Source organism: Hyalella azteca, unplaced genomic scaffold, assembly GCF_000764305.2.
Source record: "Hyalella azteca isolate HAZT.00-mixed unplaced genomic scaffold, Hazt_2.0.2 contig16984, whole genome shotgun sequence".
NCBI lineage: Eukaryota > Metazoa > Arthropoda > Malacostraca > Amphipoda > Hyalellidae > Hyalella > Hyalella azteca.
In genome coordinates this window covers 46969-119057 of record NW_025946787.1, presented here as the reverse complement: position 1 = coordinate 119057, position 72089 = coordinate 46969, and the positions used below count along the sequence as shown (strand labels likewise).

Genomic DNA, 72089 nt, shown 5'->3' with positions numbered 1-72089 from the left:
AATGACCGCGTGGAATTTATATTTTTTCCAATAAAAAATGAATTTCCTCTGAATAGAAATCCATTTGACTAAGGTCAGAGATATCAAACATTTAAATCTAAATTTTCGTAACGAATCCGCTCCCTAAAAATGGTAACGTGTTCCAACCAGACGATAAAGTGTGAATTTTATCTGACATAAAGTTTTTTGCAAATAAAAAATTGTTTCATTGAACAATATAACATGATATAAAGATCCGGTTTGAACGAACGAACAACGAAATGATTCCTTAATGCATCTGTAATTTGGCGTGATGATCGATCGCGAGCCCAGGTTTTAGTGCGTGTAATTGCCTTTGAAATTTTCATCTATGGCATCAACTCGCTCCGTTGACGAAGAATAAAGATACGCTGGCGCGGCATGTATAAGATAATAAAGATACGATGTGTAAGATGTATAAAGATATATGAAGATATATAAGATGTATAAAGATGGATAAGATGTGTAAGATGTATAAGATGTATAAAGATGTATAAGATATATAAAGATGGATAAGATATATAAGATGTATAAAGATAATAAAGATACGCCGGCACAGCGTGCAAGCTACACGCGCGGTTAACAACGTGCTTATTTTGAGACGTAATCGCCGAAAAAATAATAAATCATGCATTTGCCGTTTTCTTGGGACTTAACGAATGTGAGGGATTTAGAAACAGGCAAGCTCTCGCTGTGATTATCTAACCGGCTTTTTGCAAATAAATATTCTTTAGTTTATGTTGCATCAGTAATCCTCATCATTATCAGAGAATTTGAAACATTTAAAAACATATATTAACTTTGCTGAGACTGTAAAAAATTTGGCGAAAAATTAGTGCTTATTACATGCTGAACGCAAGTTCATGGGAAATTGACCAGTTCGAAACTACGTTTTTATCATCACCTACGCATATTTCAACTAAGGACCGTAGATCGTTTAAGTGAAAGATCTGCCAAGCTGAACCTGCGCCACATCGATCACAATCCTACAGCTGTCGCCTCCGTATTGAATCCGCTAATCGATGACTCGCGGACAATGCGATGCTGCGACAAACCTTCCTTTTATCACGTAATTCAAGTCCCCTATATTACGTGTATGTATGTCTGCCGCTAGTCGGTGTATCTCCTATATACATGGCCAGGCGTTCAACTAACACGACAAGAAACAAACCACTTTCTTCATCAAACGTATTTCTAAAGGATATTTTTTGCGTCAAAAACTCAATGCATCTTAACGGCTATTAGACGGCGATTTTGGCAACCTCTAACGCACTCTCGGAGTGACGTAAATCATGTCTAACACAAGCCTGCGACGTGTTCTGCTATAGAAAACTTGTCCTTTGCGACGCGCTCGGCCGCCTTTGAACAGATCAGATTCGTCCATTGAATGCTACTTATGCCATCGTAATCTTCAGTCAAACGCACTCACTCGTTTGGAAAATTGATGTTATTATAATAGGCACCTAACTATGAATCCAAATTGTATTTACGATCTGAGCTCGATGAAGTCAACCCTTAACTGATTTATTAAATGTTTTGCTTGCTGTAAGTTGGCATAAATGAAGATCACCATTGCGCACAATGCGACCAATTGTGATTTATTTTTTTAACTAGCACCTACAATAGTGAATTTATAATACATGTCACATTTCATAAAAATGAACAAATTATTGTTATCGTCTGCTACGGACCGTTTATTTAATCACTTCTTTTTCATACGCTTCAAAGAATTGTTTCTACTTGATTCATAACGCCAAACTGTTATTGGTAAACGATATATTAAAATGTTCTTTGAGTGAGAAGCAGTTGAAGCCAACTCTCAACATTTTCGTAAATAGTTTAAAGAACAAATGCTTTACATTCGTTCATCCGACGGTGTAAAATTAAAGAACGTGCATTTATTTATCCGACAGCGTTTTCTTAGAGAAAGTTAAATCTGTACATCCCACATGCTTTCATTTCAAGAGTCTATATAATGATTCTGCCACATTGCCTATTCAATGATTCGCTCTGCTGTTTTCAGTATAGTTGAGTATTGTTATATTGATGTTCTCGATATAGCTAACTGATAAATGATTTTTTTATGAAAAATTAATATGAAATACAATATTGAAAAAATGAAAAATATTATTATTATATTCCTTGAAACGGCAAATTAAGGGATTAAAAGAAATCAATAGCGGGACGAATCTGTGGCGAATATAATAAAGAAATTTCTAAAAATTCTAAATATCGGCTCTGAAAAAAAATTATATTACAAACAAATTTCATGGCGGACATAATATAAGATCATACATCATACCTTGGAAATATAATTCATCAATGCATATTCATTGATTGAAAATGAATTAAACTAAATTTAATTTCGCAGTGAGAACGTTTGAAATATTTTGAGCTACTATAATCTGATCAGATCAAAAACATTAACTTTAAGCTATTTGCAGTCAAGGTGCGAGATATGCAATGATTTGAAGGATGAGGCTAAACAATCTCATATATGATTATTAATGAATCATCTATTCATGTGATCATTTCTGCCATGCAGAAATTTCGGCTAATACCGATTAAGGGGAGAGTTCCATATTACTTTGATGCACGGATATTATTTTAATCAAATATCGCTATAAGATTTATATTCGCATGGGTATAACATGATATAATGATTAATTTTTTTTCGAGGATCATGATGGGCTTAACTGCAGCCTGAAAAATTGCCCTACTGCACGCGAACGCAGTACGTGATAACAATTATGATACCTACGATGACATCGAACTCAATATCAGTCGTATAGTCCAAAAATCGTAGTCAATATCAGTTGTTGTCAAGACAAATTGTAGTCAATATCAGTCGTAGTAAAAACATCGTATAGTCAATTTCAGTCCGATCTTTTACTGCATGATACCCCAGGCAATGGCCAGTTTTGCATGTATGTACAGAGTCAGTGGTCTGATATACAATCATTCACGCGCGTAATATTCAAGTAAAACACAGCGCATGGTCATCGAGTTGATGGTGCAGAGCGTGGCCGCCGCGGTTGGCCATGGGCACCAGTTTTGCATGTATATGAACTGAATAATAGGCTGTTACAGCAGTGCTCCTGGCCCAATACAGTAATAAGCGAACGATTATTTCAATAAGGCGCTCTACCGAAGCCAAAAAATCCCTCGACACGCCTTCGCTGAACCTCGAGGGCCACTCACCAGATCTTCTTTGTAAGGTTGTGGTCTATTGGCCGCGTTTGACGAGCAAATCCTTCCCTCGAGGCTGTGGGAGGTCCTGGGTCCTACAGGCGGGCCCTAGGCAGATGGGAGGGTCCTCGACCCCTTATGGGGACCAATAAGAGTTGTACAGGTATTCATGGTTTGCCTTGCAACGAACATCGCACCCAAAAAACCCTCAATAATGATCCGAGCTTCCTGTTAATGACCGTAATGGCTTTAATAAAACTGCCGGAGCTTCAACGAAAAATGATGTAATAAGGATGAACGTTTCATAAAAATGTCAGCATCTCAATTATACCAGAATGGAAGTGAAGCAGGGCCCGCGATAAAAGATATTTGAATCTTTTTGTGAGAGTTCCACAAGGCTCTCTCGCCAGTTGCTCTCTTTTTATACTCGAGCTTTGATTTCATTGGCACTTTTGTAAGAGGACCAAAGATTTTCAGAAGATCGGCTGCTATGTGAACACTTCTTTAGTGTGACTTATTCATGAGATATTTAATCATGATTTATTTAGAACTTAAAATGTTATATTTCTGAGATCATGTAATGAATTTTGACGAGTTGTTTTAAACTTAAATTGATGCATATTAGGGCATTATAATTTCTTTAAACTGAAAAAATAGATGTAAATTCAGTTGACTGTTGGGATTGAGAAGAAATTGTAAATTTTGCAGTTCAATAAACTTCGACCTATTTACTGTCAACAAAAAGTTTAGGAAAAGGTTACATTAGAAGTAGAAACCATTCATTAACTTGTTTTGGACAAAAAATAAATTTAAATAAGATTATTACGCGTAAATTTATCAAAGAATATTTTTCGTATAGTCCAACTACAACGACTGTCCATTAATCATTGCGATTTTCACGTGAGAAATCAATGTCCCGCACACGATGGCAACATTTGTACGCCAAGGTTGGCGCGAACACACGAGTTCGGTCGGCCGAGCTGTGCGGTGACGTTGCAAGCCAGCAGCGCACGCTCACGGTTTGTTCCCTTGTTTCCAATGTTCTGCTCGAGTTGCTTCGTTACCCACAATGCCGTCTGTGGGTGACGTTTCTCTGAAGAATGGTGCTCCTGCTCACGTGACGTCGTTCATTGCAAACAATCGCCGTGCGTCACCGCCACTCAAGAGCTCCAAAATATGGGGTTACTTTTGAAGAGGATAGGGTGAACTTTGTAGTCATGCGTGTTCTCACGTGAGACAGGAATCTTGAACTATTAAATTCGAAGAAATTCAGTTAATTTCCAGCGCACACAATATAGCGTAATAATTTTATACGGAACTTTTCTCTCTTAAATATTTTGCTTTGATTGTTATACTTCTATTATTTATTCGCAGTAATATTTCCTTCTCATCCGCTTCTATACTTCTATACGTCATACTTTAAAATAAGACTTCTATTATTTTTTCGCAATCATATTTCCTTCTCATCGACTTGAACTGTGCTAGCGATTACTGGAAGTTTCAATTAAAGTTTAGCTAGTACAGCTCCCTAAAGAGTTCCCTCGCACGCTAGGACTCCCAACAGTCGTTAAACTCTGCATGTTCTTTCCTGCGAGTCGCTTTCCGCTAAGTGTTTGAGACCGCTTAGCGCTTTGATTCTGGCGTTTAGGCAGCAATTAGCACTGCCTTCCTGGTCTCACAACAGGACAAAAGGCTTCTTGGTGGAGCTATGTCCTCTAAAGGCCTAAGGGATAGTCCCGGGGCCAAGGGATAACATTCCTTGTGGATATGTTCCAGTTGGCCTTAGACTGCATGGCGTATGGAAGAGGTTTTCGGCTGAGGTCCTCCAGGCCTGAGAGTGCAGCTTCCAACACCACCAACTCGAAGGGTTTACACAAAAATGAGGACTGGCACTCGACCGGAAAATTATTCCTAGAGAAGTTAATTTGAGCATCATAATGCCCGGCATTATGAGAACTTCTCTTGGGTGGAATTTGAGAAGAACTGGAAACTCACAGCAGTTATGAGACGACCGAGCAAAGGACCAACCAGTGGCGGGGAATTTAGGCGCAGAATTGTTGAATCTCAGCTCACCGTAAAACATTTGCCTCAGTGTGAACTCAATAGCATTCAATATTAATTGGCATTCAATGTCGTTGGCATTCAATATTAATTGAGCCTATACATAGCATGATTTTTAAAGGATCCAAATATACCAGCAAATTGGCATTGCGTTTTAGTTATTATGCATAACGAAAAATACTTTTCAATGAATGAATTGCATGCTCTTAGACTAAAAGGATTCATATTGAGAATCTTTCAAGTTTCAATATTGACTATTCCGCTTACTTAACTGAAGTGCAGCAAAACATAAACGGCTTACTAAATTACAGCCAAACTTCTCACATCCAAATTCATTCTCGAATATGAACGGTAGTCTTCAATATATATGTAATATTTGTATCTATGTATGTAGCACAACGAAACTCAATTGATTTCTGATTTGCATGTAATATTTGTATCTATGTATGTAGCACAACGAAACTCAATTGATTTCTGATTTGCATTAACTGTTGAGCGCAGCCGCCGCCCCTGCGAGGTCGCCTAATAACTCCAAGCAAAGGGTTTGACGACGCGCGCAGCAGGCGCGCCTTCTCGCGCAGAGCGAAGTGCGCCTGCTATATATTGTGCACACAGAAAATAAGTGGTACTTTGTCCAAATAAGGATACATTTTGTGCCCTTGTATGGGTTATCTCGGCCAGGTTTGGTCGGGCAAGAAGGCGGATTAGTACTAAGTCGGCTCGATATCTGTTCGAGGTTTGGGTGAAGAATGTGTGTCACTATTTATAGACATACTGTTTGGCCTATTCATTCTTTCTGATCGAGTGTACTTATGAGATCCTATAAAGTGTGTCGTATATTTCTGAAGGAATTTAGCTCCGGGTAATGGCATAGCTGTTATAGTTGCTCCATAAGAAACTTTAATACATATAATATGCATTATGAAAAACAAATTATACACACATATAAAAATATTTTTCTTAAAATTCCGTAATTTAGAATTATAGTTTTCCAAAGACGTGAACATGCCTCACTTAATGCACCGACCGCTTCTTTACCAGCTTTGCCTTGGGCCACATTAAACTGCCTGTAAAAATACCTTTGGAAATTCTGTTCAATTTTACATAATATATAACGATATTTACATGACATGACGATTCATAACTATACAAGGAAAGTTATTTTAAATAATATAACTCAGTACTCACTGCAGTGAGTGACAGAGAGCGCATTTTCTCGTCGACGAAAACGTGTAGTCACGGACGGACAGACAGACGGACGGACAGACGGACATGGCGAGCACAATAGTGCATTTTTTCCGTAAATGAGAAAGTGCGCTAAAAATGATACTATCAGCGCATACAAAGATTCCTTCGATGCCTCGAAATTATCACGGCACAGTTTGAATTAATGTTCATGTAGGCCTTAAAAGAGTGAAACAATAACTGCAAGTTTTTTGTGATTTTAAATGTTGTTCCGGTTACAAGTGATTCACTAATGATGTAATTGTTTCTTCTAAGTTTGTGAATTAAATGGGAAATTAATATCCATAGTGTCTGACATTTGTCGGCCGGAAGTAAGTAGAACGCTAATTGGCTGGCTACAATAACCTAAAAAGATTTTTGAACGTACATCGTGACAGAAATGTAGCTTCCCTGCAACATAATACAGCTAATTAATTTGAACTTACCGAAATAAAATCAAAACATTTAGTTCACAGCAAAGAATTTCGACAATTTTTCGAGAATCACATTCCACAAAAATATATTTCTAAGTAATAGTTTTGCAAATATGTTAAAAAGTATATTTGCAAGGTATCCTGATGGAGGCAGATCTGCTACATTGGAAGAGCAGTCGTCGGTAGTGGAGGATCCATTTGGTCTAGAAGGATGCCCCTCTATGACGGACCACTCTACGGAACTCTACCCTCCTCTTAAGAAATATTGTGAAAAGCTGATGGATTTCCATGAGGACGGCCTAACCCTCGCGGTCGTCTTCCACACACCAAAGTGGACTCATTGCCAGGGGTCTACAAGGGTGGTTCTCGAGCTCTCCGGATGCAATTCTTGAACCAACGACGCTGTATTGACATCCAATCTTCCAAGAAAGTTTTTAATGTCGATGTCATTTATTTGCATCGTTGCTCCCGTTCTCCAGCTTGTAATTTATTGATATAATAGAACTAAGGATGACTATACAAAGGTTAAACAATCACGAGATGAATGCAATTGGCTGCAGTCTTGCAGTGACCAAAACCAGCAAGAACAGCAATAATCGTCCGAGTACCGAGTTAGCTCTCCCTCTGAGCGCTCCTAAAAAGAAGCATGGTCGTCGAGCGCCCTTCTTGCCTGCAGCCAGGATTTATCTGGTCGAAATAGCTCTTCCGTTGTCACTTGCAGACGCTGCCACTGGTTTTATGTTTTGATATCTGCTATATAAACTGAAATGGAAAGTTTTTTTATTGGCGGATGACTGCGTCCAAAAGCTATATCTAACCGAGTTATTGAATTGGAAATGGTGAGGACTGTTTATCGACGAGTTCTTGGAGAACACTTCCAAATGTTACGATGTGATTACATGCAAGTGAAGAAGGACTATTGACGAAAAAAAGCAATTCTCTTCCCGTATGGAGATAGGAAGATGAGAAGGTGCAACGTTCGAGGATATCTGTCGTCCCTCTCTTTCACTTGTCACATCTTGCCTGGTCGTATCATGGAGAGGGCGATTTTTAGATATATATATATAGAGCTGCTCTGTGACGCATGAAAGAGGCTGCAGCAGCTGTAACTGATAATCTGCTTCTGCGTGCCGACATCGCGAGGCTCTCGATCCAATAAAAGCTGTCGATGACTTTATATTACGAAGCCAGTCACGACCATAGCAGGGCTATTCCCGATCCATGCATCTACTATAGGTTACTTGTCGTTGTTGCTTGATAGTTAATTAACGGTATTGTATGGTAGTTCAATTAACGGTACAATGGTGGTCAGTCACGACCATAGCAGGGCTATTCCAGATCCATGTCTACTATAGGTTACTTGCCATTGTTGCTTGACAGTTAATTAACGGTATTGTATGGTAGTTTAATTAAGGATACAATGGTGGTATTTATTTGAGGATTATATTTAATTTTTACGTAAAATGTACATTGCAAGGCGGTAAAAACTGTAAATCTTTCCTCCATGCTGGGCTAGTTTAATAATGTGTGCATTTTGCATATTAGCAGCAATGATACTATCTGGACTCGGTCAGTTTAGGAAGAAATATCGACTGAGTAATGCACAAATTTTAACAGTTTTACATATTTCACTGATTGCATTAATATGTCGTGTCGAAAGAGAATTGAATAATTATTGTTAGAGATCTTTGATTATTCGTAGATGTGAAGTAGAAGTTCAATTTTAGACATATTTTATATAAATCATTTGAGCATTATTTTAAAATAAGGGCTAAATAAACTTATTCATTTAGATTCTTTGTTCACTCACATTTTTCGAATTTAAAATTTAAAATTTTTCAGCAAGTTTGTTGTTATTCGTTGCATTTTAGTATGCTTTACAGGGTGAATTTTGGTCACGGAAACAAGGAATTCAGTCAAAATGTAAACATCGATTATTTTAATATAATATAGCGTTAAAATTTTTTAATGAAGTATACGGTAAATTAGGACACAATTTTTTCAAATTATTCAATAAATGATGCAGGTTTAGATAAGGAAAGTAATGAATTTCTACGTAAATGACACATGTCACAAAGGAATACTGAGTGAATATATAGTTTCAAAAGACGAGAATCGGGGTATATGACCTCGAGAAGGCCTAAAAAAATTAATCATTTTATGGTCCTGACTTATATGTTTATTTATGACTATTTATAAGAATTTTCCTTTTAAATATACCATACATAATATATGGTCATACAAATCGATACATAGAGCGTTCATCTCAGCATTGGTACGAATCTTCGAACAAGACGCGTATCTTCGACCGCGTCTTGCAAGCGCGAGCAATGTCTGCGTATAACTATATAGCGTGATGTCACCTGTCGCCACCGACATACATCTATAGCCTGCATTTGAATGCATTCGTACGCAGCGCCACCTGTGACAAGCGTGCGCACTAGAGCTGTCTCGCTCGAAGACGATCTTCACACGACAACTTTGCGGACTGTTACCATGTTGCTCATGTAACTGTTATTGGAATCATTTGGGATGCTACGTATACCGGTTGACAAGCCAGATGGAAAACTTGAGACGTTTCTGGTTCCTGACTCAATTCGTAGGATTCCCTTCAATTTCATGGATTTCATGATAAATGCAACAAAATTCAGACCATCAATCCAATAATATAGTGATAAATTAAACTAGGGATGTTGTACATATTGTTGTGTGTATTATCATGATGGCTGACAATAACCTATTGCACAATGAGCAAAAGTATGCTAGCGATGCAATATGTTGTGCTCAATGTCACTTAGAAGTACCTATTGTCAACATAACAACATAACATATATATGTCAGGAGACGTGATACCAAAGCTTGCGCATGCATAAATAAAGTTGAATAAATAAATAAAGCTGAAACGATGCAGGTGTGTATTTCGGTGTGAACTTACATTGTAGATTTGTTCGTTACAGAATTTCTAATAAATGTTCTGAATGACATAGGAAGCCAAATTATGCAGAAATAATGAATGGATACTGAAACGTATATTATAACAACTAGGCAATTTTATAATGGACATGCAAAAGGATGTAGGCTGACATACCATCGTGTCTCTGCAACTCGAGAGATCATTACAAGACTTACATTGTTAGAAATTTCCACATTCCTTAGGATCTAAATTTGATCTTTTTCTCCATGCCTATCGTTTGGCATGGGTTTGTAAATAGTAGAAGTTGGCTGAAAGACTTGGTGATGGAAACATCCGTTTGATTTTGCTCCGTAGGAGTGTATTAAGCCATTCCTTCCTAATTTCTGTATTTAAGTTTGAGTGATCACTCTTTGTTTTTCGTTTTATTTATTTTCGTTTATTATGCATGTTCGGGCTTTCTTTAATTAGGAAAGGACAGACTCCAGTGTTGAATTTGGGCTTTGCCTTTACTTGTGGCATGACCTCTTTGACTTTTGAGCTTCGGTTTTTTACTGAAAATAAATATTTGTTCCTAAACTCAACTTGTTAGTTAATTATTGGAGTCTGCCCTTTCTTTCTTCAACTATCACAATTTTCCTTTATATGGCCTCTTTACATGCCTCTTAAAGTTGCAGCTTAACCGCTTGGTGGCTAAAGATTTTAAGGTGGGTCCGAGGCTGTTATAGTGACATATTGCGTATTACAATTAGGCTCATAGAACTTATGATTTGATTACAAACAATCTAACGGCTATTTATTTGTTCTATTCGATAGAATAAATGTAAGTCCGGTGAGAACTAATCTTCGATCTTCTTTTTCAGGACTTTCAGCGACATTGTTTGCGATAGAAAGAACCTTCAGTATGTCATGGTATGTAAAACGTGTAAAGCTTTGCTTCTGCATGTGAATGTATTTGATTGAAACTTATTTGAGACATTGGAATACTACTACTATGATGCCGAATTGTAAAATTTATTAGATATTTTTTGCTTCTGCAGTTATGTTGGGCCGGGTTTATTCGTCGGCATAACGGCGATAACCGTTTTGTTTTGTTTTGTGAATGTGAATGAATTTGTCATGTTTTGTGAATATGTCTTCTTTCTCAAGCTTTGGACCAGTCATTTCTGAAATAAAAGTTTCATTTGTTTGCTGTTTTGTATTAAGCTAAACAACATATCATCGTGTCTCTGCTACTCGAGAGATCATTACCAGGCTTACTTATCATCGTGTCTCTGCTACTCGAGAGATCATTACAAGGCTTACATATCATCGTGTCTCTGCTACTCGAGACATCATTATAAGGCTTACATATCATCGTGTCTCTGCTACTCGAGACATCATTATGAGGCTTACATATCATCGTGTCTCTGCTAGTCAAAAGATCATTATGAGGCTGACATATCATCGTGTCTCTGCTACTCAAGAGATCATTATGAGGCTTACATATCATAGCGTCTCTGCTACTCGAGAGATCATTATGAGGCTTACATATCATCGTGTCTCTGCTAGTCAAAAGATCATTACAAGGCTTACATATCATCGTGTCTCTGCTACTCAAGAGATCATTATGAGGCTGACATATCATCGTGTCTCTGCTACTCGCAAGATTCCATTTGTTCGGAGCGTCCATCACTCAGCAAATATTGATGTCAATCACAACAGAACATCAGGTATTGAAGCCATCGATTGCTGCGGCAAAACTTTCGACGACTTAGACATGTTCTCAGCTTCCAGAGAAAAACTCTTGCGAATATTTTTACCATGAAATAGACATTATATCTTTTTTACATGTCAGAGGCTCACTGCAACAATAATCACGTGTTGAAATTATTGCAGTTTTCTATTATTTATTTGAAAAACAAATGATACATGAAATAATTTTTACTGTTTACACGCGATCATCATGTTGATGACTTGTGATTACCATGAGTATATCAACGTTACTCAACTCAACAATTTGAACATAACACTCATGTACCACACAGTAAATGTTCATGAACATGCGTATTATTTGATTAGCCAGTTTTAATTTTTGATAAGGAACAGCGCGCATCGTCATGAGTGAAGCTGCTGCTGACAGGCCAGCACCTCGGGAGCTGGCGTCAGGATTGATGGTGGCCTCTCTCCATGGCCTCCCTCGCTTTATTGTCCTCACGCTTCCCTCATTTGGCCTCGCTCATTTCAATCTAAAATGTGACATAATAATAATCAAATTAACAGTTGAACATCTTATTTTTATTGTTAGAATTGATTGCCTCTGTGATGATCCGTTTGTAAATATGAAATTGCAGTTAAGAAATAACCTGCTGTTTAACTAAATAGGCTTTTAGGAAAAAAATCTTGTTAAGCTTCATTCTACATTTGTTAATTTTTAGCGCAGTATTTATCAGCTACCGTATTTTTATAACGTCGAATAATTACTAATTAACCTTGTGTAATTGATAAGTATTGTTAACAAAATTTGAATTGCTTCGCTTCGATCATTAGCCCGAAATATTAATAGCCATATTAAATTGTCCATTATTTAGATATCAGTCATGTGTTCAGATTTTTTACCCGCATATTATTTAAATCTACATCTCTGCAAGAATAATAATACTACAAAAGGAGTGTTTCAACAATTTAATTCTCCTCGCTCTGCTGTTAGAAAAATAAGACCCTGCAATATCTGACAATGACTTTTTCATATATATCCTGATCAAAGATAAATCAAGCTGTAAAGTTTTTCACCGCTTATCCATGAATTGGGAAGTCATTAGATTATGCTTAAATAAACTCCATTAATGATATAATGAATCAGTTATAAATTAGTGCTCAATGGAGGTGATTTGTCCATTAATAGTTGAAATCAATCACTCCTGATGACGACATAAATATTGAATGAGAAAAATTCATGCTCGGGGGCGCAGCGAGTATTGCTCTGATCCAAGCCAATTATTTGAAATAATTTGTTTCATTGCATGAATGTTTGGTTCTGGGAAGACATACTGCTTTATCTCCATTTGCTTATCATCGTAAATTTTACAGATAACTTGGTTGATTTAGGAGGAATTTTCGTGATTTCAAAAATTTAATTATATTTTAATCGCAGCAAAGACTTAATTGTCATGGTTTCCAGTCTTAGGCTTTCGTATCCATGTTAAGTCGTCGTTCAGCTTTAATAAGTTTACCACGAAGTCTAAATTTACCGCGCTATATAACAGCACGCGTCGAATTGCTCTCGCGAATTGCCAACGGTTTTTTCGATAATGACTTCGATTATGAGACATAGATTAATCGCACATTGTGATCGATCCAGAACTGCAGTAGCCATGATTCGCCATGAATTCATTTGTCATCTCCATTTCGAACACAAACGGATGAAAAGTTTTCCGCCCAAATCTCTAAAAAGACCGCGGCTGATGGCTTGGGCTCGCCTGTTTCCATCAATCAAACCGACGTCACTCACGATTGGCGGCGCGTTCGTGTTGGAACTTGATGTGTTTTAACTCATACATTTCAATACGTGTTGAGTGTAAGTAGAAATGTTAATTGGTTAGAAATTAGTATTAAACTTATTTTTCCACACTAGTGACCTCAGAAATTAACCCCTAAATAGTATAGAAACTTTATGATCGAATAACATAGCTCTAGAATAATTTGTCTATTCCAGAAAATTCGTAATACGACTACAAATTTGTTGATTAAAAAGTTAAAATTTATTAGTGTTAAATAAATGTATCGATTTTTCTTGAAATAAATTATTTAATTTTTCGTGTCACTTAATTACCTCTTGCCCCAAGTTAGTAACAACCCGTGGAAGTGAGCGTTGAGATCCTTTCAATACATTTAATGCTGTAGAAATTATTTAATAAGGGAGACTTACTTGCTAGCTGAACTCAGATGAGCACAAAACTTTCGTTGCAATGATGAAATGATTAGATGTATCGAATATTTTCATGTTAATCCATGCTGTGCCCCAAGCCCCGACATGGAGCCCAGCTTCGTGTGTGTTCCATGTCTCGCTGCGGTGCAGTTCTGACGCCTATTGTAGCAGATTGGCTACGCCAGCGGTGATCCAATGGCCATACGCATCGGTCCACTATCGGATATCCATCAAGCGCTTGTTATTCAGCACTAGTTTTTAGACATCCTTCCCCTCGCGCCGGTCAAAAACCAGGCGAGCTCGTCAGATGGTGCAGCTCGATCAGGGCATATGTAGGAGTAATAACGCTTCTTCTATGCACACTTTTTTGTTGCCAAAATATAATGTGAGAGAAATTTTATTCATCAAACTTCGATTTATTCCGGTCTTTCATCTTCAAGATGACGTCAGCAATTTTTGCAGCCCATAGATTTGCTGTTTATATGCACCTCCTTGTAAATATGTCAACCTCGATTATGCATAGAAGTCATCGGATCGGATCAAGTCATCGGATGTCGTTCATTATTCATGTTGATTTTCAATACATCAACTGCAAGTGTTTAAACTCGTCGAACGTTTATATTTTGTTGTATATGAATAAAATGTTTGGATGGATCATGGCAAAATATAAATTTAATGATAAATTTCACCTTTGTTTCTATATTTCTTTAAACTGGATTCTGGATCACAGTTTGAAGATTATGTTCAATGTGTGTATGTGTGTGGTTAAAAAATACCCTACGAAATACAATCATTAGAATACCATAATAATTACATAAATTTTGTCATGTAGGTACTTGAAATGAAAACCATACAACTTCTCCCAGTCCAATTCATTATAGTTATAGTTTTTATAAATATTTTATCCTCAAATAACTTTATCTAGTTCAATCACTTTATTAGATCATTTAAATTTTTTGATCCTCAAATACGAGGATTGCCCAACTATCGAGTCCAATCTGTTATCTCGACTTAGATTTTTCGGAATCGAATCGCTTAGAAATTAAATCAATCCCCGACTTAGACTGTTGATGCATTTATCACTTGATTTTCTAAACATCCAAATTTTCAAAGCATCGAAATTTTCTAACATCGAAATTTTCTTAACATCGAAATTTTCTAAACATCGAAATTTTCCAAACATCGAAATTTTCCAAACATCGAAATTTTCTAAACATCAAAATTATCTAAACATCGAAATTTTCTAAACATCAAAATTTTCTAAACATCGATATTTTTTAAACATCGAAATTTCCTCGTACCATTCCTTGCTGCGTCTATGGATAAGTTAGAACATGGCTGAACCAGAGTAATAGTTCAAACATGGGTTAGAATTTCACCACTCATTAGAATGATTACAAATTCTCTCACGAACGGCATTGCGGATCTTGAAGTGAACAGAAGAAGCAGCGCTCCTACTGTATACATAGACTATAAACTCATAAAATGTAAATAAAGACAAATCCAAATACAAAAATTTGAAGATGAGCCTTACATTAACGTAGTTTTATCTAGGGCAAGCCATCACAGGTTTTTACGCATAGCCCAACTTAACAACAGATCTTAAGAAATAATCGGGAGTCGGCTAATAACCAGTGACAATAACCGCACGGGTCATAAAAAATCAAGAAATTGAAATCCGGGTACACAATTCTATTATAGTGACACAATCTATCTAATGCGTTCACAGTACAGTGTTATTTTAATTTCAAGTTCAATGCTTTACCGAATTGATTTGAAATCAAAATATCCGTTAAATTTTCGATAACGCGGATATTTTTCGTGAATGCCAAGTTTGGTTGTCGGGAAGATCGTGCTCAGTGGTGGCTGTGGTCGGCTAATTGGTCTCCTCGAAGCGTTGATATTCCGGGCACAAGTGGCGTGACAAACTGCGGCCACAGATGCACCCAGCGCGCCAATTTACGGCTCAATCAACAGCCAAAATGAAAGCGAATAATGGAGAAGTAAGAAGGCAGCTGCGCCGAAATTTCGCCCGCATGCACTTTATTGTTGTTCTTTTAAATGGATGGCACAATATTGCTCGAGGAGATCATAAAGAAGCAGCTTTGTCGAGGAACAGCTTCTGCAGCGCCTGATCCTCAAGCGCAATACTAAGGTCCTGGTGAACTGCTTAGCGGCTGTCGCGAGGCTCAAGTTGCTTACAAAAGTTCTGCAAATCCAGTGGACATTTAAATTGAGCTTCAGTAGCCAGTTCATCTCGATTAGTTTTGACTTTGATATATGTTACAAAAATAATTGTAGAAATAAATGTTTTCACTAACTCCTCTACCTAAAAAAATAAGTCGAATAATGTTCGTTGGTTTAAATTGCGTTTGCTGTTTGTCAGTTATATTGATATAATTTACTTCAGTTAATTTTTTTGTAAATAATCGTAGTTTTATGTAGGAATTATTAATGATTGCCTTGATTATAGACGTAAAATCAACTTCAATGATCGAACAGGAAAAAGTGCGTGAAATCTGTAAAAAAACTCTAAAAAGACGAGCAAGTTTCACATACCAATTGGGCACTGAAGGCTATACGAAGAAGAGGCTTTTGCCTGGAACTGCACGAGTTGTTTTCCTTCGTTTGAGAGCTGCAGCTTCGACAGGCCTAAAATAACACGATGTTCCTTTACCATAACACGGCTTATTCCACACATTTGATTTAATGACGACCTCAACCGCCGAAAGCTTCACCCTATCTTTTCTTATTGACTGGCCCCATTGTGGGCGCTTGCTCCACACAATCCCTGGATCTGCCCGCTCTATCGCAACATGTTTTGCTTCGTGCCATCGCCGACCATCCACAACAGAGCGTTTTTTTCTCCGATCGTATACGGCAATTATTGGAGACTATAAATGGCAAACGTTGACAGTAAATGACTCTTTATTTGTGGGAATGTTTTCTGAGATTTTGGCCGGGGAATACCTAGGGAGGTTAGCTCTGGAATGATGATCCAGAGAATTTGAATGAAACATTGCTTACGAAGTTAAGTTTCTTTTTACGAAAAAGTTCGGAAAAATACTTCTCCATTGCATTTCTGCTGGATTGTTTTCTAGTTATAGGTTGATTTTATATTTTGTCAAAAAAATTTTTGGCGAAATCAATTTCAAATTTCTAGTTCAATATCACTCAATGTTTTACTTAGTTGCTGGCTAGAAGTTCATTGTGAGAAGCTATATTTCTAGACATCATCTTCGTTATTCTCTGTATTCTTAGATACCCTCATCTTGATCATTTATAATGTAGATATTTTAATCATGATATATTAATAGAGACCTCCATCGTGATTAAGAGATTCAGTCATATATTGGAAAAGCCGCTAACATACGACAACTTCACCACCTAAATTTTTTTGGAAATAGGTTCCTTCGTACTTACATGAGTGGAACATTTATGTATTTTCAATTTTACTGACACTTTTTAATTGTATTGAAATTCCATGTAGTAAAATGCTCTCTTACTTCAATGATTTATCGAGGAAAGTGCATATACGAATAACCACGAACTAATCAGTGATCATGACCATGAGTCACGAATAAAAGAATATTATTCCGGATTATCACGAACTAAAAAGTAACAAGTGATTATGGATCACGAATAAATAAATATTCTTCCACATAACCATGAACAAAACAGCGATTACGAGTCACGAATAAACGAATATAAACGAATATTATTCCAGGTTTGATGGCATGAAGCGCAGCTGGGAGTTCCTTGCGAGCATCGAGTAACGGGCTGTGTGGCTGCAGTGATCCTGTTTATCCACGGGGCTTATATGGGCAGCTTTAAAAACATTCTTAATGCCCTGGCAAAACAGCCCTCGTCAATGCCGCTTCTCTGCACCACGTAACATGGCATTATTGTGCACTGGTGTCGTCTTGTATAGAGTTTCAGCGCAGCGGTTAGTAGCGCCATCTAGTGGGGAAGTGAACTATGCAACTTCGGTACGTCTTTTTGGTATTACCTTGATACCGTCATATTTCTTTAATAACCTTTAGAAACAATTAATCTAATAACAATTAATTAATAAATAATCGTTTTTGTTGTACTTTGGTTTAGTTACGTTAGCGGCAGGCGATCAGGAATCGCTTCAGATTGTTTAAGAAATATAATCTTTGCAATTGTAATGAGAGTTTGGTAGAAGTACGAATTCTAATCTTTATTTTAATATAATGGAGAAATAACCATCGGCCATTGGGTAGGGTTATAAGTGAGCTCGTTCATGATTCACCGTTCATTTTTAATAAGGGCTATGGTATTCGCGACATGCCTGCAGTAGAATATCAAGTGAGCATCTGAGCCCATCGCTTGTATCTCCTGCCCTGCATATTCATGCGGTGACCCGCGCCATCACAAACTCAATTAATACACTCATAGACAGGTCAAATGTAGGAGATTTTTTTCAAGATTCTTCTTGTGAATGCTTCTTGATTTCTAGTTAGTCTATAAACAGAAAACTATTATTCTCTAGCAATTTACATGAAGTTTTGACTATTGTAGTTCACAGCACTTAGGTCTTATATTATTTTAATTATATATGATTACGCACGTGAAGCAAATAATGATATTATGTTAGTTATGCGGGCGTTTATTTTAACCCTGGTTGTTGATAGTATTATAATTGTTAAAGCAAAGCAGCAATTACTGCTATTACAGTATTACATGTATCACATACATTATATTTATTACTCACTATAAGAGTCGCCGATGAACCATTTTTCTTCACCAAAATCGGACCACAAAAAATGTAATTGTAAAACTATAGTATATAATTTATTATAATATTTTTACGATTGCTTGAGTATGCGCAAGTAACAATTGGATCTCAAATAATTTTAATTTCCTTTATTCATCAATAAATGAGTTATTTTTTAGATATAGTTTTGCGGTCAAAATAGCACGACGCTCGCTTGCTCCACATGCACTGACCATTATTAATAATTTTTATTGAGATTCGGGATAAAATTTACAGGCAGTAAAGTGAAATAGAACATCCTTTTGTAAGAATTAAGATAATATCTGATGATCTTTTGCAATTTTCGCAGAGAGATAAATTAGAATGGTTTAATTAGGAATTTATTGCATGAAATACGTAGAAGCTTGACAGATTAGGATAGTAATGTCCAAAGTTAACGATCAATTGTATTTATATTCTTCATTTACAATTATTTACGTAATTGTGTGAATTATTCACGTAAAGGCCAAAATAAGCGGCATATCTTTAATAAGTAACATAATATTATGTTCGATAAATATATCAAATGCTTGATAATCAAGCAGACATGTCTGGCAAGTTTTGCATTAAATTTTGTCAAATTGCTTCTTAAACTATTAGTTGAATTTTGTTTGTGTAAACTATTGCATATGTGACATTTTTTGTTAGATTGAGTATGTTTCGCTTTAAACACATACAATATACATTGCTTAATTCTACTTCCATTTCGATAGATTTGCAGACTGAGAGACTGGAAAAACCATTCATAATTTCATCATGAATGAGGATTAGAGGTTTTCGTTAGAGGTCCATTTTTAAACAAAAACAGAAAAATATAACACACCTAAATTTCAATATATAAATTAATATCCTTTCCTAATACATAACGAATTGTTACTCATTTTGGATTTGAGCATAAATGTCGATGAATTTATTTCGGTACTCTTATCAATTTCAATAATGATTTTTTTAATTGAAATGTCAAAATTTTCAGACTCCTAAAGATCAACGAATTATCAATAAATTGATAATATCAACGCGTCGTTAACAAAGTAGTAATGAACCGTAAATTGTCATTTTTAATTTTAATTGTCGAGTTCATTCTCATAGGCAATTAAATAAGAATTTTAAAACGCATCATCATGCAATGTAATTCTCAGTTTATAAATGTTCAGGGAATTTTAAATAATGAAAATGAACCGAGAAAATGTATAAATTAATTCGCAGGATTGCTTTAAGCTAAGTCTCTGAGCAATGTCTGTGAGAGAATAAAAATCACTCCTGATTTTTTTGTCATTCAGCGATTTTTCCAAAAATTCATTTCATGGATGTTAACAATATAAACAACTGAGTTGAATAGTATTTTAAGATTGACAGTCGTTCTTATCTCAAATACGTAGATATTTCAAAATATTTATAGACAACACTAGTTGGCTGTCTCTAGATTATTGCATTAAACATTTGTCTTGCAGACACCAAGAAGCGAGCTCTGAGAAGACCATCAGTCTCCCTCTGAGTCTTCGTTATGTGATGCCGTCATGTCGTCTGTAACGTTAATGTCTTCATCGTCAGAGAAGGAGGCTTCAGCGAGCGCGTGGCCTGCGTGGTCGGTCCTAAAGCCGCTGCTGAAGGCCGTAAGTCCATTGCCTGCGGTGCTGCTGCCGCCAACGAATGCTTCTCCTCCTCCCAACGTGGACAAGTTTTTGATTAAAAGCTTGGGTGAACTAGACGAAGATTGTGCGTTACTTCTACCGCCCCCGGAGCTGGAGTCTGAGGAACGACTTACGACGTGCGATAGCGAGAGTTGCGATGCTGTAATAAGCGATTCAATGGGCTCCCGTGGAGCTGAACATTCAACTTCGCTTTCCTCGGTGTATGTTGCTATGTCGCTCTCGAATTCACTTGTTCCTGCAGGAGTACTGCGATCCTCGTCGTCTCCCATATCTTCCACATCCTCTTGCTCACCCGACCTTTGTGCGTCAGAACTTACGAATGACTCACTAACGTCTGATAGGTCAGGGTTGGGATTATTTTTGTTGGGTAGAGTTTGTTCGCGTGAACCTCCAGTGGCCAGGAGCTCTCGTTCTTTACTATTGCGCCACTTCATGCGGCGGTTCTGAAACCATATTTTGACCTGAAATAAAAGATGAATTCGTTAGTAGCTCCACACATAAAAAGCACAAATTAAACAAATTTATTATAGAGGAACATGATAGGCTGCTATTTTAAAAATGATTTACTCTGTACAAAATTCCATTTCAATTCATAGGACCAAATTCTTAGCTGAACTAAACCATAGGAATTAGGTGCACATTTCTATTAAAGCGCTACCATTGTTCGTAGCCCACTGTCCCATTTAAAATTAAAGAAGTTACACAGAGATGCGCAGGTTTCTGTCGTGCGTAATTATGCAATTATTGCTTATTTAATGCAGGAACACAACAATTAAAGTAACAACAAACATGTCTATCGAACGAATATACGATCTGAAGCATAAGCCTCGATTTATCTAAGAGTTCATTAATTGGCGTGTTTTATGTTGCGCACATACGTACGCCCCAATTACGGAACAATTGACACCCAATTCATATTGACGGCAGTCGGTTGCTCATTTTCAGAAACAAACAACAAATGACACGTTATGCTTGGTGAAATTATTTAACTTTCACTGTTTTTGTATTCATGCATAAACTCTAACAACATAGAATTTTCTATTGAATTCTATTCGACTCGGTCGCATCTTGTTTTTCTCTTGACTGTTATTTTCCACAACCGCTCACTTCCGTTTCTCCGAGCCGTCCTCACTGCCGCCCTATGGCCGCCCCCACCGCTACCCCACCGTTGCCATACCGTCGCCCTACAGCCGCCCCACCGCCGCCCCACCGCCGCCCCACCGCCGCCCCACGGCCGACCCACCGCCGGCGCGTAATATATCGCGCGCGTGAGCGATGGAGCAGCGCAAGCTGACGACGTCGGGGGAGCGTCAGCTGGACACTCAGCACCGTGCTGACGCCAGCTCCTGGGCCGTGGTTGTTGAAGCATAACAGACGCGGCTTCAGCGAACGATATGGATATATTTACGTAAGAAATAACAACTGCTAGAAAAATAACAGCGAACAATAGTGTATACGGCAATAGAGTCTACCAGAAAAAGAAAAATTTAAGCAATGGTTGGCGACGTAGAAACAGCTTTAAGATGTGGCAAACAGCAGCATAGAGTGCAAACAGAAACAGCTGTAAGACGCGGCAAACAGCAGCATGAAGTGCAGACAGAAACAGCTGTAAGATGCGGCAAACAGCAGCATAAAGTGCAAACAGAAACAGCTGTAAGACGCGGCAAACAGCAGCGTGAAGTGCAAACAGAAACAGCTATAAGACGCGGCAAACAGCAGCATGAAGTGCTAACAGAAACAGCTGTAACACGCGGCAAATAGCAGCATAAAGTGCAAACAGAAACAGCTGTAACACGCGGCAAACAACAGCATAAAGTGCAAACAGAAATAGCTGTAAGACGCGACAAACAGCAGCACGCAATGCAAACAGAAACAGCTGTAAGATATCTGGAAAGAGCAGAACAGAATGAAAGCAGAAACGGCTGTAAGACGCGGCTAATATACGCAAGAAATTTGCACACCGCAGTAAGATGTTTATATGGGTATCAACATTGGCAGAAGTATCGGTATCAAAATTCACAGAGGCATCGGTATCATCACCAACAGCAGTATTGGTGCCAAAAGCAACAGCAGCATCGGCACCATGGAATAGCAGCAGCAGCATTGATATCAAGAGCAGCAGCGGCAGCGTCAGCTCCATCAACAGCAGCAGCATGGGCACCTACAGCAGTAACAGCAGCGTTGGCCCCACTAACAGCAGCAGCGGCAGCAGCAGCATCGGTACCAACAGCACCAGCAGCAGCAGCGTCGGTCTCACCAACATCAGCACCATCAGCACCAATAGCAGCAGCAGCACTGGTGTCAAGAGCAGTAGTAGCGTCGGCCCCACAAATAGCAGCAGCAGCACCGGCACCAACAGCAGCAACAGCATCGGTATCAAAAACAGCAACAGCGTCGGTCCCACCAACAGCAGCATCGGTACCAACAGCAGCAGCAGCATTGGTACTAATAGCGGCAGCACCATCTGCCCCACAAACAGCAGCAACAGCGTCGGTCCCACTAACAGCAGCAGCAGCAGCATCGGCACCAACAGCATCGGCTCCAACAGCAGCAGCAACAGCAGCAGCATCGGCAGCGGCAATCAATATGCTGCAGACGTGGCGCGGCCCGTCGCCGCTATGATAAACGGAGTGATATCGAACTAATACGACCGTAACGGGCCACTCAATGCGATCGTCGGTAACGGTTCCTGTCGTCGATAGCGGCTTAGCCAATAACTTCTCGACAGGAATAAGGCTGTAATGCATAATGCATTAACTTATGATTCCAGTAATTATAGAAAACTAGCATGTACTAATAAAATCTACGCTACACCAAAACAGACAATCGAAGTGAGTGACAGATTCCCTCAGAAATCTCGAAGGCTACCTAGAGTAAGTGCCAAGGTATGATCACGACAAATTGTATCTTCGTGGCCTGATTTTCTGTAAATTACCGGATTTCTCGAAACAGCAGAACGAAAATATGCTAATTTCTCAGGGCAGTTAGCTTCATGTACAATCATGAGTTGTGAAGATTTATAGTCCACAGAAATTAAAATTCAGGAATTCAGGAATGTGGGTAAACTCCACACAGTCCACGTAACAGTAGAAAAAAGGTAACTCGAGACTAGCAGACTAAAGGAAAGTGCTTTAGAAAGGCAAAGGCGTGAAGTAAAATTTGAATTGCCGGCAGAAATGCTAGATAATTAATTTCTAATGTCATTCCATAATAATAATAAGCCAACGACGCAATGACGATTTTTTTTCGTTTGTAACATAATACTGTCAGAAAAGAATTCTTTTCCTCACTATGAAAGTTTTTCAGTCAATGAATCAGTAACGTATGCTTACACTTGAAATTAAAATCAAGAAATTATAAAAAAACGTATTTAATTCTGATTGTTTAAATGAAATTCGGGATATGGATGATATGGTAGAGTCATATCAGACGGCGATTAAGTTCATCAGAACGAGTTTAACTTCAATTAAAAATTTTTACAATGTAGAGGATCTCTTAGATAATAATCGGCGTTCCATTAAATTTTGGATCTGGATATTAAATGCATCAGGCAGCAAACCATATTAGTAGTTGTAATAATCACAAACGCGACTTAAAATTCTATTAAACCTGCAAAAACATTATAGGAGACCTTCCAGATTTTAATCGGCATTCCATTATATTTGGGGTCTGGATGAGGCGGCAATCAAGGCAATCGCGTGCAGTTGTGCCTGAGGGGTGAAGAGTCACCCGCGCGCCTGTGTCTGGCAGATCACGTGCGGCCACCCCTGCCCTGATCTGCCTTAAGCCGCCCTCCCTCATCGGCAGCGCCACTTCAACGCTCCACTTCCTTTACAAATATCCCACTTATTGCTTCCCAAAATATGAACCTAAATTCAGCATGCGTAATGCCCACAAATCTACTAGTAATCATTTATTGTTGGCTTTAAAATTTTTTGGATTCGTGTTTGGTGTCATACACGTAGTGAAAGTTACTTGTTAATAAAATATAGGTTTCTGTTCGGGTAGTTAAATATGGCGAATCGAAATTTTATAATTTTTAAATTCCTGCGATTCAACCTTGTTAAATTTCTCTTCAATTTTCTAATCATTAATTCTATATAGTTGAACCAGGTGCACTAGAACTTTTGTACACAATGTTTGAAATCCTCACGTTATTTATTTTTTAGATAGAGATCGTGGCGTTTTCATCTGAAGTATTTGTAATTCAAGATGTGTTCAGATCTGTTCCACATATTATTAAAGAACTGTATATTATTTTTATTTTCCGTCAAACAGACCATTAAATAATGCTTTATTTGGTTGCTTATTCGTCAAACAGCTAATTAATGAAAATTTTTTATACTCATCTGTCCAACATCTCAGTACAGAACACTACATTTATTGGCTCATCAGTCACCAGCTCATTAAATATCAGTTTATTTATTGGTTTATCCCGATAATCGCTCAGTAAAGAACAGTTTATTTATCTGCCTATCGATTTACAGTTTCGGTTAACTTATGATTAAATTGAGGTGTGCTGTCATTGCGACGATTAGACAAATTTAATTTCTTAATATTTTTTCAATCCTTAATTTCATATCAATTTAGACACGCAAAATGTGGCGCAGATTTTCATCCCGTATCATGTAAAGGAATGGAAGGTCGGAGAATGAAAGCGTAACTAAAAATAACTTTACTAACACCAATAAATAAATGATTACAAGTTTTTTCAACGGGAATTTTATAAATCAGGGCGAGTTTTGAAAGTATGGCCCCTGCAAAAGTCTTAAAGAAGCCACGTTTAAATTTCAAGTCTGATAAGTTAAATTCTACGAGCAGACCAACTCGATCAGAGGTTGATATTTTGCTGACATGTTGGGAGTTTTAAGCGAATAATGAACAATTTGTTAATACTAGATGGTTTTAAACCTATTATGTATCGTTAATACATAAGATTAATATTTTTCAAAGTTGATATAAAATAAAAACCATTCAATCGGTTTATTCCATGGTAAACAAATTGATTATATTTCGGGCTATTTGATGCAACGAAATGATCTCCTCATTCTTGCAACTAAAAAAATTATTAATTTATCAAGAGAAACATTTAACATGACAAACTCTCTTACCTTTAAGCCTTCTCTTATTTTTCCTAAAGCCTATTTTATTATTGAAGAAATTATACGATGACATTTCGCCGCAAGCTGCAACACTTTATAAGTGATTCCAATCCAATCACATTGAAAAGGGTTAACAATGGTATTGCTAATCTTCGTTGTTAATCAAAGGTTACAATTAGAAATTTTCCAACTAACAGCAATCACATGAGCTTGTTGCTTCTAAAAATCTGGCACATTTTTGAGTTACGATTTGACGTCAATCTCGTCAGCATTGCAAAGTTGATACAACTAATTTAGACGGCTCTCCTCAAGCCTTTGCAACAGTTTTCATAATTTGACATTTATCGAGCCTCTGAAACATTGATCTCGGTCTTATATATGACACCAGTAATACGAATCCCGTCATTCCTGCCTCATTTTCTATCAACAAATATAATCTCATCAGAACAAGTTATACTATAATACCGATGTGGCGTATAGATCGACCACACATCGAGTTTTTATTTGATACGCGCGATTTTTCGACACCAGCAGCTGGCAATCAAGCTTGTCCAACAGTTTTTAGACGGCTTTTCTTTCGAAGGCGAGCTGATCACGCGTACAGGAGATATTTTTAATATGATCACATTGCAGGTGGCATTGTATTGGCCATCAGGATCGAGCATTTCATGATCGGACACTGGATTTCTTTGAAGAGAGATTCGGATATATTAACATAACATTTTGAATCCATTCAAGACAAATGTATGCCCATCGGAAATTTAACAGCAGTTTAGCATAAAAAAATGTTTAGGCAATTTCTCCACTCATGTTTTAATTTGTATCACTAGGGTGCGAACGTCGCTACATTGAAAATCATTCGGATATTCATCTTGATCACCGTCAGTGCAACAACCATCACCATCAGACAACCTCCATATTAAACATTATCGGTCTTGTGATATCACTCACTTTCACCATTAAAAATGCTGCTCTCATCACCCTAAACACCATCATTATAGCGACCTCATCAGTAGCATTATTATTAGAACATTATAATTTGCAGCAGACACCCTCCACAATATTGACTATAAAGTCCCTTCACCAACCACCATTACCACCGTCATTCATAACAATCACCACTTTAACCACCGTCATGACAATAACCACCACTTTAATTAAGTACCATCATCATATCACTAACCACCTCTTTACCCATCATCATAATACCAGCCATCGTTTTAACAACCATCAAATCAACAACCACCACTTTATTCACCTTCACAACACCAACCACCGTTTTAACTACCATCGTACTATCAACCGCCACTTTAACTACCATCGTACTATCAACCGCCACTTTAACTACCATCGTACTATCAACCGCCACTTTAACCACCGTCGACGCGGCTCTGCCCCAGCGCCGGCTCTGTGCCGCCCCAGCGCCGGCCACTACATATTCAGTGCCATCGATCCCAGTGTTGTGCAGATGACTTCAATGGAACTAAAAGATAGACGCCCGAGCTGGTGGTGCCTATGATGGTGGTCGTCGTGTTGGGGTAATAAAGATAACAAACGGGGAAATATTGCGTGCGCTGCAATTTTCCCCTTGAGTAAACTTTGTGGTAAAACATTGAATCTGGATTGAAGCAGACACGAGATACGTTGCAAGATTACGTACCGCGTGAAAGTCGCAAGAGATTAAGGCTTTGTATTTATTAATATAATTATTGGGAATGAGCGATAGCTTAGGTGAATAATGAAAGCTGCGTCTGTGACTGGCTGAGTGCATTACGGTTGTGGAAACATGCGAGAGGGAAATTATGACGTCGAGCGAACAATTGTGCTCGCGAATACGCTCTGAACTGCTAAAAATTTTCATGCTAAACCAAAATTTAAAGTGAAATGCTACATTAAATTTTTTGAAAATATTCTTTCTTAAATATCGAGAGGATTTAAATGATGCTCGAATTATATCCAAACCGAGAGGAGTGACCATGTAGATTACTTTAATTTCGCGGTTAAAATGAATTAAACTTGAATTTTGAATTAAATTGCGTATACCTGAAAATTCACATAGAGAGGTAGTTCTGACAAATCCTTGTCAGATTACTTAGTATTAGGCTGAAAATATTATCACGATGTAAAAAATTACCAACTCAAAATAGTTCATTCCCGGAAGTGTTTGCGTGCCGCCTTGATCGCCCCTGAGCACCACTGGGGAGACCTACCGAATTTTGAGAACCAATGGCCAAGAGAAACTGATCTAACACTTACATAGTGTATTGCCATTCGTTATCATACACTCCTTAATTTTGGTAATAAATTTGGTATAATTTCAAGTGTAAAGTACTTAAAATAAAATCGTTCTCAACTAATTATCAATACCAAGAATTTTCGTTCTAGGGTAGCTTAAAAATTCTGTTGCATCAATTTTTTTATGCCCACAGATTCTGAATCTAATAGATATATTTTCGTGTGCAACGTTAACTTAAACAATTAGTGTGTGAGCTCTCACCTGAGAATCTTTAAGTCCGAGTTTTTCAGCGAGCTTCTTGCGATCAGGTTTACTGATGTATTTCTGTAGCTGGAACCTGTCCTCGAGCCCCTTCCTCTGGAAGTCGCTGAAGACGGCGCGGCGCAGCATCCCGCGACGGGGCTTGCCACGCACACCCACGCCCATCGCGGCCCAGGGGAAGCTGCTCGGTAGTGGCACCCCTGCCATGCAACCCCCCATGCTCGTGTAAACTAAGAGCACGGGCCAATGCCATATTTTAATTTAGATTTACGAAGTGCATTCGATTATATCCTCAATATTTTATATTCATTCAAGTATTGGATAGGATGTTCGTGTAAACTAAGAGCACGGGCCAATGCCATATTTTAATTTAGATTTACTGAGTGCATGCGAGTATATATTCAATATGTTATGTTATTCCGGGTATTGGATAGGATGCTCGTGTAAACTAAGAGCACGGGCCAATTACATATTTTAATTTGAATTAACGGAGTGCATATGAGTATACTGTATATTCAATTTTTATGTTATTTCAGTTATTGGATATAGTTTGCCCGAGCATCCTATAAAGCACGGGTCAATTCCATATTTTAATTTGAATTTACGGAGTGCTTGCGATTATATATTCAATATTTTATGTTATTTCAGGTGTTGGATAGGATGCTCGGGCAGACTAAGAGCACGGGCCAATTCTGCATTTTAATCGGAATTTGCAGAGTACATGGTAATCATAATATATACCAGATATTGTATTATTATAGATATTAGCTATATTATTTTCCAAATAATTATTTATGGATAAAATTATATATTAGGGAGAGATTTTTTGATTACATATTAAGAATTAAGAATGTGTTACTTTTTATTGTGGATATTTAATGAACTTCGAACTTGCTGAGTGAAATACCGTATTTTAATTATGTCAGATCCGGGTGTGAATGGGGATGATTATCCTAAACGAATAATCAATTAAATAATCAATTAATAAATAATAATAAATAATAAATAATGAAAAACATAATCTAAATGATTATGTGTTATATTAGAACTAAAAAATCAAAGCCTCAAACGTAATACAAGGAACAATTATTCCAATTGGGACTCAAGTCCAGAGAATAGTTCTTGTGAAAATATTTAGCGGGGCAGAGATGGTACAATTAAGTGCAGTGTTATCTAAAAAACAAGAATTCGACGATAAAACGTGAAGAAAGGAACTAAAAGAGACATAAGCTACTGCGAAAAAAGGTGTTTTTGATTTTTAAATTTGATTCACCAAATGAAGATTATTAATAAGAATTTCGAAATAAGTAGTTATTTGTGAGACGCTAATTGAATATAAAATACGAGAAGAGTACAAATCGCTCATTGTAACGAAAATTGATATAAAGAGAATATAAAGAGACACCAGTTAAATATAAATAAATAAAAAATAAAGTACCTAAAAATTATTTTCAAACAAGGCCCCTCAGCGCTGTGATAAAGAAATGAATTAAGAAAGTGAAACACGTGAAGAAGCAAAAATATTACGAATGCAATCCTGCGTCTCACCGTTGAGGTAGGGAGGTCGACATGCCAGCAGGGGCTGCAGGGGAGAGTGTAGCAGGGGACGCGGTCTGGCCAGCGGTGGGGGACCTAGGCTGAGATGGGGACGGTCTAGCAGGCCCCCGGCACATGAGGTCGTCACCACAAGACCTCCCCCACCTATCATTGGTCCTCCTCCTTCTGTTGGGGAATGATTTAAGTGTGAGAATCAACCCCCAAATATCGAGTGTAACCCCCACGCATTATTGGAGCTATTCCTCCTGTTGAGGGGATGATTAGATTGCGATTATTAACCCCCTAATATCGGATGCATTATGCCACAAAAATTACTTTTACAAAAAAAGATATTGCCTGAAATATTCGAGACCGTCAAGTGAACTGCGTTGGCAGTTGCCGCGGCAGAACAAGTCAATTAATTGGTACCAGTGTACCGAATTAGTGTCATGTGTACTAATTAGGGTACTAATTTGGCATCAGTGTACCAAATTAGTGTATTGTGTACTAATTGGTGAACTAATTTGGCACCAGTGTACCAAATTATATAGTGTACTGTGAATGTTCCAAAGTGTATTAGAAATTTCTTTAATATCATAAACATAGCAATATTACAGGAATAGTTGCTATTGAGGAAAAAATGCTATAAAAATTCTCTAGATGTACAATATTGGCCAACCATTGAATCTATAAAATCGTAACGCTCAAAGCTCCTACATTGCAGCAAATTCCCATAAGAGCAATGGAGGTCAGATGGAGCTTTTGTTTTGAGAAAGAAAGATACTCCAGTACTACACAAAGTTTAGAGGCCTGAAGTTATTGTATCCGAGCGATTGCTGAGTTCGATCCATTTGTCTTACTTAGATTAAGAGACACTCTACCGGTGCACAATAAGAGCATTCATTAATGATACGGATACGTAGAGATTTCCTGGCAGTGATATAGAGACGTGGTGATATCCCAGCAGTAGTTACAGATGTTATGGTTAATTATACTTAATTATGGATGCTTAGAGATACTCTATATATTGTAGGAGTGATATGGATATCATTGGAGACCCCAGCAGCCCTAATGGAAACTATAGATGATCTCGCAGTGATATGGATACTTAGAGAAACCCTAATTTAGATATGGAGAATTAGATGTCCCAGCAATAATGTTGAGAGCTGGAAGCGTGCCATCACTGCCATGATGATCTAATGATACTACAGCAATGCTACAGGGAGTCAAATGAGTGCCAGCAATATTATTGAAACCGATGCTCTACGCAGGCCCAGCGTGGTGAAAAGCAGGGCTCAGCGCCTCTCCGGGCTGGGCCCAGTGGCGCTCAGAGTTGGGCCCAGTGGCGCTAGGAGCTGAGCTTAGTGGCGCTTAGAGCTGGGCCCAGTGGCGCTCATAACTGGGCCCAGTGCCGCTCAGGTCTGGGCCCAGTGTGGCCCAGAGCTGGGCCCGGAAGGCACTTGGCGAGAGCGGTAATTGGCTTGAGTGGCAGCGAGCGGTCCGCTTAATTAGCGACCACAGGCCTGACGCAGGAGCTGTCACCGACACCCATGCGGGAGGGTGGGTGAGGTGGGCAACCTCGTGCTACGCGCTGCTCATTGTTAGCGGTCATTTGTTCGATGATGACTTCGGGGGTAACTCAATCAAGAATTATTGATCGTAGCTCAGGCGGTAAACATACTTTCGCGACCAGAGTTCGCTGTTTGCACAATGTATTGTTATTAAGTCACGTGTTCTATGTCCGCATTGTTGACAGACGTTTATATTAATGTACAACTGATATTTGACTGTGGTCAAATATCTATAGATTTGATGGCAATTGAAGTCTTTCTTTGCCAAAGTTGTAAATGACCGGAAAATTGGTCTCAAAAATGGAACTGAACAAAATCGGCTGCTTCTTGAGCAACAGCCAAATGCATAAATAATTTTCGAATATGTTTTATAGAACAACAAATCAAATAAATAGTTGAACTCAATATTGAGCATTCTTTTGGACGCTTCAATTTATTTTTTTTTCGAATGAATTAATTTGAAATTCCGTATTAAATATAGAGATTAAATACAGATACCTTTTCATGTGTCTTTCATCAGTTTGGTAAATACATTAGTATTCATTCGTGGCTTTTCTGTAAATTATTTAGTCAATTGTAAATTATATGGGCAAGTGTCATGTATCTTTTAAAGGAGCGTGGAAACTGGAAAACATATAGAATATGCTAACTTTATTCTTAATCTTCGTTGCGGAATCGAAAAGTTTTTTTTTAAATTACAGGGAACGATGTGACACGAACCATTTTTGAAGTGTTGAACCTTATTACATAAGAAAATGAACCACTTTCTTGTTATACAACTTATTGATATAAAAGAAAAGCATGGGAACAAGGTGCTTATTGAAGGAAAATTCAAATTGATGAACGTAACCTTGAGTATCACAGATAGATACTCTAAATAATAGAAAAAATCTATCTAAATAATAGATAGATACTCTACTAAAATAGAAACTTTCTAATGATCTGTCTCGAAAATTCATCAGTATATTTGGTGTACAGTCAAAACGAGGCGCAAGTGAAAATGAGATTAAATTTAACCAGGCTATAGATCCTCAAGTTTTACATTCACAGAATTTTTTTAGAATAATTTTTGAGAACCTTAAGAAAATATTTCTAACGTAAATTTGTGTGAGCGAGGGTTGCACAAACTAAACGTTTCCCCTCTCAAGGAATCTCGAAGGCTGCGGAGGGCGCAGCTAATCTGCGTCGAGGCTTTCCCCCCTGCAAGAACAATCGCTGGCCGACGATAACACGGCGATTATTTCACATTAAATGATGTTATCAGACCCCAAAAACGAGGCGGGGAGATAGTGGCGACAAATAAATTGTTGAAGAATTTAACAAACTTTAAAAGCCAATTCTTTTTGCTCATTGGAAGATTTCAATGAATTTAGGTGCATGCAAAAGTTTCAATCTTAATATGTGTAGTAATGCAGAAATAAGACGATAAAAAGTATCAATTTTTAGTAACATTTCAGTATCATGATAAAAATGGTAACGGTCAGAAGTTAACGGGAAATAAACCAGAAACAATTATTATTCGAATGGAAGTGTGAAAGATACGCTGCAAATTAGGAAGAACAGCAACATAATAGTTAGTAATAATGTTCATAATAAATTATTTTCATGATGTTGACGTATTGTTTCATTGTTATCGATGCGCTGAGCAGCATTCATCCGAGGACATCTACGATTAACGCGAAAAAGTAATTCGAGAAGTATTCCAATTCAAAAAATTTTATAAAAAAACTGAAATAAAAGCTCTTACTCAAGTCGAAATTAAGTCCAAAATTTTGATAGTGCACCCCTATATTGCTCAGTAATTAAAGACGCAGCGATGTTGTTCTTCAATTAAATTATAAAATATAAAGAAGGAAGTCCCTACGCTAGCGACTTAAAAAATGTGATTTCTTCAAGTATCGTAGCTTATATATATTGAAATCCATAGTAGAGACAATATGAAAACGCAATTAAATCCTGAATTTTCGGAAAGCTAATGAATTTTATATTTTTAATGTTGAAGGTTGAAAAACAAATCCTAAATTCTGATCTAACGAAGATCAGGATTTTGGATTTGTTATGTATAATTTTCATTCCGGATGTAATGGAGTTTAAAAATTTTATTTCGTGACTTTACTCGAAATATTCAAGCACATGAACATCAAGATGATTTTCACAATTTATGACGATAGACAAAGTAAAATAATAGAATTAAACTATATTACAACAATAATCTAAATGAACTACATTATTTACATTAATAATTTTGTTACGGGACGATTTTTAACCAAATGTTATAATAAAGTTATGACTTAATCCATTTATTAGTAGTTAGTATTATTTAACAAGTCAGAGATTCCATTGTTTTTGAAAGATGTTCGATCGCATTTGTTTTACGATAAATTCTCATCGTGTTGAATATCCTTTACAAAGGAACCAAACACAACCGGCTACTGCAACTTTTTGTTGAATTGGCTTCTCGTAAGAGCGAGCTAAAAATTCAACACCGCATAATATTCGACTAGATATGTACCGTTTCCATGTGCGTCACTCACTTTATTCTCATACACTCGACGTTTGTCTCTTAAATTATGCATGCTGCATTATGAGATTTATAGAGATGTATCGTTCGAAGTTATTGGAAAGATTCAACGTTATCAACCTTTGTTAGATTCAATTACGACTGATTCTATTCTCACTAATTTATCATTTATATCACACTCCTCTAGCCACATCAGCCACAGAGACCAGAAGATATTTTTCTCAGATATCTTGTCACACAAAAAATCGACTAACGTCCCATATTTAACAACATTTCGTCCTATCGATTACAGACGAGGCTAGCTTACAGAAAGTGAGCTCAAAAGTCCCTCCAAAGTAACAAGTCCTTCAAAGTAAAACTCACCGTATTCCTGAGGCTGCGGCGTGCCTGCGGAGCTACGCGAGTCTTCGCCCAGAATCGCAGTCACGGAGAATTTCAGTGGGGCTCGTTGGTTGAGATTCGGGTTGTGATGAGGAGGACTAGGACTTGTATCTTCCACGCACATGTTCGGGTCGTCAGACGTGGTGCAAATTGTGTTCCGAGGGATGGGGGAAGGTGTGGAGCCTCTGTTGTTAGGACTAAGTCCTTCTTGGGGCGGTGGGGGGACCGTGCGACTCAGAAGACCTAAGTAATGACGCGCTGCTTCTTCTTTGTAGAACTCCATCTGCTCCTCGTGTGACAGCATGAAGCCTCCTCCAGCTACACCAGTACCTGTGCTTGTGGTGACGGTTGGCTTGGTTGCAACGGGTCGCGCGAGGTGGTAACCCCGCTCCCTGAGGAGCGTCTCCACCAGGTAGGACTGAGTCGTGACGCAGCCCGGCAGCGGCGGCAGCTGCAGAGGCTGCAGCGACCCCAGCAGCGTGTGGTGGCTCAGAGGGCGCAAGGAGTTGCTTAGGAGACTAGCGGTGGCCGATACAGGGATCATGGTTACGCTCTTCTCAACGAATTAAGTAGAGTTTATAGAAGGTAAGAATTAGTCTCACGTGTTTAAATCAAAACGATGAGATGTAATTAGTGGTCTATTCAAATATTGAGCGACAAATGCTAGGTAAGCGGTGCAATATTAAATTATTTCTAGTCTTGAACGAACCTAATGTTAAATGAAAGAGCGCGTTAAAACTTCAGGATTTTAATCCCATAACAAGGCTCGGTTATGATATAAACGGTTGTATTTTGTGATTTTCGGTAGAGCTTATGTCGCTACATTAACAAAAACTTTTGCTGGCAGAATAAATTTTAAATATCCTATAGTTTTGAATTCCCAACACACTGTCCATCACTTCGCAGACTGCCGACAACAAGGAACTGCTCTCATGAGGGCACTGTACTGCAGCACTTCAAATTTGATGTTTCTCGTTCGCCACCGAAAGACAAAGTGGCGACAAGGCCGCTGTAGAAAGCCTTCCTTCCAGCGAGTCCTGCTCGGCGGTCACCAGACTCTGTGACATCGTCGTCACGTCACGACCATCACTTCCAGTTTTCAGCAATAGCTCCTCCCTTGAGATCAAATTTGGCCGGGACGCCCGCCTCTTTATTCGAGTTTTTGAGCTACCGGCAGAGACTCCACCTCTGCAAATATTTTTCTCTGAAATCTCAGCAATTTTATAACGAGTCCTCGGTGCTTGCAGCGCTGGCCTCCCGGACATTCCAGCTCCTCCTTCGATCCCGCCCAGCTCTGGAATGGGATCAATGTGCTCAGCAGAAATGGTTCCATTGAAGACATTACCTCATGCTCCATTTACACTTCTAATTACCTTAACACGGCGACCAGGCCTTTTGAAAGGCTCTAGATTATGCGGCTAAATGAGCACATGAGTAGACAAACCTAGCCTTCAAGAGCCTTGTATTGTCTGGTGTCGCCAGCGAACGATCTCCTTGACTCCATCCTTCGTATGCATGCCGAGTGCTGATCGTGCCATCAGCATCGTTAGTCATAGAGTTTTAACTATAAACAAAACATGAATAGAACGCGGCTAATTAGTTTCCTGAATGAACAACATTGGTGGTAAATACTTATTTTTAATAATATTACTAATATACCAAACAGCTGAAAAGTAGCTGTAGAGTTTAAATAGCTTTAATTACCAATTTATCTGTACAACACTATATCAATTACATAATAAAATAACTCAATAATATGTAATAATGTATCTTCCCATACAATGTCTGATATTTCTAGATCAGCGATTGGTCAATTATGAGGCCGAGAGGAGCATGTGCAGCCAATAAGAGGTCGTCTTGCATGAGGTCTCGGGCTGCGCGCTCCCTGTAATGACGGTCAAGCTTTGTTTTCTTGCTCAGCCTTTGTTGATACTACGGCATTTGGAGGCCATTATGTGGTCAACTGACACGAACGCACCACTTCACAGTGATTATGCGGTCAACTGACACGGACGCACCACTTCACAGTGATTATGTGGTCAACTGACACGAACGCACCACTTCACAGTGATTATGTGGTCAACTGACACGAACGCACCACTTCACAGTNTTCTGGTCTACTGATGGATATAAGGGATATTCTGGTCTTCTGGTGGATATAATGGATATTCTGGTCTACTGATGGATATAAGGGATATTCTGGTCTTCTGGTGGATATAATGGATATTCTGGTCTACTGATGGATATAAGGGATATTCTGGTCTTCTGGTGGATATAATGGATATTCTGGTCTACTGATGGATATAAGGGATATTCTGGTCTTCTGGTGGATATAATGGATATTCTGGTCTACTGATGGATATAAGGGATATTCTGGTCTTCTGGTGGATATAATGGATATTCTGGTCTACTGATGGATATAAGGGATATTCTGGTCTTCTGGTGGATATAATGGATATTCTGGTCTACTGAAAAAAATGAAATGGATATTCGGATCCTTCGATGCAAACGCTCACTGATAATCTTTAAGCAGTAATCCCTCTTTACATGACTGTAGAAATAATGTTTGCTTGGTAGCATGATCGTTTAAAGAAAATAAATTGCAAAGCATAAAACACCAACGTTATTTAATTTCATTGAAGCGGTATTGCATTCAAATAACTTTTAAACGCTTTCCAAGCAGCCAAAGGATCTTATTTTTGTAAATAAGAAGATTAAATATTAAAGAGTTTTTGAATTTGATCAAAACTCCCAAATGAACTGGGACTCTTTCTTTCGAAAGCATATGCAAGTAAATGCGAATTCATTTCAAGCTGCACGCATCAATGCTGCATCCTGCAGAAGATCGATCATTGGTTTGGGTTTAACGTATATATTTCGAGATATGAATAATGATCAAACCGAGTAATGATTTTATCTTAATAAATTGATTCGTATTCATCATTCTTTATTTTGTGGTTAAAGCTACTATACCAAATTTTGCTCATAAATGGGCTCTTGAGCTACAAGTATCATAATCTTGAAGATAAATGAACTATGTTGAGTGTTGATGCTCTATATCAAAAGGGTAATTCGCTTTTTCTTGCTATTGTGACTCTATCATAAAATTATATACCCTGATAGAAGGTAAATAAATTATTCATTAAGGAGGAAGAATTTTCCATCACAATGGCTAGACTTTAAACCTCTAAATCAGCATGAGGAGTCTCACAAGGATTAAGCGGAGGAACTGATTGCTAAAAAGCCCTTATTGTTTTTATTTTTCTAAGGGCTTTTATGCTGTCTGCGAATAATAATATAGATATTATCATATTAGGTAATTTAAATCATTCATTGACATGGGTGTTTTTTTTCCAGTGTTGCATTCTAACGTAGTTTGCCTATTAATGAAGCGTTGAAATCATATGAGTAATTTTGAGTAGGTTTAACTGGTATTATAAAAAAAATTAGTGTCTACAATTGTTAAAGTCCTGGTCCAAATTTATTCACGTGCGTGAGTATTTACAACATTGCACCTCACGTCAAAATTGTAATTAACTCTACGGACACAACAACGAATGTTTTGTTTACTTTACATGCAGTTGGCACATTACATTATTTGGAATTATTTTACATTATTCACCTAAAGGAAAGAGAACTAGGAAAGAGAAAAATGAATTACTTCGAGTCTTTAATCATCGCACTTATCTATTATGACATTAACAATATTATCATTTTTTATCATTGTAATTATCCGAATCAATCATTTTTCTTGATTATTTCTTCTGTATAATTCGTTCTCAGTTCTTTTATTTTCATTGAACTTCGTAAATTAGAAAAATGGTGATGTTCCTGCATCGCTGTAGCAGTCATAGCTAATGTAATGTTCACTTATTTCTAACAAAAATTACGCTCCCAGCAAAACACTTTTCAGATATATCACTATTATGACGCTCCTCGAGTTCAATTAAACTGGCTGTGGCACTTATTAATTTTATAGAAATGTGCTTGTCAAGTTCCGTTCCATATTTCGCCGCGACGTCGCTCAATGAGCCGTAAGCGAAGAGTTATTGCTAACAAACACAAGAAACTTGGCTCTGGAATACCTCAGGTGTCATCATACATTTGTTTTATTGGCGATCTTATGAGGCAGATTTTTGTGAAGTTCTTGCACAGACGGCGGTCATAATGCGCCAGTTTTTACATTTGTAGTCGCCGTTGGGTCAAAAGCTCAAAGTGCTCTCAGTAAACCAGCATTTATGTCCATGCTAGAGCCGACATCGCAACGCAAAGTTCATTCTAAGTGGACCAGAAGTTGAGGTCAATAGAGTCTTTTAGTACAGCAAGGGCTTCTAGGATGCCTGAAACGATAGCCTCTCTAGTTTGCCTAAGTTCAGAAGTGCTCCGCATTACAGTGTCGGCAGCACCAAAATAACGCCATCTCGAAACCCTGGTCGTCATAAAAGCAACTTACATATCAGCTTCGACTTCGGTCGCCGCCATAGTAATGAGAAGAAGCCGATTTGTTGTTGCCTTGGCCAGAGTGTATTAGGTCTCTCTATCCTCTCGGTTTAATAAAAAATGCAAAACAGGTTCGAGCAGACGCAAGTTTAGCGAGGTTGCGTCTTTGAGGCTAAAGGATGGTAACGGTTACGACTGTTCTCAACAAGAGTCGTTTGGTGCTTGACTTGGGGCCTTTCGAAGCTAACCTTAGCCCCCCTCATGCTCCCATCTGCCCTCCGTTAGTGACTTAAGAAAACATTCACATGAATTTTATCTTCATGTATGCACATTAGTAAGATGGTTAAAATTATCTGTGGTACACATGGGCAGCGATCAACAATAAAAAAAAATTTATAATGGTCGATATTGGCGAAGCGCAATTAAATTCAATTCTAAAGAATTTCCTAAATTAGAAATTTGTAATATTCGTTTTGTGCATAATATGGGTGCGTAAAGTAGTATTTTTTTGTTCACAAGGTGAAGTATTTGCACATCAAAATCAGTAAAAATTTAGAAAAAAAAATTTTGTCACAACAGCAATCAATTTCTGCAAAATTTTCGGTTTTTAACAATGTCGACTATACTATTATTTCAATTATTGGCTTTGTTTTTTGACCAAGATAATAATAGAGAGTGCAATGCCGAACAGAGATGATGATATAAACTATAAATATATTATGTAGAGCATCACGGCCACACCGAGAGAGTAACAGTCGCAATGCATCATTGCAAAAGAGGTGATATTTGATTAACCAAATTATAAATTTTGACCTCCTCCAGCTACCTATAAATGAAAATATCAACAGCCCGATTTTTTCTGCTATCTTTTTATCGATAATGGAACAAAATTTAGGGATTTGACATTGAAAATAAAATTTTTCCTTCATACAAAATAAGAACCACCCTAGTTGATATATTACTATCATAAAGAGTATTAGGAGTAAATTTTCACAGAATTCGAATTACAAACTTTGTTATAAAAGTCAAAACGGTCTTAAGTTTGATCGTCCTTGTAGCCATCCAAATCAGTTTCCAATATGCAAACTTCATCATAGCTTAATTTAAGTTTGCATCCCCATGTTCAAACTCTCAAACTTTGCGAAATTAGCTAAAAAAATCAATTCTCGGCCGATTTAGATTGCTTGACAAGCTCTGTCGTCACTATTACGCCTATACACCAGGCACATGTCTTCGACTGAGAGGAAGAGATGCAAGTTTTATAGGTTTCTTACTTATCTCTTACTAATTAATCCGAAATCGAGATGAGGGACAGTGCAATTACCATTATCATGCAGAAAGAAAATGTATTATCAAAACCTTCTCGAAAGGTTTACATGACATGTTTAATGCATTTGAAAGGTAACACTCTATGCCGAGTAGGTTTTCTTTAAAAATTAAAAAGTGCTCAAAGAAATGCAATCAAAACCTAAACAATATTCGAGGTATGGCGTCAGGGCATTGATAAAGTAAGCATTCAAGGATGGCGACGGTTTATTAAGGCCCTGTGCATGTCAGCAACTCTAATGCGCTCTTAACAAGTTGCTTAATAAGCGGCGCATACATCCAGCAGCGGATGGCAGGACGGATTGCGCTAGTTAGCCCTCACTGGCGCAGCAATCCCATGATCTTTTATTGGATGAGATTAGAGTGTGATGGCGCGGGTGCTGTGCAGGGGAACGAAGGGGCTCGGCGCATTATGTCACTTATTAACGTATTACCCGCTATAATTCTTTCCCATATGGCGCTGACAGAGATATGATTAGGCGCGCCCCCAGCCAGGGAGGCCGGATCCCCTTGCGCCCGCCGAGGGAGCTAAAGGGGAGGGAAGAAGGAAATCAGGGAGTGTAATGAATCATATTAAATTTGAATCCATTTACAATTTTGGATCTTTTATGAAGTAGAAACATTTGAAAAAATTTACCGTTATTTTCTCTAAGTTTTTGACTCTATATGGTAATAACGATTTGGTAGCGATGCGGGAAAATCAGGAGAAAAACGACTTTAAGCTAAAAAGACTTGCAGTTTGAAATTGAGTTTAAATTAAATACTTATGTAGAAGTAGCATTTCGATCTTCTCACATTAGTATATAAAGGTTTTTGCGATGGAATGGGAAAACGAAAGATAACAAACAATTTAATTGTCAATTTTATTTAGGGGAAGATTGCCATTTCTCGATATCTAGATTTATCTCATCATTTATGTAGATTAAATTAGAAATCGGAAACAAATGATCTTTCAGCCTATTTAACTCAACGATTCATGCTAGAGGCGGAGCAGTGGTTCTGTGTGGACTTGAAAGGTTAAAGTTTAATATCTTTATACATGCAATCTGAGAGGAAAGGAGTAATTATCAGACAGGATTGTAAAATAACGGATCATTTAATTAGCAATTATGCGGCGGCTCATCTTGCGACTGTTCATCATTAAGTTTCTGATGGCGGGTTGTTCGAATAAAGAACTATATATAAGGTCTCTGTGTCAGACTACGCGAGTGTGTCGGAGGACAATGGTGCATCAGACGATTAAAGTGTGTCGGACGACCAAAGTGTGTCAGACGACTAAAACATGTCGGACGGCAGTAGAGTGCCAGACGGCTGATGTATGATGGGTGAAAAAATTATGTCGAGCGACACAAGTAAGTCTGACGACTAAATTGTGTCAAATGATATAGAAGTGACAGATAAAAAGAATGCACCGGTATAATTGTGCATGGATTTAGTGGTGTCATTGAGTCATCTCATAAGCTGTGCTCTCATGAAGCTGTATGGTGTTATATCTGCATCCTCTGTATATATCAGTGTACTTACAAGTCAGTCGGCAACTTTTCTTTAAAGCAGAGTACTCTAACATCTGTCTCATGATCATTCCAACACAGTGAGAGATTCATTGCGTAGAATTACTAAGATTGGAGAATTACTTGGTAATCCTGAAATTAACGGAATAGCCTATAAAAAAAATTTACGAGTAGTTCATTTATTGCCGTGTTCAACTTTCTAAACCCATTCATGCATGGCGGCGCAGCCGTAGGCCACAAATTTAATTCTGAAATGAGCCTTGGAATCATCGCCCAGCTTCATCATGTAATAACTTTACTCAGCCACCAGCAGGACTCAAAGCTACAGACTACGCTGGAACACCGTGATCCAGACCAGTGACACACTGATCAAAAATTATAACGTTGTAGGTCTTCAGCCAGTATTTCAGCATGTTCGCCCATAATCAGGCAGTTCTGCACCCGGCTGCACTACTCCCGCCCGGGAGCGCAGCCGTGCACCACCAATTTTGTGCACCAATAAGCCCTGAATCGAACGCCTTGGATCTCTCCGCACCTACACCAATCAGCCGTGCACCACTCGGCTTTGTCCTCTTCCGGCCTTGACCACCACCTGCCGTGCACCACCAGGCCGTGGATCGAATATGACTTTCAGGCATCGTTAAATTACGTAATTTTACGTTCACCGCATCTGAGGTTAGGTTTCAGATAGCATAGTTCTGTTCCAAAATTTATCGTCCTTCTAGATGCGGACGGCTTGAAGTGTTGAAGGCTACGTTCCGGAAGGCAGGAATCATGATGATCCATTACATCCAGGGCAGTGGTGGTCTTCGGCAGGCGACCCCTCCTGCCTAACCTCATATGGCCTCACCTATTCAGTGATCACCTTCATAAAATGCTGAACTTGTGGCTGTGGACATACGGAGCTGTGGTTCTAAATAGTTAACTTTATAGGCTGTCATTCTTCCTAATGTTCTTACTCACGGAAAGCTACATGCCTTAAGTGTGAAGGCAATTCTGAACTCCGGCTATGCGCCCCCATACTTTTTCCATCTTCATTTATTTTTCACCTCTCATCTTTGTTCATAAATAAATTTGAAGACTTAGATAATCCTAAGTTGAGTTGATACAGTCTGTTGTATCCCCGGGCTCCAGAGTTCAAACATTACTTCCTGACAAATCAACTAGATGCCAAACAAGCATGAATAAGAATATACAAGAACATGTTTAGTTTAGGAACAGTTTTACTGCATCGTTGTAGATGGGGCGGGTATGAATCCGCCCCTAAGGAGTGAGAAGGGAGCGGGGGTGAGTCGGCCGCAGTCGCAGAAAGTTATTAATTTGAGAATCGCCCAAGTTTTGATCCGGGAATCAATTATATGAAGATGACAAACACAGATGGTGACGACCATCGCTAGCGTGAGAGGGGATAATCGCGGCGGCTTGAGGAGAGGGGAGACATGATGGAAAGAGGAGGACGAAATTGAGTGGGACGTGAATGAAGAAGTGGAGTATGCCGGAAGGATTGATGGAGGGTGAAGGAAGAAAGTGATGTAAAGGAAGAGATAAGTGAAGAAAGAATGAGAACGAGGGAGTTACGGGCGGTGGAAGAAGGAAGTGATTGGATGAGTTGGCGAATGTCAAGGAAGAATGTAAGTGAAGAGGAATGTTAACACGTTGACTCAGATTGCCGGATCTTGTACTATTATTTCATTTTTTTACTATTATGAAACAATGTTGCCAGACGGTCTTTTTTCCTGACAAATTCCGCGATTTAGTTTTTTTCAATTGCGTTGGCCGGCTAAAATTAATGATAGGGGTACTTCCTAATTAAAATCTTTCAAAAAAAAAAAATAAATGGAATTTTTACACCGGAACCTACATATATGCACTATTATATTGTATATCGAGTTATAGGCCTTTTTGGCCTTTTTTTGGTGACTTGGCCGTTTTTTAGTTTATGTGGCAACCATGAATTATGTTCCACTACGTAGTGAGGACACTTTTTGGTACGCACATGTACCACTGCGAAGTCAACGTGTAAAAGCGAAATTAGCAGAGTGGAGGGCGTAAGTATAAAATAAAATGACTGAAGGGAATGGCAAGGGAAGAAATAAGAGTTAGAGGAAAGATAAATAGAAAGAATAATCGAACGAATGCACCGCGATGCAGTGTTGACACCGTCATCCTGCAGCTGCACTGGGAAATTTTTCCCACCATTTTTAATTTTTGCTCTTAGTTGGTTTTGAAATATTTCCGCAGTTTACGTAGGAAGTAGTTTCAGCTACGGTTTTCCTTCCTTAATTAGCATCAATACGATCAAGTCAACCCATCTCGTTCGATTTAACTTCATCCAATTAACGTGCCCCAGCTCCTTCAGAACATTCATTCTAAATCATTCACTTCTTAGCCTTCAGTCAGCACAGCTGCAGTAGTGTCATAAGTCCTAAACATCTTCCTTCTTGCTTTTTCACAATTTTTTGTGTGAATATTGTTTTTTTTATTTAATTACTTACGCTCTGTAGTAAAATTTTCTACGGTACGCTAGACAATTTACTTGATCAATTTCAGCATCATTAATCAAACCATTGAATTTCAAATATATTGATGCGTGGTCGCCAGGTTTGCCGTGGAATGCAGTTTCCATAGCCCAGGCCTACGTTTCTTATCATTCTCTAATTTTCAAACTTCAAACCTCCAACTATCCTCTTCTATCTTTCCGTCTACAGTACTTTCCTCTTACGGATTTCTTAAAAGTTTCCTGTTAATCAACCTTCCTATAAGCTTTCAACACTAAGACGCACCAAAAAGTTATTTATACCTGTGGCATCATTTGATTCATAAATTTGAGTAGGTTATTGCATAGATACTATCCGTTCAATTACTAAGTAGTTAAATTTTTTATTTCAGTGTAGGGGAACCAATTGGGGAACTCGATTCATTGAGGATTTTTCTTTGTCCATTGGAGCATCATCATAATTGTCAAGCGGACCATCATTCTTTAACAACCGGTGTTCATCACATCCACTACAATAAATTTCAATAAATCTAAATCGAGTCAATTTGACTTTATTTTGTCCGGATGTGTGAGTCAATCATTCTTACTCACACGACACCGTGATGCAGTATCGATACCGTCATCCTGCAGCTACACTCCGACGCCGTTCTGATATCGTCACCCTACCAGGCTGATGCTGGCCTCAGGGGTAACTGATATAGGACCAAAAACCCTTCATTAGTAGGTGTCCATTAAAGGCCTGAGCGCACCGTGAGAGAGCTTGTCTTTGTCCTAGACTTTACTCAGCCGAGTGTACATCACTCGTTCTCATGCCTACACAAATATAACATGAGCATCGCAATGTCATTACCACTCTAGACTTTTCATTAAGGCTAATTGTGATGTTTTAGTAGTTTTATTGTAAACATGCCATGAACGTCGCAATGTCATTATACTCTAAACTTTTAATTGAGGCTAATTGAGATATTGTAGGAGTATTGTTATAAACATACCATAAACATCGCTACCACATTACTACACTCTACTTTTCATTAAGGCTAATTGTGATGTTTTAGGAGTTTTATTGTAAACATGCCATGAACGTCGCAATGCAATGACTACTTTGTTTCTTCACTTAAAGGTAATTGTGTTATGTATGATATGTAGTATTTTTACGGAAACATTTCGAGTATTTTTCTACTTCATTGTCACTTGTCATTTCCATTTTTGGCTAATTTAGACATTTTAGACAACACGCCGAGGCTTTTTTTTGCAATGTTTATATTGAAGTGTATAAGGTAGCTTTGCTCTGGAATGAGTCTTCATAAATGTCTCAGTGCATCACAATTTGTCACCCCTACAAAAATTGAAATATTGTGCCGTAATTTGACTCACTCATTCAATACTAATTAATTCGTTAAATTAAACTATGCGTAATCTTAGAATAGAAAAACCTCACAATAAAGTCAAACATATACATCAGATGCATTAAATTTATAGACCAGAACGCTGGAAGGGTTTTGTTAACAATTTCACGAGGCACGGCAACGTCGACAATCATACGCGTTGCTCGAATAGGTCAAGCTACAATTTAAGCCACGCATCGAGTCAATTAAATAACAAAGAAAGCTAAAAGATTCCCAACGTTTCTTTTCGGTGATCAAGCCATTTTTTTATTTTATCATTCCTGACAAAAAATTTTCTCAATTATAGTAAAAAAGCGAATGAAATCCTTATTTTGTAATGACAACAAGTCCTACGTTTAATTGTGGTGAAGATCGCTATCTCAGGGCTCGTTTAGTCGTTGGTCAAGCAATGGATTGGATTACTGAAGGTAAAATGTACACAGTCACTTGAGCGTTGCGATGCAATTAGCCAGACCGATACACGAGTAGGCAGTTACACGTAGTTTGATGCGCCCGCGAATAAATAATAGAAAAACAGTGCTTAATTGTGTATATTTATTGATTACAATTATCTGTGATTTTTCGGTGGAAAAAGGTGCATGATCCATGCCAAAAGATTTTCCACGTGTGATGTGGCAAATTTTTTCACCTATTTTTGGCAAAATTCAGTATGATAGATCATGATATGATCAGCAAGAAAAAATTTCCAATCAAAAGTTGGATATAATGAAGGTATTTTTCAAGAATTGATGCAAATGTTGAAACGTTGCGTCGGTATGAAGAATGTTCTTAAACAATAACCTTAGTGCATAGCGATTCAGAATTTTGCTGATCTCTGACCAGTCATGAGTGAAGGGTAGGTTATGGTGGTGATAGAGGCGACAGTGCTGCTTGACTCAGTCGTGAGTGAAAGGTAGGTTATGGCGGTGATAGAGGCGGCAGTGCTGCTCGACTCAGTCGTGAGTGAGGGGTAGGTTATGGTGTTATAGAGGCGGCAGTGCTGCTTGACTCAGTCGTGAGTGAAAGGTAGGTTATGGTGGTAATAGAGGCGGCAGTGCTGCTCGACTCAGTCGTGAGTGAAAGGTAGGTTATGGTGGTAATAGAGGCTGCAGTGCTGCTCGACTCAGTCGTGAGTGAAAGGTAGGTTATGGTGGTAATAGAGGCTGCAGTGCTGCTCGACTCAGTCGTGAGTGAAAGGTAGGTTATGGTGGTAATAGAGGCGGCAGTGCTGCTTGACTCAGTCATGAGTGAAGGGTAGGTTATGGCGGTGATAGAGGCGGCAGTGCTGCTTGACTCAGTCATGAGTGAAGGGTAGGTTATGGCCGTGATAGAGGCGACGGTGCTGCTCGACTCAGTCGTGAGTGAAAGGTAGGCTTGATGGTGATAGTGATAGCAGTGTTGCTCTGCTAAGTCGTGTTTGCCATCCAATGAAGCGTCCATTAGGCCAATAAATGGCATTCATTCGAGGCCATTGATTGTGTTCTTAGTGGGATGGCGCTCCGATGATCGTGAACTCTGCCACCGCCTCGGTAACTTAGCTCTCTTGAGCGAGAACTAAAATCAACATCCGCTAATTGCCTTTGAATCGGGGAGAAGTTTCAACGTTATGTTTTTTTTTTGTCATCAAAGATCAATCAACTGTGCAAACATCGGTGTTGAAAGGTTCATCACAAAAGTTTAATAAGGTTCAACAAGAACTTTCTCAGTTCAACAATCGAAAATTGTAAAGAAAGCATTGGGCAAAATATAACTTATTAATCATTCAAATTATTTTAAATCCTACAAAAATAAATATTGAAATTTTACTACCCTCATTGGCACGATGAGAGCAAAGCACTATATTTGTTCGGCACGAGCCAGCAAAGACAACCTAAATGTTAGCAATCAAACTCAATGCCATTTTATTTCTCCTTTGTAATACAAGTTAATGCCTACGCAGCTGTAAAATTTGCCTGCACCACAACAAGCAGGCCACATTTCTCCCTCATGCTGGAGTGAGTAACCCTAATTAAGCCTTGGTAAGGCTGGTCATCTGACCCTGAGTACGGCAATGAGCACCGCTGCCGCAAAGCAAACTATCGCGTGTCTTCTAAAGAGCGATCCGAGCTTCAACTAAGAGCATCATAGGGGCCGTAGTTTTTAGCGGTCGCCCAATACCACGAGCTCTTTTATCTCAATGTTGACTCGGGCAAACATTTGGTCATCGTGTCTCGTTGTGAACTCTCCATTCCGCGTCTGAACATACCGAATGTCCATGTTGATTGCCACTCCCTGATAGCCGTATTGATATTTCTTCACTACTGAGTCCTGGGAGAGTTCATAAAATAGAGATTAGACATTTTAAATATTACGATGACGTTTTCTTTAACTGCATGCTCGAGAATTTGAAATAATTAATATGTCGCAGGAATAGATAAATCTTGAACAAATTGTGAGTACGAGTAATAAAGTTATTGTGAAATGATACTCGCAGTAACAAATATCCACAATCCATTTCAATCCAAATAAACATCAAAGAGATGGATACAATAATATTACAGCATATACGGTGTGTCATGCGTCATTTGCTATCTGTTAATGTTCTCAATTAATATTTGCACAATTCTACTACATGAGCATATATTGTAGTTGTCCTTCTAGGAAATTATACATTTAACTAAATTTAGTATCCATTATATATGCTCGCTACAATTCAATGAAAATTTTCATGGACTTTTTCATTAGGCGAATTCATGCATTCATTTGTAGCCTTTCTTCCATCAATGCAATCTCTTCATTCGATACTATCCTCATTTTTCGTGTTCCAGGTTTTATTGCCCAAATTTTTTAATCATAATTCAATTATATAGGTTAACATGTTTTTGAACGGAAGCAAATCATGGGTGTTAGTATTTATTTACAACACAAGCACACACGCTGGTGTATCGGTCTCCCGAACACAAAGGACAACAATGACGCATTAAAATGACACAAAACGGTCCCACGGTGAACAAGCTTCCCCTAAACGGGCATCTTTTTACAAATCCCTACCATGGTTTTGCCCTTAAATGCGAGTGATGCATTATTACCAAATAGCCGATGAAAAATGAGGCTGAAACTGTTATTTCATGGCTTGTTAGTAAGCTATAAATGTGTTTTATTGACCAACGTGTCCATCGCTTTATAAAAGAAGGCAGTTTGCTGGGCCAGGCCGAAAAGAAACCAAGTAACTCATGTTATGGCGATTTTTTGTGTACAATAAATGACTAAAAAGCGTCAAGGCATCAGATGACCAAAAAAAATAGGCACGGTCTAGTTTTTAAAACATATCTTCGGTTTATTTGTTAGGCATTCGAAAAATTGGATAACAAATAAATAAACACTAATGTTTAATCATAAATTTTCGGTGTAGCTTATCTATATAATTCACATATCGAAAAATAATTGAAAAATTAAAGGTTTCACTGGGACTTCTTCAATATCCTGAGCCAGAAGGATTTGAAACAGTTAGTTATCTTCAAACGAATTTACCAAGTAGCGATAAAATTTGATACTATAATCAATTTAAACATAGATTTAAATGATCGTGCATAAAATTATAACTGACCTGGACTGAAATAATACATCGTGTAATTTCTCACCGGTGGCCATTTTGGTTATGTTGCTGTATAAATTTTTAGAGTCTAAATTATTTCAGCAATTATTATTCCATTTTAAGATCATGGAATATTTTTTCTATTTGTAAGCTAATAAATATTTTTAACTACGGATAAAAAAATCATTATAATAATTATTACGATAAAAACTAAGAGGTTGTTATTATAAAAAAATAAGTTCTATAAAAATATAAAATAGGTTTTTAAAAGATTTGATCGTTCGGTATATGAATTGTCTATATTATATTCTTAATATTTCCGAGGTTAAATTCAATAAACCCGCAATCAATGCGATTAGGTGGGTATCTGGGGTCATCTCTAGTCTGCAGTGCAGGGTAACGGGACATTACCTCTCCTCCGTGCCTGCAGTGCAGGGTAACGGGACATTACCTCTCCTCCGTGTCTGCAGTGCAGGGTAACGGGACATTACCTCTCCTCCGTGTCTGCAGTGCAGGGTAACGGGACATTACCTCTCCTCCGTGCCTGCAGTGCAGGGTAACGGGACATTACCTCTCCTCCGTGCCTGCAGTGAATGGCCCGAGCGCTGTGCGGTGCACGCGTCTTTACGCGCTGCTCGCTCTTGTCAAATTCGGTGGCTGGCGATTACAAACCATCCAACCATTATACATACATATGATTCCAAAATATCATGTTGAAATTGAACTTAATTGGATCAGTGATGATGGAAACGGATTAAGGCATTTATTATGAAATGTTAGTTGAATATGTAGCAACATGATGAAAACATGGTGAATTGGCCAATAAATGTTATACACATATAATATAATTGATCTATTTCGCAGCTAAGTCTAAACCCTCACAGGCTTTTATTTTATTGTTATCTTTGCATTTCAATTTAAACAGGCAATTGTTCTCTGGATTGAAACTTTTCGCCGGGAATTTGCGCTCCCCTGCGCAAATATTTTAACCATTTCAGTAAATATATTTATAGGGGTCCACTGTAAAAAGTGGTCCACGTGTAACAATATAAAGTAGAGTTATGAAATTTTTATTGTCCTCGAGTTCAGAACTAAACGAAAACGACTTTAGTACACGGTTGCGCATTTTGTGAATTCCAAAGTTAAGTACATTGCGAGAGCGATGCATGAAATTTTCATGTATTTTTACGAAGAATTAACATGTAATAGTTTGAAATTTGGCCGCATGATTTTTGAATTTAGTTTGTGATTTTTAAGGGTGACCAGCTTGCTTTTATCAATCGAGTAATGGTTTGCATGTTTTTCCAACAATAATAGGAAAATGCTTACATTGTACTAGACGATTTATATTGTAAAGGCGGAGTATGTGAATAGTTTTGATACATTAAACTGTTTCATATTATAATCATATAATAATTACATCATAATTACCTCATAATCGATGCGAGGAACAGCAAAATAGAGCTGCATGTTTGTGATGAATGAACTTGGAAAAAACTGCTTCCTACTGGCCAGTGCCTAGTATATTACTGCACTTATATGATGCATAGCGAAAAATATTGTATTGTACAGGCGAGGCATAACATATTAGTGCAATTATATGAAACATAAACATGAACAAGCCTTTATTGTACAGGCAGGCAGGGAATAACATATTAGTGCAATTATATGAAACATTAACATGAACAAGACTGCATTGTACAGGCAGGGTATAACATATTAGTGCAATTATATGATACATTAACATGAACAAGACTGCATTGTACAGGCAGGGTATAACATATTAGTGCAATTATATGATACATTAACATGAACAAGACTGCATTGTACAGGCAGGGTATAACATATTAGTGCAATTATATGATGCCAATGTGCATGTACTGAGGCCTCGCCAGCGCTGCCTCATGTTGCGCCTCGACCTACTGCCTCTGGCTGGATGACTGAATGACCATAGATGGCTGCATGATCAGAATGTCTGGTGATTAGATGGTTGGATGGCTTAATGGGTGCATGGCTAGATGGTTGAATGATCAGATGGTTGGATGACTAGATGGTTGGATGGCTAGATGGTTGGATGGCTAGATGGTTGGATGGCTAGATGGTTGGATAGTTAGATGGTTGGATGGCTAGATGGTTGGACGGCTAGATGGTTAAATGATCAGTGGTTGGATGACTACATGGTTGAATGGCTAGATGGTTGGATGGCTAGATGATTGGATGGCTAGATGGTTAAATGATCAGATGGTTGGATGGCTCTTCGAACTTTCTAGATGAGTGGCGCTATAGCGAGGTGACAAGTTGGATTTTTATCGTGCGGGTAATCATCCATGCTGAATAAAAGTCAAGTCAAAGTAAAAAAAGGGATACAAAGATTATTCATTCACATTATATCTAAAATTGTAATGTAATAAATTATATAAACTATTTATTACATCAATGTAAAAAGTTATAATAAAAGCGTTTTCATAAATAGACTATGAAGGATTTATTTTATGAACGCCAAATATGGGCCATTACGTGCCCGAAAAAGGAAATTTTCTGCAAATGTTAAGAAGGAAATGCGGCAGGCGGTACATTCGGTAACTTAATTGAATATTAGCAATTAAAATATATTATGAAGGCATTATAGTGAGCCAATGTTTCTGATTTACATGACAATTACAATCGACCACGTCGGATAATCACTCTGAAAAATAAATGGGTCTAATTGTCCGAATAGTGTCGCCTCCTAACCCATAGCTAGAGCGGACGTAGCACTGATACGCCCTGTGCTGGGAAAAATTGGGTCAGGATGACTTACACATGAGCAAAAAATATAACTCAGTACTCACTGCAGTGAGTGACAGAAAGCGCATTTTCTCGACGACGAAAACGTGAAGTCACGGACGGACAGACGGACGGACAGACGGACAGACAGAGAGAGAGACGGACAGACAGACGGACAGACAGACGGACGGACAGACGGACAGACGGACGGACAGACAGACGGACAGACAGACGGACAGGCAGACGGACAGACAGACGGACAGACAGACGGACAGACGGACAGACGGACATGGAGAGCACACTAGTGCATTTTTTCATAAATGAGAAAATGCGCTAAAAATGCATCGATATTTGGATAAAGCCTCACTCATTACTCTGAGGATGCCGTGAAGCAGTATAAAGCAACCGAATTATGATTATAATGATGATGATATTAAGATTTGAAGAAAAAAATAAAACAATGATAAAATAATCTGAGATAATAATCAATAACAAAGTTTCAAAATAATTCGTGAGATAAATATTTTATATTATTGTCAAGCGAAAACGAATTTTCAAATTAGATGGCAATTAAGAGAGAGTTTGAGCAGCTTATTCTTCAGCTCATTGATATATTATTTTATGATACTGAAAATCCCAACAAGATAAGGTAAAGATGTTTAAAATTTTGTAAAATGGCAGAAAATATCACTGCGTGAGCCGAGACTCAAGTCAATTAACCGTGTTTTCTGCGCTTTGAGAAAAGAACCTTGTAACACACTCATGTCCATTCTATTTACTTATGTTTACGCTAGAGCCTGACTTATACGATAAAGTTGGATGGATAAGAAAGGGGATGGATATATTGGGGATGAAAAAGAATGTGGATGGAAAAGAATGTGGATGAATAAGAATGTGGATGGATGAGAATGTGGATGGATGAGAATGTAGATGGATGAGAATCTGGATGGAAAGAATGTGGATGGATGAGAATGTGGATGGAAAAAATGTGGATGGAAAGGAATGTGGATGGAAAAGAATGTTGATGGATAAGAATGTGGATGGAACAGAATGTATAGGGAAAAGAATGTGGATGGAAAAGGATATGGATGGAAAAGAATATGCATAGAAAAGAATGTGGATGGAAAAGGATGTGGATGGAAAAGAATGTGGATGGAAAGGAAAGTGAATGAACCGAATGTTGATTACCATAAATATGGACGGATAAGAATGCATTGATGTCAAATCTGTCTTCATACGAGATCGTCCGAGAATGGAGATGCTAGACGTAGCTTTTGATTGGTGCATTCAGCCCGAGGCAGTGCGCGCTCATGTCTGCTATTGGCAGATTTTGAAATTTGAACGACGCCATGACGGTTGGAAACCGTTTAGCCACGTAATAGCTCCTCAAACTTCCGATTTCTGTGCGTATTGCGAAGGCATTTGCACCAGTCTAGAGGTAAATGCCCACAAAAGTGTTGCACGTTATCTTGAGATCATGTGGGCATTCATATGGCACTTCAGTACGAGCAGGGAAATATCGGAATGCCTGATACCGAATGTATGGTTTCGATCATTAGGCTCTGGTCAATGGTTATGACGAGAAATGTTCCTAAGTGTTTATATAATCCTCACCTGGCAATTTTTCATGATTTGACGCGCACGACTTATAATAGTTGGAATGTATGTTGTGTTATGGTAAGGGGTTATAAATTATAATGATTATATGGATTGAATTAAAGTTGGTCAAAACATCATGGAATTCAGCCACTAATACTGTGATATTAACTCTAAATAATTGAGGCAATTAACCTGTAAGGAGTGCTGTCTTGATCGATAGGTTTAAAGAGTATAAGCTGGTTAAGAATTAACCTTCTATTATATGTGTGTGTCAAGCATTTAGGTACCACCGATGTGTTCGTCCGCAAATTCTCAAGTCCGTTTTCTATTAATAAATTGTGCTTAACATTGTAAAGAGCGCTCACATTGGATTTGTATTGTAGGTTTTTGCAATGTTTTCATAAATCATGTATTCTGGAAGTTTTTGCGGCGTGAGCGTACAATAAATAGAAATTACCTGTTTACAAAAGTACCGTTAATGTGCTCAAAACGGGTTTGTAACGTTTTTCAACCGTGACCGTAATGTGTTCGAAACTTTACAGCAATTTGTTTTAAATGGGTACGTAATGTTTTTGAAACATGTTTGAATCGTATTTGGAATAAGTTCGCATTTTTCGAAATGATTTTGGAATTTTCCAAAATGTTCAATCACCCTCACTGTTTTCAATCGATTCCGATTCCAGTCGACTTTCCTTAAGGTTTCCAATGAATTACTGATGTAAACTTTATATATTATTATTAGTTTTGTCAATTCGTAACAAAATATTCAATGCATCAAAGTTGTAAAGCGTTTCGATAAGTAGCCGAGTTATAAAACTTTGAAGCCAAAAGAGAATTGATAAGAACACTGGTCATTTAGTTTGAAACCAAAAATTTTATCTAATTTTAAACGTCTTAATCATGTATCTCAACTACGAATTTCTTCTAAGCTCATAAAATATTCGACGTAATCAAGCTATTATAACTACATATACTTTATAAATAATTTTAATTGCAAGCTATATGATCAGCGTTTTTAAATAAATGAATACATATACTAAGTTTGAACTAAAAAATACCAAAAACTCAATAAGAAAATTTCAGTATTGGAAATTAGATAATTAGTTATTGAAAAAAGCTTGTATACTGGCGATTGTTTAATATATTAATATAGAATATAGAATATTATATCTATATATTATAGAATCTATATATTAATATAGAATATTGTTTACTATAGAAGCTGTTAGGCCGCGTCCAAGGAGTTGTCTTGAGCAGCGTTGGCTTAATTAATGGCGCCGCTGCGATGACAATTGAAACACTCAACGAGGTTTTCATGAGCTAACAAGTAAGCCGTCAAGATACATTGTCTTAATAATTTCGGGCCTCAAAGATAAAATTCAAAGCTAATACAGTTTGAATATTTAGAATAGTTGGCCGGAGTTAGCAGTCTTTTAGCGCATACAAACAAGCCTGTTGAAAATTTAAAGGGAAAATGGGTTATTGAAGGCAAAATTTTTCTGAACGGATTATTCGGTGATTTCCAGCATGAAATTTCTGTTAATAATATAAATTTTATATAATCTATAGTTTTATTTCAAAATATACTGATTAGAAAGTTCGGAAATGTTTGTAATAGAATAATAATCTGCAGGGAACAACTCATCAGAATAGTTAGTATTGTTTCGTGTATAATTGCAAATACAGATGATAGCGAATTAGAAATATATTAGAATAATACTAGAAGTAACTACTTATTTTCCAATAAAATTTATACTAAAAATTAGTTTGGCATGAACATGCGAACATGCGGCCACCGTGTGTTGCGCCTATGCATTTACCGTGCTACCTATAAACACTCCCACAAAATATCATTTCCACGCAGTTACTAACCTGAAGAATACTGAAATAAGTTTACCTCATTGTTCTGGGGATGATCAAATTTTTTATATTGAAGAAAGAATAGAACCGTGATGGTTTGGTCGAGCAGAGCAGCGTTAGCTTCCTCTACCACCGCGGTATGTGCGACCATCAGCACGACGTTGTAAGGATGGATTTTGTCTGAGCTATTTTCCCTCACGCGTCCCATGTACGCTTTCCCTCACTTCCTGCCAACATGAATATTCAAATTAACTTTAGGGACAAATTAATTATCATCTTAATGAGTTTGAAAGATTAATTAAATGAGTGGTTTGAATAGGCGCGCACTTAATAGCTCATAGAGAACCATTCTCGAGAATTCGGATTTATTTTTATAAGGCATTTCAAGAGAAGAGAAGCTGAAATCTGTTCATGAAACTCTTATTCCCATGTTGATTTCTTTGTCTTGGAGACGACGCAGCTTCCTTCGCGTCCTCAAAAGGCGGGACAAAAAATATTCTCTTCGGTCAGGAAAACGGACATGAAGTAATTTTTTCTCCTTTTTCTAATATCAAAATCCATTCAGTAAATTATTTTTCGGTTAGTTAAATAATTTATTCACCTTCTTTTTCTATTATCAAAATCCATTCAGTAAATTCACTATCGGTTAATTTAATATGTTAAACTTTATAGTTATTATGTTTATTGTGTTTGCAAGTGAGCATAAAAAATGTGAGAATGAATGATTAAATGGAGTTCAGTAGAGTATAGAAGTGCTGAATCAAGTCTGTGACAATTTGTATTTCATTATCTGTTGACAGTGAACAATTTTTTTCAACAATGACCGTTTTAGTCTGACACCAGAAGTGTTTAAAATTTGTTCAATTATAAAAAGATTTTTCTTCTAAATTCATCTATGGTTGTATTTTAAAGGATCACAAGTACAAGATGCGTGACGCATATAAGTACACGCGTGACACATATTAGTACAAGCGTGACAGATATAAACACATACAAGTAAAAGCGCTAGCACACTAGTGATGCATGACTGTTCAAACCTGTGAGCCATCATGTCCTTGTGATCGTTCATGCAACAGGAACTTTCCTATCAAACTCAAGTTATTACAGTTGGCAAATTTTAACAAGCCACATATTATCAATGTGACCATAACAGTTCCAATGGCAATTAGAACTATTTACTGCAATTTCGTTTGCCATTGCCTCGCTTATTCATAGGTTATTCTCAACTTTATTGATTGGTATAGCAAATTAATTTATCCGACGGTATGTCAATATCGCTCGTGGGAGACTGAAAGAATTTAATCTTTACCCACTTGATATAATTTAAACGTATCAACGCTTGGACGTTATTCCTAGTTGAAGTCACCGATCACCAGCAATATGAACGCAGATGAAGTGAGAACGCGCCTACGTAATTGGATCGAAGCGAAATCTTTCGAAGATCGCAGAGTCGTCGACTCAATGAGGCCACTTCTGGCCGCTGTGTTGTGCCCATCGCGCTGAAAGTGTCCGAATCAATTGATTCAATTAACGCGTCGAAATTAATTCAGTGAGCCTCAATATGGTCGTGATCTCGAGAGCCCTGTAGCTGCTCTGCCTCGTGGTCCCAAATTGATACACATGTGTGCTCAGGATGATCTCAAGTTTTTGTTCTGCAGGCGTGTAAACAAAGCTCCAGTCAGTCGAGCGATTTAGCTCAGCTTGAGCTCTCGTTGTTTGCTCTTGAAGTTTGCATTACTTGTCTTTTTGCTTGGTTTTCTTGGCGAAGGCCTGAGCGAAACCATTAACCGGCCAGAAATGGATCTCTAAAAGTGTAAGCCTTCGCCTGGAGTCCGAAGCACATTGCTTCTTTTGCACGAGTTCGTAAAGATGAAGTTAGCGTGCACTAAGAAATTGCTTGCGACCAAGTGGCTTCGTAGCCATGCATGGGAATGATGGCCGGGGCTCGACGTTCAACTTCTGTTTTGGTCAGAACAAAAAACGCCTCCATCGGCCCCACATCGCTGCATAAACGCTAATTGCATCGCTCAACTTTTGCACGATTGCTCGACCCAAAAATTGAGATGAGATCGTGGCTTTAGTAAAGCAAACACGAGGTAAGAACTTGGCAAATAAGAGAGCAGCCCTCAAAGAAATTGGCAGTCAAAAGCACATGGTGGAGAGTGAGAGTGACTTCTAAACGCCCTCCGGCAAGTTGGGCTTTTGGCCGAGGCAGCTTCTGCTGGGGTAATGGTCTGGTCCAAAATACTTGCCGGCGTCAAGTATTGTGAGGCTTTTGTCTTGAATTGTGATGAGCCAGTTTCCCGCATGCCACTGCAGTTACTATGGGGAATTTCCATCGTCACATCAAATTCTGTGCACTTGAATGGATTTTCATTTGAAAACTCTGGAATCGGATGTTACTACTATGTTTGTTTTAAATTCAACGTCATGTGGTCTTCATTAATATATAATTATTATCTAAAATCCCTACATTTTCAACTAGTTCACACATCGAAGTTAAATTTAATGGAACTCCATAATTTCTCCAAGATGATTTATTCAATCGGGGTTCGAATCCAATATTCTCGGTACATGAGTTTGACAAACGCTAATGCCTACCTATGGGTGCCGAATTCATCTTGTGAACGGAAATGAATAAGATTGCCCTCTTATAAAAACATATCAATGTGACCTCATTTAATGCGAGTTCACAACATCAAACCTTTATATCGTGACATTAATTATATTCATTTCGCCTAGCCGTTATTGACCACGTTAATTGAATCCTGGTTTTGGTAACCGTAGAGTATATAGAATTTTGTACCTGGGAGCTCTCAAACCTGTACCTGGGAGCTAACAAGCATAGGAAAAGGATTTCCTAGCGAATTTTATTTATACAATTTTGTGAGCTACAATTTCATAAGGTCCAGCAGAGAACTCAGAATTCTTATCCCTTTGTAAAAATATGTTCAGAAAAATCCTAATTCATGTTCAGTAAGCTTGTCATGAAATTAATTTGAAGAAACAGGAATTAAACAAACTGGGTGGGTTAAATATTTATTCCTAATTTCATAAATTACGACTAAGCATTTAAATTAAAATATCTTAAATTATCTCACGAGTAGGAATTCTTTAGTAGCCGTGCATCATTAACATTGCAAAAGATTTCAATGAACGTTTACCTTAATTACGCACGCCAATGCCATATTGCATATTTTACGAAAATCGCCAACATCAATAACGCGAGATCATCAAACTCATCTAATCGAGTTGATTGAAAGAATCAACCTCATTAGCCAAATTGATCGAACACGTCATATGTAACTGCACGACTTGATTAAGAGAATCGACTCCACCTGGGCGATTTGATCAAGCTTTTCATTCCTAATCGGACGAATTGATCGATCAAATCAATCTTATTTGGATTAATCAAGAATTTCATCTTTACAAGGGCGAATTAAACGAACGCGTCACCCACAGTCTCTCGTAAAGCATTCATCTTTACTCCCATCGTATATGCCGGATAACAAGTCAGATTGGCTTATCAACATCTCTGAACGACACGCATGAAGCTCACCATCCACTCCTGGTCAGGTTGACTTAGTTGACCGCTTGACTCAGTTGACCTCTCATAAATGAAGTTAAAAAGCACCCAAATTCGTCAACCACTATTGGTCTGGTGAGGAGTTCGAGCCTCTTAACCCCTCTTGGCTTGTTTGACACGGCGTTCGATTTCGTAAAACACTATTGGACGGTTTGAGGAAGTTCGAGCCCTCCAACCTCTCCCAGGTGGTACATCTTTACTTCCAATATAGTACGTCAACCACTCAGGACGGGTTGACGAGGCGTTCGAGTCCTTCAACCGCTCCTGGATAGGCAGACGAAGCGTTCGAGCCCTTCAACCTCTCCTGGGTAGGTTGACGAGGCATTCGAGCCCTTCAACCTCTCCTGGATAGGCTGACGAGGCGTTTGCGTCCTTCAATCTCTCCTGGATAGGCTGATGAGTTGTTAGAGTCCTTCAATCTCTCCTGGATAGGCTGACGAGTTGTTAGAGTCCTTCAACCTCTCCTGGATAGGCAGACGAGGCGTTCGAGTCCTTCAACCTCTCCTGGATAGGCAGACGAGGCGTTCGAGTCCCTTCAACCTCTCCTGGATAGGTTGACGAGGCGTTGGAACCCTTCAACCTCTCCTGGATAGGTTGACGAGGCGTTCGAGCCCTTCAACCTCTCCTGGGTGGGTTGACGAGGCGTTCGAGTTCGTCTAGCTCCTCAAGATCGTCCTCGGCGGCGGTCTGTAGCCCGACCGACATTAGCTCAGCCAACGCTGCTCCGGTGGCCACGTTCTCCTAATGTAACGAAAACCATTAACTTCAATTGTTTCATTTTTAATCGTATTTCCTTTTCCTGACGATAACAAACTCAGCAACAATAAGTAAAACGATGTCTAAATTATGTTTGGTGCAATTAATTAAGAGCGGCGTCTGTACTATTAATCTTGTAGGCGGGCGAAAATGTTTAATGAGCTTTTCAAATACGATGACGATCAGACGAATCAGCTAATTAAGGGATTCGGGAATGATCTGCAATATTCACCTGTGATGTTTTACCTGTATTTGCATGTGTTTTATTTTGTATTGTGCATAGTGCAAATCCAGTAATAGCAAACGTCCCGTATTACTTGACTGCACAAATCATCTGTATCATGTAATACTACATAATCAAAAAATCATAACTTAATCATTTTTTCGATATTTATAGAAGCATTTTAATGACACATTCGTAACGTTTACATATTTTTTATGGATAAAATGAAATATTTTGTTATACCTGCAACATGTTCAGAGCCAAATTGCACGTCAGAGAGTCGCTCTGCAGCTTCTTACTGTAGTTGTACACCAGAAGATGCCATGGCGTAGACGACAGAACCTTCTCGTCTTTCATATCATTGAACCAATCTTGACCCTGCAGAAAAATATAGCAAGAGTTTATTATGAGTGCAATCATTTATTGAATCCACTTATTTTATTTGATGAAACAGTATGGCAGTAATGAAATATTTAGTAATTAAATTTTTAATCTACTATGTTGATTTGAAAAAAGTTTATTGCAATTGTGTGGAAAATAATGCGAGCCTTTGAGAACACGGTGTACTCTACCAAGGTTAAGAGGAAGTAGTTGCTAGAGAGCTCACAAAATTATTAATATCACTTGTCAGGTAGGTCCTAACTTTAGAAAGCTTCAGCAAAAGATTAGATAAACTCTAACATGGGTAATGGAATTGAAGATACCAATGTTGAGTGTGCATATTGATTGAACTTAAATGCATGTATAAATTTACGATCCAGTCACTGTCCAGTTGTAAAGTCACTTTTGAACACTAAAAATAAACTAAACAATTCATCACCTCCAATATGTGGTTGGCTAGAGCGTTGAGGCTGTTCGCGTCCATATCTAATTTGCCGTAGGTTTTCTTCATTTCTTCGAGGCCTTGAGGGGAAATTTCCCTAGCCATGTCATAAAGAACCGTCCACACCAGCATATTGATCTGCTCAAATGCATCTTGTTTCTTTAATGTTCCAACGCCAGAGGCTTCAGAAGAGGTTTACTGGCAACAAAAGTCACCCTCCCGGCAAAGGATGTTAAAATAACGTGGAATTGACGTCGGTTCATCCAAACAATGATTATTTTGTCGTTGATTCAGGGTTATATGTCCGGTGGGTATGTATCATATAATACTAATAAACAACAGCAGTCGTATGAGGTGACCATAGTGAAAGGAGTAATTAAAAATTGTCATTGCTTTCTTATTAAGTGTCAACTGACTGGAGGATTCGTTGACCAAGTTCGTGAGGGATAAGTATAAGACACCATCTGTCTAGAGAGCTTATCTTGATACGGGGTGGTTATATATTAGAGCTATATTATTGGCAAATGGCGAAGACGTCGACCGATAGGTCCGAGTAGCTCTAACGCTAGTTACTCGCGACATGCCAACTTGTCAGCTTCTGCGGGGGCCTAACTAAGGTTCCCTGCCCTTTTATAGAATCACGTCTTCCGCCCGATACTGAGGTCTTGATCGCGTGATCTACCACGTTATGTTGTCCAGACGCTGACTCAGGTCTAGTACTTTTCCATCAATCTCGATCACGTTTAGTGAATATTGCGTCTCAAATACAGTTGAACATATCTTGCAATATAATTATAATGAATATGATGAGACGCCGGATTGAACCGGTCAAAATTGACTTTCATCCAATGATTGAGTTATTTAAATTTGTATACAAATTCACTAGCATGAACAATAGTGAGCAAAGGCATCAAAAAATTGTTTGCTAAATATTTTTCCTGTTCAAGGAGAAAGAAATGCTCTTTGGAATTAATAATTAAGCTGGGTTAACTCACCTCGTTGCTAACAACGGGCTTCAAAAACTCATCTTCTGCAATCCCTCCAAGCTCACGATCAGCTTCAGCCTGGAAAAAACAACCAATAATGGAAATGTCACACAGTAAACATGCATTAAATTGTGTTCTAAGAGATCGGTATTCGAATATTAGCCGAACATTCATTAGGTGATTACAAACAATAAATTTATATGGCTCGATTGTTCAGGTGCTCGTTCGTTTATTCTGCCTCGTGAGGTGAAAAACCCATGCATGCATCACCATTATTCAGGTAGACATTAAACCTCCTCTCACCTCATGTCAAGACAAGCGCGCTCACCTCGCGCTGCTCGTCGCGCATCGCCCGCTTGCCAAGACAAGCGCGCTCACCTCGCGCTGCTCGTCGCGCATCGCCCGCTTGCCAAGACAAGCGCGCTCACCTCGCGCTGCTCGTCGCGCATCGCTCGCTTGGCGATCGCCGCGAGTTGCTGGTCCACGGCCTCGCGCAGCAACTCTTCTGTCACGGCATCCGAGTGTCTGGGATTCTGATCCCATTCCTATAGGAAATATTTAGTTGAATCACTGAAATCGAAATCGTTTCTCATGTAAGCTATATGTATAAATATTCGATATTAGAGAAATATTCAAATATTAAGTGCGACGAACCAATATTAATTAAAAATAAAACAAATAAGGCAGGGAAGATAAAAGAAAACTACTACACAATTGAAGTATAGACAAACGTGTAATTTATCCATTGAAATTTACGATCCATTAGTAACATCCTTGAATATTACATGCAATTATTTATGAACATTATATATAAGTGATCCTATTCTTGATTGAATAATTCTTCATCAATATTCATTATCATATACAACTTCACCCTCTGGAATTCAAGCACAACAAGGGGCACCCTCTTACTTCATTTCTCTGCTGTATTCTCCTCTTCTTCTCCGTGACCCAGGGCATCTCCGTGACGGGCGCCAGGGTCTCCTCGTCGGCCGAGTAGCACGGCAGCGGGTGAGGCTCGTCGTCATCATCGTCAAGGTACTGCAGGCCGTGGCTGAGATAGCCACAGAAAATTAAATACGTTTGTGTACGATTTTAATTTTATTAATAAACTGGTGTGGCTGAAAATAAGGATTAATAATTTTCGACACTAAAATTGAAGGGGAGAACGAATTCTGATATCAACAGGACGGAAGTACTGTAGAAAATTTCAAATTATCCTTGAATGTCTGTACAATAGCTGTCTTATACGTATGCATTTGTTATAACTGAATGACGGTGAGACGAAAATATGTTATTAATAAATAAGCACCAAGTTGCACTTTTGTTGAAGTCTCTGAAAATCTATCTCTTATAAATTATACGAAATTATAAATTTTTTCTATAAATCGGGATCTTATTCGTAATTTAACAGTCCAAAAATAATTTTTGCACTACACCTAATCAGCAAGCCCAATGGTTAAAAAACGTCTGAAGGAGGCTAATAACTGATAACGAAGTCAAATTATTTTGAATTGAACTATACTTCGCAACGGAAGTTTGCAGAAAATCTGCTATGACTATCGGGTTAGTTAAAGTCAAGGAACTGAAAATAAATTCGTCAGGGTAAAAGTTTCGTGCATTTTTCTGGCTTAATTCATAACCTAAGACCGTTTGCGATGCCAAAATGAACGTAAATATATTAGGTAATTGATTATTGTGACGTCACCTGGAGCTGTTGCTTGGAAGCTTGGCGTAGCGCGCTGACCGCAGATCAAGCGGCGCGCTCTCCCTGAAACGCTCGTGACCGGGCGGTGTTGGTAGCCTGTTGTTGGAGAGTGAGGAAGAAAACTCAATGAACAAAACACTGAACTCATTTTTCAAAGACTATTTTCATTATATCAGCAAATCCAAAAGCTAGTTATGGAATAAAAATTATCATTTTTATCGCTCAGTGAAGTTTCTGTCATTATAATTATTCGAAGGTCTGCTGACACAATCGACCAAAAATAGTTCCTATGCTTTGCTTATTTTTTGAAACTGTTATACAATATTGCACATGAAAATAATAACAAAATCTTGAAACACATTCAATATAAGTTATATATGTAAGAATTAGAAAAAGTCTGCCACTATCAACAATTTGACATAAATTGGCAATCCCCGTAAGGGAACGAAATAGAGTTTCAAAGCGAACTTTAATGATACTCAAATATTTAAAAACAAAACAAATATTTATGGTGTGAGAGGTGCCAATGTCCAATGAAATCTTCAAAGACTACATTACAATGTATGGGATACTAAAAAAACTTCCTTCTTGAATCTTACTTTGCCTTATTTTCATCTACCCTAAACACGAACTATCCTACTCCTCTAGCCTCTGCCCTAATGTTGCTCCTACCTGACCCTCCTTCCTACACTAATGAATATGTGACGCGTGGCAGCCAGCTGATATGAAGGTCCGACTCGTGATTTTTTTTTTCAGGATCACCACGCATCCAATTATATATTATCCAAACTCAACAAAGTTCCGATAGTCCCTTTTAAATTAGTCTATGCACGATAACTTATAAATTCTCTACGAAAGAAGCAACTTTAGAAAACGGAAGTTTTGATAGTAAACTATTTTATATGGGGATGAACTAACTTCTGTTCTTTTTCTATACGTTAAATATTCTTCTGCGTCGGTAACAACAATTTACAAATAAATAATAGAAAAGAGACATTAAAGATAGTTCATTGTGAGAATTTTCTTCAGAATTGAAACTTATATCCATTTCATGATAAAATTATTCTGAGTTAATATATCCCAGGGAATTAATAGAAGAGATAAAAATCATTGAAGTTATTGTAAAGCCTTTACGCGGAGAACAGGTTTAAATAAAATCTGGTAAATATTGGTAATTAAAGTCTAAGCAGAGCTGGAGCATCACATCCACACTTTTGGGACAAATTTCTGGGCGCGAATTTTAACGGCACTGATGGCAGGTTTTCCACGCAAAAGTGGCCGAATCGAAACCGATCAGAACCAAATTAAAAATGTAGGTATTTTTTGATATTATGCTCATGCTAGCATCGATATAATATTTTTTGTCCGCTTATATTAGTGCGTTAAACGCTAAGTTTCATTAAGAGTTCCATGCGCAAATTTTTCAAATCGAAACCGAACTTAACCAAATTTATATCGAAGCCATTTATTCGCAATACACTCCGGCTGGCGTTTTCAGAATTATAACAAAAATTGACAACGCCCTCAGGAGTGTATAATGTGTATTGCGAATAAAGAGCTTCGTTGTTTATGTTAAATAGGTCAAGGTCGGTTTCAATTTGACGAAATTATGCGTGGGAACCTGCCATGGAAATTCGACCCTGGGGTTCGTCCCAAAAATTTATCTCTAAAGTGTCGCTGTCGTCATTGGAACTCACCTGGGAAGCGCTGGTGGAGGCGTGTTTTTGAGAACCATATTGTGTGCCAGCTGCTCTGCTTCAACGCTTAGATGAACTGATAGATTGGCGATTTTTGTTGGAAAAAATTAAACTTTTTTCCTGAGCCAAGGCTCAAATAGATAAAAGTCACTGCTTGGTAGAAAGGGTGCCGTGTCAAATCAAATAACGGTATTGAACTTGGCCCAGTTGGAATCAATCGAGTTTTCTAGTATGAATTCTGACAGAATTCAACCGATGTAGTTATTGGTTTGAACACGAATGTAACGAAAATTCGTTGACGTAGTGAAACGAATACTTCGAAATTTAAAAGTGTGCTTCAAAGACAAATTTTAATTTGTCGCGTGTCTGAAACTTCAGAATTTTAATTATCATTATTTTTTAGCGCATTTTCTCATTTATGGAAAAAATGCACTATTGTGCTCGCCATGTCCGTCTGTCTGTCTGTCCGTCCGTCCGTCCGTGACCTCAAGTTTTCGTCGACGAGAAAATGCGCTCTCTGTCAGACTGTCACTCACTCACTGCAGTGAGTACTGAGTAATATTTTTGTTTTTTCTTGGTGATGTGGAAATAACACAGCGAAAAAATTTATTATTATCAAAATTCTCTGAATATTACATACTTAAATACTGGCGTCATATGATACGTGCGTCAAAACTAACAAACGTTGCAATTTAGACGTTTTCACAGTAATAGCCATCTATAGTGTTTCGTGAAAAAGCGTTGTCTGAGACAGCATGAATGTTGCCGTCTGCAGCAGCAGCTTTCTAATTTGTTTTTATCTTCGTTTATTTCTTTATTTATATTTATTTTATTGTTACATTTGTGTTACATCGACCGTCATTTATGTTCGTGACGCTGCAACATCTGATATGAGTCATATGACGAAGAAACAGATCAGTAGGTGGCTGCGTTTATCAAATTATTTTGTTCTGTAAAAATTGTTTTATAAACATTTGTTTATTTTGATTTCAGTCTCTTGCTAATTAATTTCATCATGTCATATTGTTGGTAGACTGTTAGTCTTACAGTGGTTCAACCGATAACGCGACTTAACCATTCTTTTCCCCATAAGGGCCAATAATGGTATATATTATGCCTTAGTCAGTAAAACCGTTGGTAGTTCGAAACTAATCTTGTGCCGTGGCATAACGATTAAACCGAGATTACATTACAGCTTGGCAAAAGGAAGATTTATATAAAAAATAAGAACATGTGAGGAAAGAATTGACGAAGTTATACCACATATGTTTTTGCATTTTGAAGTAAACACGCAAAATACTGCAGACATAAAAATTATAAAGGCATGAATAATTTTCACCGCCAGTTTGCGAAATTTCACTTTACAAATAATATTATTAGAGAAATATTATTCCGCTGTTAAAGGAATATTTCTAACAGAAACAACACATAACATGGGTTTTGTTTAAATTTTATTTTCACACCGGGGAACGAAGAATCGGAATTTTTTACGACTCACGCTTCGTAATAAACGAAAAAAGAAACTACACTTCCATTTGTGTGGTATATTGAACGCATGGAGTGGTCAGTTCAAATCTGATCAGTTCTTTTCACTAATAATGTAGTTATCAGTGATGACATCTAAATTGAATATTTGCATGCTAAGACCATTTAATTGCAATGCATCAGTATCATGTTCACTCAGCCCACGACCAACAAGAGAAACATTATTTGTTAGCCAGTTTTAAGTTGAACTAACTCATGAGAACAGTATAAAGGTCACTGTTTGAGACGAGTCGTCACAGCAACGGTTAGCGACCATTTGTAGCTGTGGAGACAATCGTCTGATTCTGTTCTATGAGAAATGTATCTTGTATACTATATAATGCAATATTAAAATATATTGCTGGTAAATTAACAGAAATGAGAAAGCACCATGGTCTGGAGATCCATTGCGTAATCGCTTAGGCTCCATAAGCTGAACTTCAAGTTTCAAAAACATTCGTTTCAGTCATCATATCTGTTTTTTTTTATCGCATGGATAGTTATCTTACCGGGTGTACTTTTTGGTTATAAACTATTGATATATTCAGCGTGCATGTTATACAGTTTCGTCATTCAGTCGTCAGTGTCGAATGTCATGATAAAAAAATGTCATCACTCGTCACGGTTGACGGATGGGCCGTTGCCGGCCAATTACATTGCCTTTTAATAATAAAATGGCTTTTTTAATCACGTTGGTAGGCTAAGAAATTATGATGGCCTAAAACTTTTTGTATATTTCAATTTATGAACAGCAAAAAGTTTAAGTTATTGCACCGTAAACTATAAACTTGCGAATGATATATAACTGTGGTCGGTTTTGGCCTTTTTACGAACGAATTTGGCCGTTTTCTTTGCCACCATCTGACAACCTAAGACTATACCGTACGTCTGGCAAGCGTCATGTTTACATCTCGGTATACGATTGGTGCACGTTATAGGCAGACTGGTGCTAAAAATCGACTTAATTGATGCAACTAAAATGATAGCTTCCACAGCGATCTTGATTTTAGTATATGAGTTCTAGACGGGCGGATATATTGAGATATATCTGACTAATAACATCTGTGAACATTCTCGCTGTCGTGGCAAGGTTTTTGTTAACGTTCCCTGCACTGTGCTGCAGCATACTAAAGTCAACTTGGGTGTTCGCCAGAAATCATCAGTGATGCAAGACGAAGCCTCTTGTAACCTGACGGACCGGCTTTCGTTTCAGTCTCAGTGAACGATTTGCTGTTAAGATAAGGAATTTGACAAGCAAAAGTTAGTCGGGGAAATTTTACAGTAAACGTGTCATAGTTTATCTCGCTATAGCTTTGCTGAATGTTTTCTCACACAGTCTCTAAGTAAACGCCAGGTTCGGCCAGTTACTTAGCATTTACAATTTCCAGGCGAGGTTAGTCGGGGCCACACGTAATGCAAATTGTTGGTCGAGGTTTTTTTTAGGGTCCGGCGATAGCGAGATGGACGGGTGCTTATAAACTGTATGATTAGTGCTAGGTTTTGGGTTTGAGACCAGCTAGCTGTAAAAATCCCGCAATGTCAAGAAATTTTGACAGGTCTAACATTGTCTTATCTCCCCCGCTTACCAAATTCCAATAGAAATCGCGCTCTTCAAAAGAACTACACGATTCTAATTTATTGGTAATAATTTATGTACATTGTTTTCAAACTACTTCATGCGTCGAGCGCGCTCATCGATAATATATTGTAAGAGCGTCAACGAGTCAATCGTTCGTGTTATTCGAGCATCGACCATCTAGCAAGATAAAGCTCGAACACAGCCTGCCGAGCACTCGATTGGACGCCTCAAGCAACTAGTAAGGACTATTGACATTTTTAAAACATACACTAGAGATTGAGTAGATCAGGCATTGGACAGTTATAAGGGCTAAAGGTCTTATTTAGGGACTTTACAATATTTTTGAGGCTGAAGCCCCCCTGAAATAGCCATAGCGACTACTCAGATCAGATAAATTTTCAGCACATTAATGAACTAACGCTGTCTAAATTGATAGTGAAGTCGTTTTCAAATAACTACACATCTGATGCTCGTGTGTATCTACCATCAAAATTTAATTTTTATACAATAGGTCTGGTTCAACCGAATATCAAGTCAATCAGACTTGAGTTCCTACATCTGTAACTCATCACTGATGAAAATACTGTCCACAGCTCTACAGCAGTTTTTCATCACCAGAGGAAACATCACTCCCGAATTTTTCGCTAGCGAGTTCAAGTTCGTCGTAGAACCAGATTTCTATTTCTTTGTCCAGCAATGGCAGCCCAACCGTATAACTTTTCCTGGATGGTGCCTGGCGAAATCTGCGCCTGCGCGCGCCCCGACCGCCGTGCGCACGCTCAGTTCCTCAGGTACGCTACTCCATAAGTTTGGAATAGGCCGCTCATTGGGTGCTGGTGAAAAATCATTTGTGGAGTTGACCTAACGGCATGTTAGGCCTGGCACGAGATGAAGTGTCGCGGCCGGCCACGGAGAGATAATATGTTGAGTTGTCGGTCAAGTTAATAACTGAGCTGTGACACAGCATGAACGTTAAAAGGCTAAAAATTTCAATTGATTGCAAGCAAGAAACTGAACCTGATTTCTCTCCAATTGAATGATATACAACTGCAATTAAAACAACTAAAATTGTGCACACGAAAATAATAGCAAACTCCCGGCTATCGGCAGGGACGCCGGTGTCCGGTACGTGGTGTGCTTGTCAGACGACCTGCCGCCTGCCCCATATCCGGACCTGCACATCCAAACTATTCCCGTTGAGGAATTCGAACCCCCAACCCTCGACCAAATACATGAATTTATCGGGATCTGTGAGCTAGCGAGAGCGCGGCAAGTGGTGAGTATTTGTCTACTCGGGTGCTGCCAGCAGACAAACATTTCATTGTACTCCTAGAAACGATGCTGGTCTACGAACATTATACTCACTTATGTCTATAGGTAACCATTCAATAACACGTGACTGTCCCCTACAATGTTGAATTGATTCCTGCTGAGATACCTAGTACAATCTGTTTCACTGGGCTTGTAGAAGGACGACAAAATTAATTAAAATATCAAAATTTCGAAGGACTAGGACTAGCAATAAAAAAGTGCGAGTTATTAATCAGATGTCTAAAACTCTCCTTTGCTCATCTATTCTATTCCTGGGGTGAGGCTGTCTGCGTGCATTGCCGTATGGGGCGCGGCAGGACGGGAGTGATGCTGGCGTGCTACTTGATTCGTTACCAGGGCCAGGTGCCACAACAGGCCATCAGCAACGTCAGGTTCAAGAGGCCTTACAGCATAGAGACTTGGGAGCAGGAGTTCGTCGTCAAGGACTACTATGACCACTGGACTAAAGTTAGGACAGTATGAAGTCGCACTAGATAGATAAGTAAATAATTTCAAGACATTCCATCAGAAAAATATTGAGGTACATGGTGTCGTGTTTTGAAGTGTTGATAGGGCGCTTATCATATTTTAAACTGATTTACTGTCTACGGTTAAATCCGGCTTGATCTGTCTCATGACCTAAATAATTGGCTAACCTGCTCATTTGCTTCTTCTGCCAAAGGTTATCAACGTGATACCTGGAAGTCCAATAAACTAAATCGTGTAAACCATCCTGAAATAAATGTTATACTTTTTACTTATTTCATTCTTCAGAACATTAGGTAGGATGCAATGGAACATTTGATACAATGAGAGTAAGAGAGAGCGAATATTTCACGCTTCTGATCATTTAATAAGGCAATAAAAGTCTTAGGCAATCATTGATTGAGATGCAACAAAATTGTTCAAGCCTTTTCTCAATATAAATTCATTAAATCCATACAAAGACCTAGTAATAAATGGTTATAGTACGATAATGCTGACAAATAGCGCTCAATTTTTACAATTGCTCATGCTTCAAATGTCCGCTATTCGACCGGTGTCTAACACTAACACTATAGTAAATAACAGTATATTACAAGATAATCAAATAAACTTACTAATTCTTCAATTGACTAGATGGATCGACTTCTTTGAACTCGGAGTCTTTATCCTTTTTAACCTTAAGAACTATAGGAGTGTTGGAGTCTATGATAGGCTTGGCTTTCTCCTGCGGTGTTGAGGGCACTACAGCAGTCACCAGCACCGAGCAGCCTTTGGATAGAACGCCGTTCTCGTAGGCCAGGGCGAGCTGGTTCACGACGCGTCGCTCCACCTGCATAATACACGTGTGTTTGATTCTTGCTACAATGAAAAGGTGACACATATATTTTGTAATGAAATAAACAACAATATATTGCTATAATCTGAACTGGAAAACAAACTGAGTTAAGTCTAGTCCAAAATAGAACAAAATAAAAAATTGCGAATTAAAAGTGTTCTATGTCGTTACTCCAGTTGTTGACTGTGTAGTAAATAATAGCTGAAATAAATAAGGACGTCAAATTTAGCATTTCCCTGATGGTATAACAATTAATCAATTTACAATTATAATCCAGAAATCAATAAACAATTATCGTTCAAAATTTGTCAACACTGCAACGGACCATCAGTAATAGTAAACGCTTCCTTTAATAGTTACAGCAGCTGTGTGGAATATTTCTAGTTTGATTCGTGAGCAAGGTCCACAGAACGGGCCACAGACTGGAAGCCTAAATCTGGTTGAATCGCACAGTTAAGAAGCTCCATAATGTGCAAAAAACTATTTGGAATTTGTCAATGTCAAAATGTTGGTTACGCGGTTATACTCGTACGATAATGAGCGAGAGCAAAATGATAACTTTCATAAAAAAAAAACAATACAAGGACAAAGGATACACCAGAAAGCATTAATTGTTTAACGTAGGCATTACACGGTTATACTCGTACGATAATGAGACAGAGCAAAATGATAACTTTTATAAAAAAAACAATACAAGGATAAAGGATACACCAGAAAGCATAAATTGCTTAACGGAGGCATTTACAAGCAAGAAACATGCCGCTGTATGAAGATAAGCTTCATTCCACTCACTTCGTGTTTGATGGAACGAGCTCCGTAGTGAACATTGTAGCCATCAGCGAGGGCATCCAGGACCAAAGGGTCGAATTTCAATGTTATCGAATGTTTCTTCTCGGCCTGAAAAAATTGTCTACATAAAATTTTATTGATACCAAATAATGGTATCTTCCATTTTTACTCGTAAACTCACATAACTGAAGATGTAAAAAATCATTACAGATAAGGAACTTGAATGATGACAGAAGTAACATAGTCTAATATCTATCAGGATCTGTAGTTCTACACACGAATGAATTAAAACATTAGAAGAAAGGAAGCGATGGTACCTACTAACTAATCCCAGGAAGCCAGTAGAGGCTATACAAAATGAATTATATTAAAAAAATAAGCACTGACCCGTTGAATCCAAGCTTCTAGTTCCATACGAACGAGTTGAAGCAGTTCAGCTCTCGAGAAAGGAACAAAGTAAACGATCTCATTGATGCGTCCTAAGAACTCGTCACGCTGGAAGTGGCTCTTCAGGATAGGGCGGATGACAGCTTCCTTGAAACTGATGAGGAAATTGTTGGAATCTCTTAGTTAAAAAACGGTACACACACAACTAAAATGATAAATAAAACCGAATTGATTTTGTAACTGATGGGTATAACAAGAACTAAGACAATTAACTTTCAACACGCTTGAAATGTTTTTTTCTGATCATGAGTTTGACCGTTTTATCGAATGGGAAACTCGAGATTCAGAATCTCACGGAGATAACAGAAACACTCGAGGCAACATGCGAGTATGAGGATCATTTGACAGCTTAAGTTGCAAATTAATTGTAATGTACGCACAAAAATTGGCAAAAATTTACAATATTTATATGAAAAAAAGTGAATTTCTTGACATTTTCTTTGCTCATGAATACTTAACTAACAAACGAGTATTCCTTTAATTAGAAAGCATCTGATTAGAATGTTTTAAATTTGAATTTAACATTGAAGCCAATGACAACATATTTTAATTTAACATTCAAGACAGTATATCCGAATAATTGTTCATATACACGGT

At 38.1% G+C, this 72089-nt stretch overlaps 4 protein-coding genes across 4 annotated transcripts in view; 1 reads left to right on the top strand and 3 right to left on the bottom strand.

Moving 5' to 3' along the window:
• Window positions 1-19504: 19504 nt before the first annotated feature.
• LOC108678548 (homeobox protein DBX1) lies at window positions 19505-34759 on the bottom strand. The gene is made up of 4 exons (XM_018167000.2): window positions 33767-34759; window positions 29324-29497; window positions 27776-28005; window positions 19505-20637 (listed from the first exon to the last, which is right to left on the bottom strand). Exons 1-4 carry the CDS (start codon window positions 34326-34328, stop codon window positions 20005-20007), a joined length of 1599 nt encoding a protein of 532 aa, XP_018022489.1. The 5' UTR covers window positions 34329-34759; the 3' UTR covers window positions 19505-20004.
• Window positions 34760-57800: 23041 nt separating this feature from the next.
• Window positions 57801-64888, bottom strand: LOC108678566. Its single transcript, XM_018167020.2, has 8 exons — window positions 64522-64888; window positions 62825-62920; window positions 62029-62170; window positions 61545-61661; window positions 61126-61194; window positions 60128-60268; window positions 59551-59685; window positions 57801-59069 (listed from the first exon to the last, which is right to left on the bottom strand). Exons 1-8 carry the CDS (start codon window positions 64557-64559, stop codon window positions 58944-58946), a joined length of 864 nt encoding a protein of 287 aa, XP_018022509.1. The 5' UTR covers window positions 64560-64888; the 3' UTR covers window positions 57801-58943.
• A 2839-nt stretch (window positions 64889-67727) lies between these two features.
• On the top strand, window positions 67728-69868 carry LOC108678567 (dual specificity protein phosphatase 23). Its single transcript, XM_018167021.2, has 4 exons — window positions 67728-67862; window positions 68319-68415; window positions 68735-68900; window positions 69218-69868. The coding sequence occupies exons 2-4, from the start codon at window positions 68321-68323 to the stop codon at window positions 69416-69418; spliced, it is 462 nt and encodes a 153-aa protein (XP_018022510.1). The 5' UTR covers window positions 67728-67862; window positions 68319-68320; the 3' UTR covers window positions 69419-69868.
• The window catches only part of LOC108678565 (caseinolytic peptidase B protein homolog), a 6153-nt gene continuing 3732 nt past the window's right edge, over window positions 69669-72089 (bottom strand). The window contains exons 8-10 of the mRNA XM_018167019.2: window positions 71433-71586; window positions 71049-71153; window positions 69669-70250 (exon numbers count right to left, since the gene is read on the bottom strand). Coding sequence (XP_018022508.1) covers window positions 70035-70250; window positions 71049-71153; window positions 71433-71586 — 475 coding nt within the window. The 3' untranslated portion in view covers window positions 69669-70034. The remainder of the gene's footprint in view (window positions 70251-71048; window positions 71154-71432; window positions 71587-72089) is intronic.

Excerpts from the sequence above, each read along its gene's own strand:
- LOC108678548 (XM_018167000.2), bottom strand. The coding sequence starts at position 34,328 with ATGATCCCTGTATCGGCCACCGCTAGTCTCCTAAGCAACTCCTTGCGC. Across the intron at positions 29,498-33,766 it reads GCCGCAGCCTCAGGAATACG|AAGGAGGAGGACCAATGATA; the intron begins GTGAGTTTTACT and ends ATTCCCCAACAG. Across the intron at positions 20,638-27,775 it reads TCGGACTTAAAGATTCTCAG|GTCAAAATATGGTTTCAGAA; the intron begins GTGAGAGCTCAC and ends CTTTTATTTCAG.
- LOC108678566 (XM_018167020.2), bottom strand. The coding sequence starts at position 64,559 with ATGGTTCTCAAAAACACGCCTCCACCAGCGCTTCCCAG. Across the intron at positions 62,171-62,824 it reads CTTCCAAGCAACAGCTCCAG|CCACGGCCTGCAGTACCTTG; the intron begins GTGACGTCACAA and ends TGGCTATCTCAG. Across the intron at positions 61,195-61,544 it reads TGCGCGACGAGCAGCGCGAG|GCTGAAGCTGATCGTGAGCT; the intron begins GTGAGCGCGCTT and ends TGTTTTTTCCAG.
- LOC108678567 (XM_018167021.2), top strand. The coding sequence starts at position 68,321 with ATGGCAGCCCAACCGTATAACTTTTCCTGGATGGTGCCTGGCGAAATC. Across the intron at positions 68,416-68,734 it reads GCGCACGCTCAGTTCCTCAG|GGACGCCGGTGTCCGGTACG; the intron begins GTACGCTACTCC and ends GGCTATCGGCAG. Across the intron at positions 68,901-69,217 it reads TAGCGAGAGCGCGGCAAGTG|GCTGTCTGCGTGCATTGCCG; the intron begins GTGAGTATTTGT and ends TCCTGGGGTGAG.